Source organism: Larus michahellis, chromosome 11, assembly GCF_964199755.1.
Source record: "Larus michahellis chromosome 11, bLarMic1.1, whole genome shotgun sequence".
NCBI classification, from domain to species: Eukaryota; Metazoa; Chordata; class Aves; order Charadriiformes; family Laridae; genus Larus; species Larus michahellis.
In genome coordinates this window covers 7955022-8026800 of record NC_133906.1, presented here as the reverse complement: position 1 = coordinate 8026800, position 71779 = coordinate 7955022, and the positions used below count along the sequence as shown (strand labels likewise).

Genomic DNA, 71779 nt, shown 5'->3' with positions numbered 1-71779 from the left:
TCCCCCCAGAAAAGTGAGAAAAGCCACATTTAAAAATAAAATAAAATCAAAGCTACAGCCTCATTAAGGAAGATTTTAATCTCTCAGAATGATAAAGTAAAGGGTTATCCTTGTTCCCTAAGTTTTAAAAGAAAAATGCATTTCAAATGATCATGAATTGATCTATCAATCTCAATCATTCCAATTTACTGTAGCTCACGTTAGAGGAAAAGAATAACATAGCGTCCAAATTTAGCTGTTCCACCCACTTCTACTCTGCTTTATAAGATAATATAATTTGCAAACTCAGACATCCATCAGCTAAAAGAAAGACCAGAAGGACACTTGGCCTTGAAGAACACCCTGCCTTCACAACAACAAAAAAAAACACAAACCAAAGCCAGAAAAAATAATCAAACAGAACAATAATCTATGTCAATCAGATGAGTTAAGAAACAACCTACTCCAGTGCAAAAAAAAAAAAACAATAATACAGATTTAATATTTAATTTCCTTACAGAATCACAAGAAATAGGGTTTGAAATGGTCAGTCTTTTCTTACAGTAAAGATCAAGGACCTTGATCATCTGTATGTACCACTTGCAATTCACAGCAAATGCTTGTTTTCCCGAGAAGGGAGAGAAGTTAGTTAATTATAAGTAATAAGTAACATTGGAATTTAAAAAAAAAAAACAACACACACACAAAACAAAAAAAAAAAACAAACAAAAAACCCCCCAACAACCCACAAATTTGATGCTTCCTAGAACTTTCTGCACCCTCTCTTCAGAATGGGGAGATTTCCAAAGAAGATCAGGTATATCAGTAGGAAAGAAACAGTGATACCTATAAAGTTCTATCTACTTTTAACTGAGCTAGTTGTTGCATTTGAGTCTTACACAAGTCACTCAACTTACACTACTAATTTACAATTTGATCAAATACTAGACTATTTTGGAGTTGTGACTTTGTCTCTTATTAGCTCTATACAAATACTGTGTGTTGCACAAATAACTTCCACATAGCTTAAAATTAATCAATTCAAGTTGAGAACAATTCTGCTAGATCATCACAAGACAGATTATGACCAATATATTTCTCCCTCCCTCGCTGATCTCAAATACAACTCACATAACTGTTTTTTTCTTTTAGAGCTCCTTCAAAGACTTCAATTTCAAAGGCATTTGTGGGAATAAAATTCTGCAGCATGTCCTGAAGCTTCTCAGACAGACTACTATGGGCTGATTCAGATGGGTACACATGATTATGCGCACACATAAAGATTTCACTTACATTAAAAGAATATATTAATTGATAGAAACTCCAATATAAGCATCACATTAATGGATATTCTTGGAGATCTGGGAGGTTATGACCAGAATTTGGACACCAAAGAATATTCCCCCACATAGCTAACAGAATTGATTTACACACTTTGCCACTGTTTAATAGATCAATGGTTTCATGTCTAGCTAACCTTAATTACAACTATATTAAAACAGAATGAAGTATTTTCCCCTGACAAAATTTTCCAGAGAAGCTTCACTATGGTAGCTATACCACTGAAAACATGTAAACTTAACAAAGGTATTGCACTGTCCTACTGTATCGATGCTGCACATGCTCTCTTGGGTTTTTTCAATGCAACAAAAATACTGTAACTCCAAGGAGACCTTATAGCAGCTTTCCAGTACCTAAAGGAGGCCTACAGGAAGGATGGGGAGGGACTCTTTATCAGGGAGTGTAACAATAGGACACAGGGTAATGGTTTCAAGCTGAAAGAGGGTAGATTTAGATTGGATATCAGGAAGAAATCCTTTACTGTGAGGGTGATGAGGCACTGGAACAGGTTGCCCAGGGAAATTGTCGATGCCCCATCCCTGGAGGTGTTCAAGGCCAGGCTGGACAGGGCTTTGAGCAGCCTGGTCTAGTAGGAGGTGTCCCTGACCAGGGCAGGGGGGGTTGGAACTAGGTGATCTTTAAGGTCCCTTCCAACCTGAACCATTCTATGGTTCTCTATCATTCTATATACAGCTTTTTTCTATTCTTTTTCATATGCCAGTGTCACCATACATACTCAACTATTCCCATGTGTACATTGTCCCTCATATAATAGTATTTCATTTTGCAACACAAAACAATTTCTTAGAAAGAAGAGGTCTGTAATCCATGCCTAGTCCACACATACAACTCCTGATGATGCCGCCAATGGATGAGCAGCATAACAAATAAGGATATTGTGCAGTGCTACAAAGTGCAAGAGACTTGGACCTAAATCAACATACACGTGCCTCAATGCATGAGGTGAATGATTACTGTTGTCAAAAGTACACACATTGCTTTAAATAAGCAAGCATAAGGACAAATGCAAGCCATTTTGAGTCCTAACCCTAGTTTTGACCAGAGTTTGTCAGGAATTTTCTTATAGAAAATAAGCTGAAACTCAAATGAACACCTTATAAGTTATGTTTTGGTTGGGGAAGGAAGAAGAAAAAAAAGCCTGAAACAAAAAAGAAACATTTGAAGAGCTGGAATTTAAGTAACATTACTGTGGCCCATCCATCCCAGAAGAACCTGCAACTGAATTCAAAACTGCCACATCCCGGTTGAGCCCTTATCACTGAACACATGCACATAGACACCAAGAGTCTGTCTCTCCTCATGTTTTCACTGAACTTCTTTTATTTGATGTAAATGATACTCAGAGAGAAGAGCAGAGAGAGAAAGAAAGAAGAAACACATTTTATCTTGGAACAGCTGGAAATCTTAACTATGGAAGGAAGTGGAAACAATAAAAGGATTAATTCCTCTTCCCAAGCACAAAAACCATAGGGGTTCTAAGCTTAAACAGAATGAAACCAAAAACTCAGTTTGATATTTTTCAAATTTTTTTATTTTCTATCTAATCTTAATCCCATTATTATTTTTAGCTACTTCAAAACTGTGTACCTTCTCTGTGCCAATTTCAATTCCCTACCTTCCCCATCTACTTCTTGTTAGAGACAATGAGATTAAATTTCTATTAGCATGAAACAAAGATGCTTCCTGTACTGTAATAATATGTTTTTTTTAAATCACAACAAGACCCCACTTTTATTTTTGTGGTGGATATGCACTAATACTTGGAGCAGTACTAGTACTTTTAAAAATCACACTCCTTTGGGCAATAAGAAGTGGAGAAGTACCACCTTACCCTTAGACCAGTCTCAGAACAGGATTTCACATAATGTTAATATCTGTATTATTCAGGGTTCATAATCAGCTTAGTAGCCCTGAAACTGATAACTTCATATCAACTGCCGCAACACCCTTCCTACTAAAAGCATAAGGGGACACAATGTCTTCAAACGCCCATCTTCCCTATTTATAGAGTGAATACAGTTCATCTTTGAAGGTTGACCTCTGGATGCATTCCAGGGTAAAGTGAAGACTTCCTCAGAGTACTCTGCTAAATTGCCAAGGAAAAAAAAACCCAACCATCTACCAGTTTCTTACACAGATCATTTATAGTACAACTTGTCTCTGACACCTTATCAGCAACGTTGTCAATGATAAATTTTTAAATAAATTTTTTAAATAATTTAAGCCATTGATTTATCTGTCATCACATTCTAAGAATAGGGTTTGGGAAAAAGTTGCTAGTTAACATCAAAGACTGAGTCACATCAGTTAATACACTTGCTGTCTTCTCTAGAGATTGCCAGTGATTGACCAGACTGGTCCTATGCTGATCCAAAATAAGAATTGACGCTATTCTTCCTTTATGGATAAAAAAAACTACTAGAGCCTAAAATCAATATGCTTAGCTTCCATTCATTAAGGTCAAAATAAAACCTTAACTTGGGCATATCAGGTTCCTTCAGCCATTCGTATTCGTCAAGAAGAAAAAGGTCTAACATATTCAAGATAAGAGTAACTTCATTCGTCATTAGTTTTCAGTCCACATAGTCAAGCAGACAATGTTATATCATCCAATTGTTCCCACCGACATCCCTCATGCTCTGCATTGTTCTGCACTGCTCCCCTGGAGGAGCGACTGCTTCACCCTGGGAAGTGCATGCACCAGGTACATCCGATTCTTGAAGCAGGACTGTGACTATAACTGCCTTGAGCACAGACTATGCCAAGGAAATAGAGCAGGAGCCTCTCCTGCTCCAACAGGTCAGGTTGCAGATTTTCCCCCCTAACCTGGCAGAGCACTAACAGCTGCATTTTGAAACCTACAAAAATTGAATGTGACCACTAACTGAAGTTCTCTGGGTACCAGCTGGTCACAGCAGATCTCTTAGATTTACCCACACAAGCTGATTCCATCTAATAGTTTGCATATCAAGTGCTAGATATTGCAGTGTCCTAATACAACAAGCTTTTGCCAAACCTAGTGCTGCTATGCAACGTAACATTACTGCAGTAGTAGCAATACAGGCTTTTATATTTAACTGCAAATGATGAAACACAAAAATATTGTTACCTTGCTCTTACCGTACCCCTACTCTGCTCCCCAAGAATTGGTAATAAAAGGTACATCACTGTGCGCTAGGTCTGTTCCAGGAAAAAACACTGGGGCTTTAAAGAGTAACATTAAAACAAGTTGGACTTTTGGAAAACCTATTTTAAGTTTACATTCCTGTTAATCTGAACTTAGACAGAAACAGTAGACTTCAAGGATGAAAAAGTCATTAAAAACTCAATTAGCATTTCTCTACCACCTACAAATATATAAATAGGTTAAAAAAATAAATCAATTGTTGGCCTTCAGTAATCTTCCCATCATCAAAGTACTCTCAAAAACAATTACAAAGTGCATTACAGGACAATCACCCTTTAATTATCTCTCCAAATTCACATAGATCCTTCATCAAATACTAGGCTGTAACCTCTCCAAAGGTGAGACCGAATTCATAAAATAGCCAATTTAAAAAGAAGTAGTTATTAAAGAAGACAGGCACAAGTCGTTCCACACATGAATTATTGTCCTCTCCTAGCTGTCACAGAAATAAGTACAAACAAACTCAAAGTTTATTCTCTTTGTGCCAGTAGTCAGCAAGTAACTTTGCATTGGCTGCTTTTAGACAATCGGAAAATTGCACATATTCAAGTATTCAGTTACTCAGGCCCAAACCTGATGCAGCTCTAGTGATTTTAAATCAATGCTCCCTACTGAAAACATAGAGTCACTCAGAACCATGTTTTGTTTCACAACTTTATATTAGGCTTCCTTTTTCTTCTGAATTTTCTGAGTTGCTCTGTCTGCATAGCTGTACCAAAACTCTTTAACCAGAACCTGCAGCATCTCAGCTTTCTTCTACCAATGACCTCCAGGCAAGAGACCAGCTATTTACTCAATCATCTTAAACACCACAGTATGTTTGCATTTTGGTCAGAGGACTGCTGGGCCTTTCATTGCTAGCTGTTCTCAAATCATTTTGAGAAATTATGAAGACCTAATAACTTACAAAAAAACACTAAGGAAAACACCAAATACTATTTCCTGTATATTATCAAGAGAAAGAAAATCCTAATGGGGGGGGGGGGGGACCCCTAGAAGATAAGTCTTTAGCTTACGTCAAACTTATTACAAAATTAATAGACCTGAAATTTATTAAAGAGAGTCTAATCATCTTCACCTACATTGTTTTGGACTTGAAAAAGATGTTGATAATCTTCAGCAATTGGCAATGCTTTTCACTTGCCCTGTCTTTTACCAATGCTTCCCAAAAGATGCAAGATTTCACATTTTATTTCCCCAAAAATACCACTCTTTGGGTCATATGTTTCATGACTTCATTTTGTTGGCTGTACGCAAGAGGTATGTTTAAGAAAGACCATGCAAGGGAGACAATACTCTAGTCCTTTGGAAATAAAAGGTAGGGGATATGGCTTGCCTTCTCTCAATGGACAAATAGCAACAATTTGAACCTTCTAATAATCTGCTGTTAAAAATGCTGTTTTTCACAAAATCTGTAACAACATGGGAATAAGATTTACGTACAAGGACTTGCCAGATCATCCACCCCACATACATTCTATTTATAAAAAGCCTCAGTGTGCCTTCCAGCACCTTACAATAAACACGAGGCATCTGACAAGAAGTGCAACTGTAACCCCCCTCTGGCAGAGCACTTAAAGGAAGGTCATTGCCAAGGTCAAGGACCCTGAGAGAACAAAACTTCCTTAGGCGAGCTCTCAAAATGGCCCACCTCCCATGCCACAGAGAATGATAAAAAGCATCCACAATTATATAAAGATGGAAAAGAAATGCAGTTTGTTAACCTCAGCATATACTTTGGAGTGAACTTACAACTTGAGCCCAGAAACTTGCTCAGAGTCACACAGAGCGCATGAGGTAAAAGTTCTTTAAGTCCTATAAATAGCCTTGCCGCAAGCCTAACCTTCTTCAGTCTCCTGTTTTTTCCTCCTTTTAGTCACTGAGACATGATCTGAACTTCAATTCTAACTTTATCACTTTCTTGCCTTAAGTACTTTGAAGCTTGCAGTTAAGGCTTCATTCAGATGGTTATACTTCGCTTGAAACGTTTTTAGTAGATCTGGCCAAAACCTAGGTAGGGGAAGTAAAGGGACAGAGTAAGAAGGTACAGGCGTTATAAACAGTTTCATAGAGCCATCTAAAAGAAGAGTGAAGATATAGGAGTTGGAACACAGATGGAAAACTATAGCACCTGAGGTTTTCATTGCAATGCAAAATTACAATAAGCTTCTGAAACAAAGCCTCCCACAAAGTTTATTAGTTGTTTAACATTTGCACAGTGTCTAACTTCAACCCATTTTACTTGATGCTGTACGAATACATAGCAATACAGAAGAACTGAAATAGGGTGATATGATTTACAGAATTCTGCAGGAGCTGTTTGTCAAGAATGATCTAGAAGAAACTTGTATGGCAAAGGACGTTGAAAAGCTGGTTAACAACTCACAAAACAGTCACCATCTTCACAAGACAGAAGCGATAACACAATGGGGATATGTCAGCTGGGTCCACGTGTAAAACCCAATAGTCTTACTGGATTTGTTGTGCAAGCAAGTGTTGATCACTTCCATCAAGTGACCAATTCAAAGATTAACGATACATGTCAAAAAACGCAGATAGTGCTATGCAGCTTAAATTCAGACTAAACAGAACATGCAACTAGACAGTCCTTAACTAGTAATAGCTGAAGCATTTAGAAATACATCAAAAAAGCAAAGGCAAATTATTCCAGAAGTTCAGCTGTAGGAACATCATCTGTATAGATAATTAATGAAGTAAATCACCTTAGTAAATTGTTTATTGCTTACCAGCTCCAGTTGAAACAATTTTCTGCATCTAAGAAAACACAGTCTCAGAAGATAAAATGCAAAACATGTGGCAAGAAGTTGAGAGGTGGTTTGGTTTTTTTAATAGACATATTTAAGTCCTATTCTTTACAGCAGCTCTGAAAAATCTGGAGCAGTTTTTAGTAAAAGCACTGTATTCCCAAAAATGATAATTTAAAAAAAAAATCTCTTCTACTATAATTGTATTTTTGTGACCCAAAATGCCCAGACACTTAGGAAGTATTTTATAAGAACTAATAGATTGCGTAAGTGAGCCATAATAGTTTTCATTAACTGGTCATTACAGGCACATTCCACCACTTACTAGACAACATGGCTTTTAAAAATTATGGAAATAACACAAGTCAACTAAAGCCAGACACACCTTCCTCAAAGCTGACGTGCTTAGGCGTTATCACTAAGAATTAGAAAATATTTTTTTAAAACCTACCACATCCATTTATATTGTAAAGAAAACTCTGTTATCCAATTATATGACATTCTGATTTAAACACAAATGTGACAAATAATGTTAAGTGGAAATAAAATATAGCTCCAGCATATTTTTTTCCATAGCTGCTGAAGTTTTAAAGTTGCTTCAAACAGAAGCAAGACGACCTGTTTGCACACCTTCTGACTTCCTCAGCAGTCCCGCTCACTGTCCCCAGCAGCTGTCAGTTTAGCTTTCTGATCTCTATCAGAAAGACCAGTCTGAAGCCCAGTTGCCCTTTTAATCCTGAGCCACTTTATGTGGCTTTAGAAAGACTCATGCTTCCAGTGGTGAGGGAAGTTATATTCACCTCTTCTCCATAAGAGAACGAGTAGAGCAAAAAGTATATCGACTTCTTTCGGTCACAAGCTTGGATTTATTAAAAAGAAAAAAGGCTGAGTACAGATCCTTGTCTCACCAGGCCAGCAAGGTTTGCAGGCACATTGTTTCCTCACCTCAGAACTTAACTCCTTCCTTTCCTGAAATCTTGGCAGTTTCATTTACAGGTGCCTGGCACTGAGCAAAACCAAAAGCTTGCATCTGAAAGCAGAAAACAGAAAAACAATCTCTGCCTTCTAGCCTACCATAAGGTAAGAGAAAATATCAGTGCTATGACAGCATTCAGACACAAGAAACCACGCTTCAGTCCACAAGCACAGAAACCTTTTTTCATATGAAAAGCAAGTACTGTAGCATCTCTCCAACAAGGCAAAGCATAGTTACAGAGAGGAGAATTTAGCCTTTATCTGCCAAGTTTTTCGATTTCAAGTGTAAAATGTGTTCAATATATGGGAGATAATCCACAATTCATGTTTCCACCAATGCTTTATAGCAGCCTTTCTTAAGAAAGGGAACTCCATTTTCTCCTATTTTATACTGCATATGACCTTCCGTAAGATACTTATGATCAGATCCAACAAGAGACTTACAAATTCCAATCAGAGGCAACTACACTCATTAGTGCTTCTGTACCATCCTCAGATGCCCAAGACTGTCCCAAGCCAAACAGTTCTTACTGATATGTAGCTAGGATTTAGGTGAAAGGATCACTGCCACTTCCTCTTAGAAGATGAGTCACATAAAGACACTTTGAAGAAAAGAGGCAATGATAATCCCTTGGATGCCCCGCTAAGACACTACAAAATTCAGTGTCATTGAACTACAATGACTGCAGCTGGCAGTGATGCCCAACCCTTTTTAAATGACGCCATGGTCTGAGCAACCGACTGGTAAGCAGAACTGAAATTAGCTCTTCCCTTTATCTAAAATGCTCAAGCTCCTATTTCCTCGACAGACACCATCATAGTTAACTGTAACAGTTAACAAGTTTGAAACAGTTCTTAGAACTGAAGTTTCAATTTCCAGTTCACAGACAGTTACCTGCAGTTTAGTTATTTCATTACCCCTTGTTTGATCTGGACCATAATTTTTTAGCTTGAACATATTGTAGTTCCTTGAATGACTGCAGAAGAAAAAATATAAAATGCCATTTCAATAGTGGGCATTGATGCATTTGGACTACAAACACGGAGGGGCTCTGTAGTTTCCCCAGCCTAAAATGTGACAGTATTTCCCACTCAGATCTGTGTGAATATTGTTCCACTTATGTCTTGCAAGACATTCCAGCCCCAGAATGATAGGAGTTGTACTAGTCCACACACTAAAAAGCACATTTTTCTATGCTTATTAAGTTAAAAGGCAGAATTATGTTTTCATCATTCAGAGACAACGAACTGACAGAATAAGGTAAAGAAGAAAGAAGTCATCTACGTGTTCTGGTGAAAGGATTCCTATACAGAATATTTAATAAAAAAAACCCCAACCACACAACAAACCAACACAGAAGCATTCCACAAGAAAAAAAAAAAAGCCACTATTTAGTAAAGAACAGCTATTAAGAAAAAAACATTCAGGAACTGTTTCAGCTTTAAGTTGCTTAGCATAGCACAAATTGGCTGCTGTAGCACACAAGGTAAAGCCTGACTTCACCTCACAATATGTTCTTTTGCTCACTTCCTGTGAGGGGAAAACCAAATTCATACAGAGATGATTGCATATTTGGTCTTCTAGAAAAGAAAGTTTGTTAACAACTTTATTTGGACTTACCTGTTGAGCCCTCCTCTAGAACATAGTTTATGTCAGAAGTGGAAGTTCTGTTGTGAAGGTAACAATGGGATTAAGAACGTCAAGCTTCACTAACACTTTAATGAAAAATTACCTAGTTGGACTTGTTAGATCTTTTTCCCTTCAATTGAGCTGTGCATTGGGATAATTCATTGCATGGCTTCCAAAAAAGCTTTTAGTCAGCATCACTTCTGTCTGCCTTAGGGTAAGAAAAGCCTCCTGCCTTCATCTCCCATGGAGATTTAAAACTGGGTCTGATTTCTCTTCATGTGGAGAGCTGCCATCTAACTTTCACTAAAGGCTAGATTAGGGTTAGATCTGAATCCATGGCTAGTCAAGGAAAAAAAACATAGGAATGAATGATGACAGCCTGAAGGAAATTCTAAACAATAATAATACCTCATCATGCAGCTTTCCTTCCTCCTTTCTAGTGAGCCAGCCTCTCTGACTCAGAGTTCAGTACACTGCAGATCTTTATGAAAAGAATTGATGTAACAACACTCTCATTCAAGGGGTTATCTATAAGTTTAAAACAAAGTAACCATAGGTTATCACTGTGTTGCTCTAAGGAAGGAGTAGGGTGCATTTCCACAACAGCCAATTTAACAAAACTGCTCCCCTCTTCCTCTCTCAGGAGGAGTGACATTGGTGTGACTGGGCAACAAGAAGCTCAGGGAACTGATTGGCTGAAAACTAGTCACTAGTGAGAAAATGGAAAGTCTTGGTCTAGATCAGTTAAGCCAGCTCACCCTAGGGTCATACGCGCGTCAAAGTCAAAAAGAACATTTGTCAGGGAAAGTGGACCTGTAACAACACAAAATTAAAAGTAGCTTAAGCCACTGCAGGTCCACGCTGTCAGATTCCCTTTGCTTTGCCTAGTTCAACTAAGGATTAATGGTACAAGTGATCAGGTCATTAGATGCTGATTTCATTCCAGAATTACACCCCCATTTTATCTCAAAATGAAGTCAGTCACTTGCTTACGCCATTCAGGTTTTGAAATTCTTTAAGTGAAATACTGATAGGAGAGCTGGGCTGATGATATTTTACTGTTTGATTTACATCAAGACAGGACTGCTTTCCCTAATCTAAGCTCTGAACTCACTCATTTCCCTGCAGCCATGTAAATTGCATTCCCTCTACTGAACTGAATGGAGTTACTGTTCTGCAGTTTCCAGTCATGGGTTTTCTCTCCCCACTTTCCCTGGTGTATTTGAGTGTTCTGCTGAAATATGAAGCACGAAGCAAACACGCATCTTGCAGAGCATGAATTCAAAAGACAGATTTTGATCATCTTGAGGGGTCCCACCCCAAAGTGATTGCGAGAGAAAAAAAACATAGCTACACATATCAAGTTTTATATTCAATTAAGTCTTTACATCCAATTATAGTTGCTAAGACTAATACTAGTGTAACTCCTTAGTATCAAAAAAAGGAAATTACTTAGATAACTTCAGTACTTTAGAAAAGACAGCAAATTCTATTTTATTATAAAATAATACAGGCAGGAAATAACTTGTGCACAGTGGTAAAGTGTCAATTCAATCTTGCTTCTTTAGAAATTGGTCACTGAAAGGTTTTTTTATTAACATTTTCCGAAGTGTACTCTGAAATCCCAACCTTCACTATTTTAGATTCTGCTGATAAAGGTTGGAAGATAAATAGTCATAAAAACCAAGAACTGGGATGGCCCACTTGCTCCTCAACCATCCTTCTGGTTGGTTGGAAAATAAATGGATTCATTTATGTATTTGGCAGAACTGTTAAAGGAAACTGTTTGTATTGTGCCAAATTGGTTTCCAAACTTCTTGAACGTTGGGGCCATGCTCCATGATGGAAAAAAAAAGAAGTTAAGATTCCTTTAGTGATCCCACTGAAACCTGAAAAACTGTTGGAGGGAGGGTGTGGGTTCCAAGGCAGGAACAGAGCAGCACTGCTGCAGCTTTGCTTGCTTGGGCTCACTAAGATGTGTTGCTCTAACTGCTGCACAGCTACTGCCTCGCTTCCTCGTGAGCTAATTGCTACACTAAGTCTTGGGGATTAAGAAGTTGTGATGAAATATTGAGGGAAGCGAGTCTTAAAAGCTGAAGAACAGAAGTAAAAAAAAAAAATTTCTCGTTTCATCTCCTGCCATCCTCGCTCCCTTCCCCCTAACCCACAGAGTCCCACCTGTGGTTTGGAAGGGTTAGGAATTTCTTCTTCAATACAGCGCAAGATTGCCACCTACAGGCGCCGAAAGCAGAACGACTCCACTCAGACAACAGCCTGAAATTCGAGAAAAATTAGCTTGAAACAGGTTATATTTTCCACACAAATTCAGGCCTTCCCTCCCTTACCCCCCCCCCGCAACGTCTCAATACTTTGACTCGGAACATTAATCTACAGTTCACAAGTAGAGTAAAAGTTGAGCGCTATGTGCTGTGGCACAGAGAGATTAAGTAGACATGATAAAAATTATTACATTTTCAGTAAATTCTTCTACATATTCATGCCCCAGCTCTTATCATTTTCTTATAGCTCTAGGAGATTGTGATATGCTCTTGCCTTTTAATTTTTTTATAGTTTTACTTTCTGTGTTCATATTTTGGTAATAAAGCAGAAGCTAAGAACACATCCACCAGGACTCTTATGCACAGCAGACAAGATTATCGTAAAATTGACGGGGTCCACATTGAATTTCAGAAGGAAAAGTGTTTTTTATTACTACTTTTATCTTGGACTGACACTGAAATGATTTTTACAAAAGCTATCAGCATGCCTGCCTCTACAGACAAAAACCTATATCCCAGTGCACCCACAGTGAATACAAATTCCACATGATATTATCAAGAAGGAAAGAAAAAGCACCAGAGATTTGCTTCATATATCCGCTGTTTATTTCAAGTGGCCATAAATTTGGAAAATTCTTTTTACCATTACACTTTTCTCAATGAGACAGTGTAGAAAAAGTTGGCAAAGAGATGACCAGTATGCAACTTAGTAGGAGGCATGTAGGAGTGAAAATGGTCAATTCTACACACACCATACATAAGGAATAGTTAAACGCTGAACACTTTTCTGCTTCAGAGACCAAGCAAGCCAGAGGAAGAGCCCTTGATAGGGGCAATTCTAATCCTTAAGACAAAGAGCTACATTAAGTCATGGCTTAGAACATATTTCTGGGGCTCAAGAAAAAAAAAAAAAAACATTACAGAGATATTGATATCCTCTACAAACCAAGCACCACAAGTGTCAGATTTTCAAAACTAAACTAACTACATTTAATAGGATCCAACCATGTGAAGGTAAGCAAGTACACTAGTAATGCATCAAGACATTTCAAACCCAGTCTGAAGCAAAACCAGACCAACAGCTGGTGTTTCTAGACTTACGATGGTACAGTGACTTTCTGGAGAACTGTATTTTCTGTATTTCTCCTTTTTATGAAGAAAGGTCAATCAACGCACAAAAACGTGTCTAGCTACCTCATTAAAAATCCAGACTCTTGGCAAATAAATGAAAGTATCTTCGTAAGGGATCATGCAGTGTACATAGAATGTACATTCAGAAAAAGTGGAATGTGTAAATGCTATTTAAGTGCCTTCAGCAAACAGAGCTTTTTTTAAAATTTAAAGATGTGCCAATCTTACCATTTTGAAAAGGATCTATAGCCACTATCACATAGCAACAATTCACCAAGCACATTACACTTCTTTTTCCGAAGTCAAGAAGTACGGGACAAAGCGACATTTAACTGGGCCTATATTCACGTTCTTTTTCCACTGTTGGTTTTGGGTTTGTTTTTTTTTGTTTGTTTGTTTTTTTAAGCTTTCAAACAACCATTAGAGATTTCAGTAGCTTACCTGGAACACTGAAATCATCCTGCTGGATTTGGTCAGCAGTCAATCAAGTAACGGAGACCAGTGTTTGAAGTGTAATACGGTCAATACAATTTTAACAAAATACTGCAAATTCAACATAATTTCAGCATGTTTTAACAGTTTAGATTAAGCCACTTTAAGGAGAGATAAAAAGCTGCAAAACTAGGGTTTGGGGGGAATTTGCACCAATTTAATTTGGTGAACTTAAACTGGGGCAATTTTTTCTGGATAGACTGACCTGCCTGCTAGTGGCTAGCAAGAAGGTGGTTAAAAGCTCAGGGAAGACTCAGTGAATTCCATCCTACATTACATTTATTTTGATAGCTTACTCATTCTCAAACAGAAAAATAAACACTAACAAGAACATGAAAGAGACAGGACTTGCTGAACACACAAAGCTTCAGCTGAAACATATGGTGATGCTGAGCCCTTTTCAAGATCACATCTTAAAACCCATGGTTGGTCTAGAAATAAACACAGGGAAGATGTATCTTTGAAAGCAGCAGAAAAAGGAGCCTTACGAGCTGAATAGCAGCCTTTCTTATAGCAGAAAACCAGGAAGTGAGCAGTGACAGTATCAAGAGAAATTACCAATGTGAAAGAAGGTTGCAAGAAGTTGCCTTAAGTGAGCTCTGTATTATTATCAGCCATTGTTGTTGTTTATTTCTGTCTGAAGAAAGAATTTAACTTATTCCTTTCCTTCCCAAGACATCATCATCTACAGCCTGAAGCACAAAACACGAACGCTAATCCAATGCATCAAGCAGAAATAAGGTGAAGAGAGAAGCATCGAGTGATTGCTACTAACAATTGCAAACAGAGATCACAGAACATATTATTAGGAGACAACCCCGATGAGAGTCAGAGACACACAAATAATGGAATGAAGTAGTCGTGGGCAGAAAATCCATTCTACAGATATAATAGCAGATGGACCAAACTAGTGACAGCAGAACCCTGAAACTGGAAAAGTCATGATACCTTGTTCAATATATCAAAGTAGAGAAATACTACCTTTTTTTTTTTTTGAGAGAGAGAGGGGGGGACAGAGCTGACATGATGCTCAGAGGGACAGAGAAAATTACAAGAAGCAAGAAACTTTTTTTTTTGACTGAAAAGGAAAAATAATGAAAGATTCCGAATCATAATCCCTGTGCCTTTAATGAGTTCATCCTTCTTCTAAATGCTAGTTTTCAATTGCAAGTAAATTATCGTATGAGGAAAGGGGAAGCAAACATTCATAGTGTGTTTTCTAGTAAAAAGGGCAAAGTATGCAGGAGTTTGCAAATAGGTTGGATTGAAATACTTCTGTTTATGCACAAGTATTACTTGGGACCAGAATTCTGCGTGTACATCAGCTGTAGTCTTCCAGCACAGGTTCTAGTTGGCAGCTATCATGTTTCATCTATAAACTAGAGCTAACAAGCTCTGGTCAGCCATTGAAATCTGTGGTTAATGTTTAACCATTACAGCAACTGAAACTATTATTTTATTTCCTGGCGTTCATCAGAAGAGATCTCTATAAAATATCCGGGAATGATAGAAGCACAGGATGAGACACAGACTACATAATAACTAATACTTTGACAAAAGCACCACCTTCAGTCAGTGCTCCTTTCACACTCAGTAGTACCCAAGTATTTTTTGTAAATCTTACATAATAATGCATAATTTCTTCTACTTTTCTCCTTTTACCAGGAAGGAAGAAAAAGTATCCCCCTGCTCTGCCCCAATCCACCACACAGCTCTATTTCTAGTTTTCTTTTAGAATATCAAGGGCCTTTGCTCTTTTCTCAAGAGCCATAGCTGGAAATAATGGACAGGGATTAAAGGCTACAGCAGCTAGTTACAGCTGGTAAAGCATTTCCATGAACATCAAATCTGTGACAGGCCTGTGTTGCCTTATTCACAAAGGGCGCATGACACAGATTTATGAACTTTGCAGTCTCAAGAGAAGATCTCACATGCCTCTCCTTGAAAATTAGTTTCATTTTCCCTCAGCATTTCCTTTCTTGGCTTCTCTCTTCCTATGACTATCTGCTCCCAATATCTCAGACTACAGAATACAGTGGGGAAAACCCAAGAAATCGAATTGCTCTTCCTCCCAAGTAGCCAGCTGCCTCTTCCTCTTCACATTCAAGGCTTCTGATCATCACCATTTTTCTTGAAATATATTCATCTTCCTGCTCATCTCAAGTTTCTAGGGAATAAATATGCCATAAAAGTATTTCCATCAAAGAATTTCACACCCACCTCCTAATAAGACCTAGAAGAGAGACTAAGGAAATACTATATCCCATCAGCAAAACCATCACTAAGTGTTACTTATGTCACATATCTTTGAGAGGCTGCCAGAAGATCCAGTCATTGCACTGCTTCTGATAACAAACATCTTTAAAGTCATCCAGTGAATAAAACAGACCTCTTTGGGTAGCTCGCTCAAAAAACACAACATTGATTTCACATACTGTTTAAGAAATGATGAAGAAAAACTGTCTAAGCAGGGACAATGACATCTTGTAGAAAAGACAGCCAGGACCACAGGACCTTGCTGAAGCTGTATACAGAGGAGCGAGGCAGTTACGGGATGAGAACCTCTACTTGTATTGACAGCTGTATAACTTCATTGGTTTGCAATTCAGATTGGTATCACTATTATTTGTTACACCACTTCTTTAAATTGTCTTTCTGTAGAACCAGAGAACCTCTCAAGTTGGAAAGGACCCACACAAGCATCATCAAGTTCAACTCCCTGATCCTCACAGGACTACCTAAAACTAAACCATATGACTAAGGGCATTGTCCAGATGCTCCTTGAATTCTGGCAGGCGTGGTGCTGTGACCACTTACCTGGGGAGGCTGTTCCAGTGACCGACCACCCTCTCAGTGAAGTGCCTTTTCCTAATGTCCAACCTGAGCTTCCCCTGACGCAGCCTCATTCCATTTCCACATCCTATTGCTGGTCACCAGAGAGAGGAGATCAGCACCTCCCCCTCCGCTGCCCCTCTTGAGGAAGTTGTAGACTGAGATGAGGGCACCCCTCAGCCTTCTCTTCTCCAAGTTGAACAAACCAAGTGCCCTCAGCCACTTCTCCTAAGTCTTGCCCTCAAGACCTTTCACCATCTTGGTCACCCTGCTCTGGACACAGTCTTATAGTTTGATGTCCTCCTTATATTTAGGCACCCAAAACTGCACACAGTACTCAAGTTGGGGCCACACCAGTACAGAGTGGGACAACCTACAAGTCATACTACATTATGTTATAATAATACTACATTACTTCTTCCTTCTTACAGAAAAACAGATTGTCTTCAAGATACATCAGCTTTCACTATATAAGAGAAGAAAATTGTAATTTGTAAATTCAGAAAAAAAAAGTCATACTATTAGGACACTTACAGCAACATCTTCTAGACAACCTGCATAATTTGTAACAAGGTGCAAAAGACACAGATGTCTTCTAAAATGATATTCAACCAAAACTTTTGCTCATAACATCAGGTTTGATGATAATGAATGCTTTCTGGCACTGCAGGCTTAGAAATCCAAATTACACTAACTAGTTCTGAGTCAAACTGACCTCAGCTACATAGCTAGAGCTGCAGAGTAACCCTGGCTACACGTCCAAATTACTCCCAAGAATCAGAGATCAAAGTCCACTACACCTTCCAAGAAAGGGGAGCTGGTCAGCAATAAGCTATTCATTCTACGACAGAGCACAGGTAATAGACATGAGAACATTTGCTTTGCTGTAGTATATTTTCTTGCCACCATTCTACCTCTTCTCCCATATTCTATTTATCTAAATACCATGACAATCTTGTAGCCTTGTACTGACAAAGATCCTTTCTACCACATCAGCATTTCTAAGTAATGTATTTTTAATTCAGAGTATAATATGAAATCATTTGGGAAAGCCATGCTCAGCTTGAATCTTTTTTGCGAATAATTAGCAACTTGGCAACAAAGGATGCTCTCTTTCTCTCTGAATTGATGGTTATTCCAGTGTCAAAACATCTGCATTTCCGCCAAGGGGCTTAGTAATACTGTTCATTTCATTTCTGTTTTTGCAAGCTAAAAAGGAAAGTGAAGTTTCAAGGAAGAATCCAGGCCTAGTTTTCTTTTAACTGTGCTCATTTACCAGCATAGTACAGCAGATTCATTTGTCTTCCTGAGAAGTAACATTTCTGTTATCCAACTATAATAATAATCCTGACAGAGAGAGTGCACCAGGAAGAGCTACCAGGTGCCAAAGTTAAGATTATAGAAAGCATTCAGAAAACTGCTGTTGATTTCAGGTCAGCATGCAGGCAATTGCAGTGCTATGAAAAGCAGCTACTCTCCTTAGACATCACCAAGCCACAGCGTGGTATAGAGCTTTCAGTGCACGATGCATATTTTTGCCATGTTTGGATGGCACCTCTGCAGACCACAACACCGTTCAGTAGTACAGTATTTGACATCCACAAGCTCCATCATAGATACCAGAAATAGCAGCAGTTTATTGCTGGTGCACAGCTATCTGTTAGGAGATGCAACAAAGAATCACCACTTTATATGTACACAGGAGGGAGGTGTTACCCATGTCCTACCTGCCTTCTTTTTGAAGAAGTTGTTCACAAGTGACCTTTGTTTGGACATAATCAAGCTGTGATGCCTCCACCATTACGTTGTGAATTTGAGATTTTGAAAAGCCTAGAACTGTCACTGAAGATAACAGAGGTGAGGCAGATCAGAAGAGAAAGGTCAAGTAAGAAGCCAAAGTTAAGCAAAGCCTTACAGCTGCCTTGAGTCAGCATCAAGCTGAAAAACACAAGCACCTGATTTTGCATTCAGTTCATTAAGTAAGCATGCCTTTCTCTAGATCTGGAATTGAAAACACCTGAAGTACTGAACTTACAACTCTCATATTCACATGATGAACAGCCCTCCCGTGCTCGTTTCCTTCTCAATTGAGGGAAATACTTCATAACAAAGCTACTATCTGGCAGAACTTAATCCTCTATGTCCCTCCAACTCCTCTGTACACGAGATGTACCAGTGCAGTATAAGAGAAATTGTATTTACTGCTTGTTCAAGGCAGTAATTTATTCGATTAATTGAACAGGAGAGCCATTTCATAACTTGATAAAACCAAATTCATAGCAGTTCCTATGACAAGGAACAGAAAATTTCTTTCCAACGTGGCATAGAGACAGGAAGAAGGATTTTATTTTTTCTTCCATAGTAGCATGCAGGAATACTGAAGACATAAGTTCAATAACATGGAAATGTTTTGTACAATGTAAATTGGTAAGCAATTTCTATGCTTACGATGTACTAGTTACACAACTGAATTTCCCCCCCTCTCTTTCAAAGAAGGCTAAGCTTTGAATAATAATTTCTTAGGCATTTACAGAACAGCAATTCTAAAAATTCCTAAAGGTACTGATAACCTTTCAGATTGCTGGGAGAAATGTCAGGAACACTTCATTCCCCACTGAAATGCATTTTTCAACTACGGTGGAACACAGCAACCATTCAAGAGGCAACAAGAAGAGAAGGGAAAAATACCAATCCAGGAAATTATATGGATACCCGAGGCAAGGAGAATGAAATTACCAGAGCTAGAATTTGATCAAGGTACAAAGATGTTACTGTTGGTAAATGTTTCATGATTAATAATGTTCTGAGGGTCATTCTTTTCAGCACCAGCAACTTGAAAATGCAGGGCAAGATGAGAGAAGAGAATTACAATTGCAAAGGCCAACAGTCACTTGAAAAAATGGGAAGAGAGCGCATTGCATTGGGTTACTGTGAACAACTGCATTTTTTGTATAATTCAGAAGTTCAAAGATTACAGGTTATGGGCAGTCATCCTTTTTAGCACCTGTATATTTTTAAGTACAAACAAGCAGAATCAAACTTTCCAATCTCAAGTATCACCTTTAACATATGCTGGCATATAAATTGGTTCAAAAAGTATTTAAATGAGAACAAACTATTTAGATAGGAAGCACAACCATTAAATCATTTTATACACCACACTGCTGCTTCTGGAGATGTCTTCCACCAGATGAGAAATGACACAAAATTAATTTAAAGACAAATAAGGTACAATGGTAGGGGAATTACTAGCGAGGTGACTTAACTTTGTAGTCCATTTGGCCTTGTGTCTGATATATGTGATGATGCAACCTTTGCGAAGTGCCTGGACTGTTTATGTTATGCCTCTACCCTCAATTTTCTTTTTTAACAGCTCATCAATCATTATTAGAAATCTACAAAGTCACTAGTGTTTTTCTTTTGATTGGTAAAAAGAGTAGCCTATGGGAGTGAGTTTGTCATGGCCTTTGAGTCTTAAACTGCATCCACCTTAATACAAGTTAGTCCAAATTTGGCTGCTTGTCTTTCCACATTCCTCTAATGTGGTCTTTCTACTTCCTCATACATTTACATTTTAAAGAAAGAAAAAAAATCCTCTGTCAATCTCTGCCTACCCTCTACAGCCACTTCTAAGCCTTCAATAATTCATTACCTGATAATATTAGCATAAAATACTTGGAATTCAAGGTAAAAAAAAAAACCCACAACAAAAAAACCCAAGAAAAGTTGCATTTAAAAAAGAAAATAAATACATCACTTAAAGATCTTCCCCCCCTGCTCCTTTCCACAATTAGATGTGCAGTGTGGTTGGTTTATGTCTTAAGCACACTTAAGACAAATGCTTTCTAAACATACTTAGTAACTGTTTGTCAAATCTCTTACCAATAAGAAAAGCTGGAAGTATTAACAGTGATACTTCACTGCTCAGGAATTGCATTTCAACCTTTGCATAACATTAGGATGTAAAATCATGCACTGTTGCAATTTCTTTTTTGACTGCCTGAGATTACCAGTATGCCCAATATTAATCTAAAAGAGCTTAATTTAACACACAGTACCTCCTTTCAGAGCAATGGACTTCACCTAAATTGTAAGTTAAAAGAATAAATCTGATCTGACAAAAATCTAATTTAATTTTTAGCGCTGATTCAGTGTAGGATTAAGTGAAGCCTTCAATGAAATTACTGCAAATTTGCACTTAAATATCAGATCAAAATTTCATCCAATACCTTTTACTGAAGTCAAATGTAAGCTTTTGTTTCTAAAGACAAGTAATCACACTTAGACTATACAGATGTATTAAGTCAGCACCGCTCATTACTCTTTCTGGTACCTTTTTCATTAAATGCATATGTGGACATACAAATCATGTATTTAGTTCCTAGGTAAGCAACCAACTTTGGCTCCCTCAGCTCTCTTCTGCACATGATATACGCAAGCCCAAAAAAGAAGTGCCTACTAATATAGTCTCAGGTATTAACTTTTACAGGTAAATCAGTTTTATGTCCTACTGTACTCACCACCAAAGGTTCAACAATGTACCTTCTAACCACACCCTAATATGCAGAATCTTCTCATAGCTTCTGAGTTTGCTTAGGTCCTAGGAGTCTTCTATTTCTTCTATGAATTCCTTCCAAAATCCCTTTTAATGTTTTCAGTTACTTATTTCAGTAGTTATGAGGCATTGATTTGTACACTTGCCATACCACTTAGCCTTCAGAGCTCTAGAAAGCAAATATAGAGTTTTTAACACATATCCTACTACTTCTACTGCTGAAATAATGAACCTTTCTATACGTTATTAATTTCATCGTAAAAGTTTATTACACTACATCTTCCAGAAAAGCCATTCAAAACAAAACTATGCACTCAATTACCCAACAGAATGAAGCATTAATGCTAATTAGCAAGTTAACATTCAATTAGATTTAACAAAAATACTGCTGGGAACTTGAGAAGAGCCATAATACTGTTGTCCCTTTATTATTAGAATGATAGCATACAACAAAGCAAGTCCTGCTACCAACAAGGCCTCAGACTACATAAAAGTCCCAAGAACAGATGACTTTTCCTCAGATTTGAGTTTCCTACAATCCCTACAGCTCCTTGGGGAGCTATGTCAATTACACCATCATAAATGCAAACGGCATTTTAAAGAGTCTCTGCAACAGGCAGAGAATGCTAACACTGATCAGAGGTGCCAGCGTACAGCACATTTCTCCCAAAAGCTCTTTAACCTATTGTGTGTCTATCCAGTTAGTTCTAATCCTACCATTTTTGTGACAGGCCACTGGTGCCCTCTCTGCCTTTGGCAATCAAAAAATCAACCATTAAAACCAACCCATTTTCCAACATCAGAGCAGTGTGGAATGCAGTAGTGGCAGCAAAAAGATAAACTCCTGTCTAGAGAGTGTGATAATGTGAAGTCTGCTGGCTTTCTTGCTTGATAGGTTATTCTTATTAAGATAAAATGTTTTCCAAAACAACTACTCTAAATAGAAAGTTAATAAAAAAAAGAGTGATGGAGCATGAAGACGCTTAATACCGCTATGTCGCATGAGTGGGAAATGAAACTTTGCCTGAAATTTAATTATCACTATTCTCAAAAAAAAAAGAAAAGAAAAGAGAAATCCCACATACTCATTTTCCAATGGCATTTAATCTATACACTCCTGACGCTCCACTCATCATATAATAGGGCTCTTCTGGGAATAGATGCAGAGAGTATAAATGAAGTAGCCATACAAATCAACAGGAAAATGCAGTATCATGGAAGCAACCGGCATACCAATTTGAAAACAAATGAGAACCCAGCAAGCCGTCCCACAGCAAAAACATTCATATATGCGATATATGCACTTCACGTTTACATATAGAGGAAAGCTGAAGAAACTCTAAGTTTCCTATGATTCTAAGTGTTGAGAAATTGTGATGTCTACCCCAAATGTTAAAGCAATTCCTTTTACCTCCATCAAAATTTTGTATTGAGTGGCAAACTAAAAGTTTTTTAATAATGTATTTCAGTTAACCAGCATTAGAAGTTAATGTCTTAGTTAAGTATACATAATTGCTACAATTTTTTTTTTCCTAAATGTTGTTTCTAATATTGGTTCATAGAGGGACAAAGGTGAAGTCATTTAGTAAACCATACAGATCTGCACAGGAAAAGCAAAAGCAAAAATAGAAATATTGAAATAAGAAATCAAGGGCACAGGTGAAACAAGCATTTAAACCTTCAGCTTTAAGAAAAGCAGAGAGAGGCTTTGAACCGTGCAGTGTTAGGAAGCCTTCAGAGAAACCAAATACCCAATTTCAACATCAGCTCTTTATTAAATGGCAACTTGTTTTTCATGGGAGCTTTAGCCACACTTCCGGGTATCTGTAGACTGTTTAGACTAGAAGAAGGGGGAGGGAGCGGGAGAGAAAAAAAAAAAGATAGGAACTTAAACCCAAACATAGTAATGTTCAAGACGGGGTGTGAGGTCACCCCAGCGGCCACGTCTTGCTTAGGATTACCTTTCTCTTAATTGTGAAAAACATTATGAAACGAGTTCTATTTCAAGGTCTGTAAAACCTTTACGGTGACACTGAAGTTCAACAGACATAGAAGATGGAACAGGAAGGTGAACTTCCCAGGGGATGTTTTGCCTTCCAGAAAGTCATCCCTCTGCAAGCTCTTCTGAATACATTTCGTCATGCATACTCTTTCACAATACAGAAAGAGGTGCTAATGTACTCTTTCTCCACTTAACACAACTATAAACATAAGTTTATGTAACTTTCTGGGAACCAGTTGTAAGCTTTTTTTATTTTTTTATTTTCTAGCAAGCAGAGCTAGTCAATGAAGTAAGTTTCTTTTAAAATTCTCATGCCTTTTAAGAATTCAATGGCACTACATTAGTTTCATAGCTTGTAAAAAGACATCGTCTCCTTCTGCAAAGAATTCTGTCCTTCTGGAAAATACCAGATTTTCCACACATGAACTGAAGCAAACACCATTTTTGGTTTCGGAAAGAGCTCCTCTGTTTTCAACATTAAAGTCTGATAACTCCATATGTCAGTACCAGAGAGACACCACTGATCAAATAGCTCAAGCATCAAGTGTTGTACTTCCCACACAGCAGAAGAAAACTTTTAATTAACTTGAAGTTAGCATAGCATTCTGCCCCACCCCTCTCCTCCACAAAGGTAAACTCTCCAACTTCTTTAGCCCACACTTGCTGCTCAAATGAACAATTTATGTATCAAAATAAGACATCAGTCTCTTCTGCAAAGCATGACATCAATGGTTACTGCTAGTAGTGTTAGTAGCTCCCAGCTTTCACTTTGATGCTCAGTTGGAGATACATGCCAGGGTGGCCTCAGCTGGACTATCCCATCCCACAGCTCTTCCCTATGCCTGTGCAGATGGAGCCAAGAGGGCTCTACAGGCAGTGCACATCAGCAGTAGTGATCCCAACACCGACCCAAGCACAACTGCATAAAACAAAAGCTGTTCCGCCAGAGATGTGGCAGCATCCATAATTTTTCCTGGATGAAAGTTCTCACACATTCAAAAGCATCCTGCACTTTTAATGGGCAACTCTGAGCACATGGATCCCTTCCCTGCAATTATGTCCTCTGGTTTATAGATTTCTATAGCTTAGAGAAATATTTTTCTTCCCACACAAAGGATTTTACCAGAATATGACACCATTCATTAAAGAAACAGTTTTATGTACATGGACCAATATAATATTTGATGTTACCAAATGCAAGTCAATTTGGGGGATTTTTATAGTATCTACATAGTATTTCTAAAGGAATTTAATCCGTTCACCTGGTTTAGCTGTAAAGAAACAAAATAGGCTGTAGTTGTACCCAGCTCTCCAGTCTGTATTACCGTATTTATAGACATGGAAGACTTTATTCCACAATCATACCCATTTTTCAAAAACCAAAGCACAAGAACTTCACCAGAAACCATGCGAACCGCACTTTTCAAGTCCTCTATGGAACAGGAATCCCTACTGCAAATAGTTTATTTTAAATTAGTTTTTACATGAGTGAGATAATCCCTATTTTTAATTTGTTATTTCAGTAAAGGTTTCCATTGATCTCAGTTTTCCAAGTACACTTGAAAGCTTCTAAGAAACAGCAGTAGGCTGATTTTTAATTTTGCTTTCTTACCACTTGAGTGGATTCAAATTCTATGAGGCAAAATGATATTTGGCAGCAAATGACACAAGATGCCACTTGGCATCATTTACTGATTTTTAAGCAGCAGCTGTTAGAAGGCTTAAAACAATTTCTTTGTCTTACTGTATGGTATCTGAAATACAGGTCTGATTTGTTAATGACTCCAATACTAGAGAGAGAAAACCAGTACGTTAAAATCTCCTTTTTCTGTGATTAGAAGGACATTGATTATATGAATTTGGGCCAAGTTCAAAATATTGCTAGGTAATATGTCTGAACGTTAAGATCTACTAACTACGTGGCCAAGAAAGGCTACAGACAAGTAGAGTTTCTACAGTTCAGTGACTTACGATGGTCAGTTTAGTAATTACATGCATATTTATAGTTTACTGCAAACTCAAAGCAGAATTTGGTCAACCTACGGTTATATCATGAATGCCATTTAAATCAGGATAATTGACTTTGTTTTGTCTAGCCCACATAAAGCCTTATCCTACTTCAGATGAGCTGCAGTACCACTGAGTACTATGAATATTATTTTCATGCTTCCCCCACATCCCCCCCACCTTCCGCTATTCTGTTATCCTTGCTTTCATCTCAGTGACTTTGTCATTTGAATGGCAATTTCTTCTAATAGCTTTACTCATGCTTCCAGAATGTGCAAAATGCTAAAGAAAGCAGAACAATTCAGGCACTTGTAATACCTTTAGGAGGACTATACAGTTTTTTATGAAGCATTAGCTAAGCTCCTGAACAAAAAGTATTTATTTTGCAGATACATTATCCCTATGATCATTGAATTCCACAAGATCCAAATGCAAAATCAATAGTGAAGCATCCACAAGGAACACCTTTTCTGTTGGGGGATCCCTCATTCATTAAGGAGTACACAACCAGACTTAGGAAAGAGATGAATGGGAATTAATACTTTAAAGCAGCGCTAGTTCTTCGTTACATATGCTTCTTGTAATCAAGAAGATTATCAGGAAGAGAGAAGAAAAGAATAAAGCAGGCCTCCCAGTCTTCCTCTGGTACTTCAGGGCAAGATCCATCATTAGACACTGAAGTACCCATAGGTAGAACCACCTAACATCTCTTGATATTCACACATAATACAGTCATCAAGGGGTAGAGTTTTTCACTTCCATGTTTGACCAACATAGACATTATATCGTTAATGTTGAGACATTTAGAAAACAGTAAAGGAATCTGTTTCTGAAGATCCAGAAGAACCCAGTATTAATACATTCTTGTGGTTTATCAGCAGGGAGGTAAAAAAGACCTCTACTTTAGAAGTGCCCAAAACACCTAGGGTTCAACCCAAGTTCCCCATAACTATAAGTATAGAAGTACCGCATATGAGCTGATGATGGTAGGGGTGTCTCCTTTGAGTTCTGACCAGAAGAAACATCTTGACTTTTCCAAATAAAGCTTTTGTTGAAATTGGCCCATCCTAAGAAGAGTTATTTCATCAAAAGTTTCTTAACCAGCTGTCAGTCACCAGTTACGCACTTAGTTTCATAAAGGCAGAAATTTTTTTTTTTTGCTGTTGCTACTCCATACAGCTTCAGTAAGAAAACCCCTATTTCACTCAAGTAGCTCGAGAATCACTTATTAGCATGCCTTCTCACAATTGCCTAGTAATTCAGCACACACACTTGAGCATAACGCATTTTCACACTAAAGAATGAGAAATGGGAACGTAGCAGTTGCTGTTTGTATATACAAGAAACAAGATTTATTTCTGATAGCTGACAAAAATGTAAAGAAACATAGATTTAGAATTTTAAACATTACTAAATAAACAGAAGGAACCAAAACCGATAATCAGTTCAGACTGGCCAAATATCCCTTCATTTGCGGTTCAAAGTTACACAGCTGTTATGGTTTGGGCTCTGGAACTAACCAGATCATGCATTGTAGTAAAACACTGACTCATAAAAACAAAGCAAAAAAACTTAAACAAAACCACCTTGTGCCTACAAGTGACTGGGGTCCCATTGCAACTCAGCTCTCCGGGTTATGAAAAGGGAGCTGTTTTCAATTTAAAAGAATCCCAAAGTTACACTGGAATGTTTACTGTCTCCATCAAAAACTCTTGCCCTCCTGCTTTGCATTCAGAAGAGGCTTAAGAGGATTCATCTACTCAAAGGTCTGCCCAAGAATACTGAGGAGAAGTCTCTCAGGTTCATCTCCTGTAATTACTTCTTTTGAACGCTAACCAGAAAGCCTGGCTTAGACACAGTGTGCTGAACAGGGCATGGAAGAGAGACCTGGAATAACTGCAGAAGGGAACAAGTGCAAAACAGTCTCCATGTGATTATATATTCACCCACTTTATAGCAAGGGCCTGTCTGCTTCTGTCTCTCAGGGAAAATCCTATGAAGTTCACAGTTTTTAAACCAACAAACAGCACAAGTTTTATCATTTTTCACAGAACAACTTCAAAGAGACAGAAACAAAACATGGCCACACTTGCACTTTACAGAGCTTGTGCCAGAGGGAGCTCTCAAATGTTACATTTGAAAGTGCTAAAATGATTGTTCACAGAAACAAAGCAAAACAACAGAGGCACAGAGGGCGGGCAGGCAAGCACAGACTAACTCCGAACAATAGCCAGCGCTGGAGCTGGGCAGGAACACAGCATTTCATGATATTCCTACTCTGACTTTTGGCTCAAAAGAATTTTTGTCCTCAAGTCCAGCTCCCACTGCTGCCAGCCTTTTCACTGATTTCAGCAAAAGGTTGATTGGGCCTCAGGGCTTAAGTTTCAGACGTGCTGATGTGCATTGACTTCAGCTGTTGTTGTGAACGCTCAGCAACACACATCTGGAAGAGCAAGTCCTTAGCAGGCAAAAGAATTCTGTACTGGTCACATAATCACCTTACCAGAAGTCACAGAAGCATAAAACTGTTTTAACATGGAAAGACAGCCCCAAGAAGCACAGTGACTGAGAAAACAAATCATTCAAGTAAGCACACAGACTGTAGACTTGCAGGAGGACAACCCACATTTACTGGTGTCTATCAGAGGTTTCCAAAAGTAAGTATGCATCCAATGAAGTTCTGTTCTAAAAACTGAAGCACATTTTGAATGGGAAGGTGGGAATTTCAACATATTGACCTTAAAAGCCAATGTAGTTCTGAATGACTTGCTGCAAAATCTTTTCTTTTTTTGCTGGCTTGGGGGTAAAATAAGTCATAACTTACATTTTCTTCTCCATTCAAAGATGGCTGCCTTCTGTGGAAATTCTTTTTTCCATTAAAAGACACAAAAGGCACTTAGGTACTTAAAAGGTAGTTCTGCAGTATTTGGTTTGCATATATCCACAATACAGTGATCACTGTGTCAGTTTTTTTCCTTACAATATTATTTTTATTACATGAGAATTTACATAAAAGCATGTAGGACACCATCTAGATAAGCACCATACCATTTTTGTTGTGGTGGTGGTTAAGTGTTAAAGTATCCCAAAATCTCAAAGCACAATTTCTAAGGGGTGGGGGAGGAAAGCAGGGAGTTCCTTTCCCTGAACCTATGAGGAAAAATAGTTCCAATAACTACATGTTGTAAAAATGCAATTTCTATGATGGGGGAAAACAGATATTCTCAACATATCAACAGTTCTCTGTTCAAAAAAAAATATTTTAAAAGGAAAAAACACCAAAACTAAAAACTCACCTACATCTTCCTTTCTAAATCCTTTTGTCCTGCCATCAAGAACAGCCTTTTTAATTACAAACTAAATGCTGCAATGAGACATAGCACAGAAGCTCTCTGGAGTACTTATGAAATCTACTGTCTTTTAGTGTTGTCTCAGAGATGTAACAAGTGAGAGTGACTCACTGCTTCATTAATTATGAAAATCTATAAAATAGGATACAGGTATAAGGATTGCTAAGTAAAAATAGTTGTTTTGTTGATTTGGTTTGTTGTTTTTTTAAAAAACAAGGAAAGCATGTTTCTGATGAAACATACTGAATGAAGATTTAAGGGTTCACCAAAAAAGCTGCCATTTTACTTCACCCGTAGTTAAGTTTTGACTAGTTACCAGCTATTCAAGATGGGAATTCTTGCATTACGTCTAGCCAATGCCTGGTACAGTGATGACTACAGGTCCTATTAGAAGAAAGAGATTGCAGACATAAGTATCATAGTTCCTGGCTTGATCCTGGGATGTTCATAACTTTCCACATGCAGGGAAGAATTGAATAGTGTCCAAAATGTTTTCACTTCAGTAAACTCTGTTACCTATGGCCAATTTACCTGGTTACAAACTGTGTGCTGTCAGCACGTTGACATGCTGCTGCACCTTAGCAGACAAGCAGCAATGCTGATGTGGAATAAAGTTCTGCGGGAAAGGAAATAAAAAGGCAGAGCTGAAAATCTTTGGCAAAGCAGAAATCCTTGTCACATTCCCATTAGCCAAGTGGGCCTGCACTACCATGCAAAGTGTCACTTGATTGAGGCATATGGGTTCATGCAGATTTATCAGCACAACAAGCACTGCAAATCGCTAGTAGAGACAAGAGGTTGAAAAGAAGTCTTGGACCAGGAGAGGCAAAGGTGGCTGATAGTACACCAATTTGGCTGCTACTTAGTCCTGCCAGAAACAGGTAAACAGACAGCACCATAGGACCCAAAAAATTACAGGTTAGGTTGTTTGTGGATCACATTCATTAAAATCCCTCAGCTCATTTCTATTAGCCAGTTTTTCACCTTATTTGTTTCTTAGATAAATTTTGAGACACAAGTTACTACCAAGTTTATAGAAGTAGCTGTTGATCTTGCCTTTCTTTCTGTTTAAAGTTTCAAAATATTCCTAACAAAATTAACTCTTCTACAAGACAAGCTGTAAACACATCTTATATGTTTTTCTACTGTGATAAAGAAAAAAAGTTATGATAATTCATTTCTTCCTTAAATTATTTTTTTCCTCAATAGGAATTGGGCCACTCAATGGGTGAGCACAGAAGGGAAGAAAAGCACAAACTCCTTTCAACATGCTGCAGGACTTTATCTCATGGCAATAATTAAGATGACAGCCTCTACAGGTCTCCTGTCAATCTGAAAAAAGTTCCATGTTACAATTAAATTAAATTGGATGCAAGAAAAGCAGAGGCTAGAGACGCAGAAGCCTAAAGATACTCATTACTCTGAAACAAAAATGAAACTGCAACCACAGAGTAACTGAATAAACCATATCTTCTTTTGTCACCAGCCAATACAAGAGGGTTTATTGATAAATATTTTTTAATGTGACGTTATCTTGAAATAACATTTTCAAACAATAGTTCTTTCCTATTGATTTTCTGTGCAATCCATTACAATGAATGCTATCACCTTTGAGCCATCTACAGGGTTTTAACCTTCCAAGATGTCTGGGAACGCAAATATGACAGATTCCTGAGCAGCATTGATTGTCATGTTTTTGAAGTTATTCTCAATGGGAACACCAGGAAAACAGCTTATAGATAAATAATGTATAAGCTCGTTTACAGGAAGCAAAGAACAAATTGAAGAGGGATAAGTGACACTGAAGAAACTGATAGAAGCAACAGTGATTTTGTTGAGATAGATCACATCATGGAAATTTAACCTTATGGAAAACTCTCTTTATTTAGAGCAGACATTTGATAAACAGCCTTTGAATTTGCAAATTGTGCTTCCCAGAGATAATGAAGAGCAACCACAATGACAAGAAAAACTATTGCCCATTGTTTCTGAGCCCACGGCACACAGATAACCTCTCAAAGCTCCAAAATGTAGGCTTTCCTCCCACAAACCCTCACCACACATGGAACGTGGTACGGGCTTACTGGCCATTAAATATATTTACAAACCTCATGATAAATGTCAAATAGAAGGTTTGTGAGCAAAACACTACCTTAATCTTAGTAATACACAAGCAAGGTCTAGCCAAACTTCCAGTAAACTGATCAACCACTTCACAGCCCAATTCAAAGACAAGCAACTCAAGCACGCACAAGACTTTAGCTTTTCTAGTTTCTCCATGTTTGCTGCAGTTCCTTGGACCTGTACTTGTGCTACATTCAGATCAGTTGCTACTTTGGACTAGGCTGGGCTTCCCAAGCAAAGATAAGGATAAATTGTATTTCATAGTTTTAACCTGAAAACCACGCTATGTTACAATGTACCAGACATCCAGTCAGGAGTGGGCAAATACTTAACTAATCAATTTCCATTCTATTTCAGATAGCTTGACAATTTACAGCTGGTATGCTTAATGAAGCACAGATTCTCTGGCAGCCACAAAGCTCAGTAAAACAGGGGAGGAGTGTTTTCCCTGTCTACTTTTTAAGGAAAGATTCCCATGCTCCTATCACTGACCACTCTTGTCCTAACGATGCACATATATACCGGCCTCAAAGGAACGAGCCTGTCCCTCCTGGCTCCAGTACACACGTGGTAGACTGTGCCTCACACACTACTTCAGGCACAAGTGACCAGCACGGATGCTATAACCTACACGTTCCTTATGAAGACGTCTACAGAGCATCTGAAGACATACAGGCACCAAAATGGTGGCTTCGGAACGAAAGGTATGTTTGTACTAGGAATAGATTCCCACACACAAGTGCAAAGTTCAATTAAAAAGTGCCGATTTCTCCTTTTATACATTATGAAGGCAGCAGCCACATATTACAGTGCAATATGTAGCCCGCAGTCACCCCTTTGGCAGCCTACAGACACTCCCCCAGTGTTTTCCTTATCCCTTCAAGTTTGCTGCCTACATACATTTGAAAACATGATTTTATATTTCCCAGATTGTTTTTAATTCAGATTTAATATAGATTCCTGACTCTATCCATTCCATTGCTTACCACGCCTAGGAAGCAAGAAGCATTATTCTCTTGTATGTTAAGACTGCTTTGGCATGTTGGCAGATAATCCAAAGGAAATTTATAGTTAAAATTATGTGCAAGAAAAGCTAATACCCTTGTTTTTCTTCAACCTAAAATAAAAGCTTTGCCTAACGGTTAACACTTAGAACAGAACTGTGGTTTGTGCTTCCTAGCATGCCGAAGCCAGTAATTCCACTTTACCACTTTTCATCATCCAGGGATTAGACGTACATCTTTCACTTTGCTTTAGCAAAGCCTTCAGGAAACTTTCATAATCTGCACCGATGTTAGCATGCAAATACAAACACCTGACCATTGACAAGTCAGCAGCAGTTGTGCTTGCAAGAAGTCACTCTTTCCACCTCATTTAATAAATCTACAGAAAGACCTCAGTTCGCTGTTCTGCATGATTACTGGCTTGCAGTTGCATAGTTTCCAGGCTCAGTGGAGCACAAGCACAACAAGCTTATGTAAAGCTGAGCAGACACAGAGAACAAACAAAAGCAGATTGGACATCATATGAGCAGTTTCTTAAAACTATAATACCCAACTGCATAATTAATTCCATTATTCAATCCACTATGCCAGTCCTTGTGCCACCTGAGCAAGATACCTGTCCAGTTATAATGTTGTCTTAACTGCCCCAAAAATGATGTCACTAGATACCTTATCAAAAGGTCCTCAATTGGTAGAGAAGTCGTGCTTCAGAAGATGACACTCATTAAGACACCTATACCAACATATATTGATCTCTCACAAATCTAACATTACTCAATACTGAAAGCCAGATAAGAGGACAAGCCGGGCCTCATGTCAAGGCAGAGGGAGGGATAATTATTCATCAAATACTTCCATAACTGCTGCTGCAAAGCCACCACATGTGGCTGTAACAGTTAGAAGTGCATTATTTAAGTATATATAAATAGACTTGGTGGGTATTGAACTAAACAGTAAAATTAAACATTGTGGAAAGGAATACTTCAGGAAAAACTAAATTTAATTCCCATAAAAAGCAACCATCTTCTGAAAACCTGGAAAACTTTACATGCAGATTTGGCAAATCTACTTGTCAAGTGATAGCATTTTCTTCCCTTCAGCAAGTTGTCTTGCTTTTTCTTCAGAACTTGAAAAGTCATTCTAGTGGGAGGTTAAGTTGAAAGTCCTCTTTTTAAAAACATCTCCCTTCACAGTCTTTTCTGGTATTTCTCAGCTTTGAATTTATAAAAGTAATTCCACAACACATTCACTGAAACACCTAATATAAATATACCAAAGCTCACAGTCTTTAATGAGTGTTATATTAAACGTGAATAAGGACTACACAAATCATGTGCCACTACTGCCCTCATTGGGGAGAAGTTGGAATCTGACATTCCTCTTTCTTAAAATACAAATTTTCCACACAATTATTTTTGTTACTAGCTTTGATATTATATATCTAAGCATATGTACTGTCATTTACATTCCCTTTCAACCTGAAGCATCCTCTCCCAACTAGAGGAATTTCTATTAGATCCCCAAACAAGACAGGAAGAAAAACCTACTAGTGGACTAAAAGAGAAATAAAACAAGAAACCCACAGCATTTGCTTAGACACAAGTGATCACAAGCGACTTCAGTGCTGAATCCATCTATGTACAAATGCAAGTAACAAATACACAATCCAAAAAAATTCAAAAGCTGAAAACAACTTGGAATCAGATCACAAAAAAAGAGATATTAGAACAAAAATTAATGATGATGGAAATAGTTTAAATATGTTCCACTGCTGTTCATAAAGGTATAATTACTAAAAGGTGGATGAAAAATAAGCCGGGGGAGGAAGGGGCAAGGGGGCAAAAACAGTTATTGAGCAGACATGATTTAAAAAAAAAAAATTACGTCAGAAAAGGCAAGGAAATGGAAGGATAAGTGACAAGAAAGATTTGGTTAACAATAATTTTAAAGGAACTGATGTGTCACAAACAATAGGGAGCAAGATCAGTTTGAAGGAGCAAAAGGAGTCTAATAGCCTTGGCCCACTATGACACAGAAACTGTGCAACGAACAGAAGAAACACTGATCAATTATTGCTCTGCTCTCCCTTAAGTCAAAGTAGACCACAGCCCTATCAAAATAATTTTGCATTTTAAGCAATACATTTCAGCTATTAACATTTGATTTATAGATAAACACTTGAAATGGCTCTATTCCACAAAAATGCACATTCATAAAAAGCATTTGGTGATATTAAAGTTGATTTCTAAACACTTTAAACAAGCTAGAATCTCGATAATATTTTAAAGGAAGTACAGGGTGTTTAGTCTAAATCAATCCCTGGTAATATAATTAAATATTTGCCATTTATTCCTTAAATGCACTACTCATGCAGTACTCTTCGCCTGACAGTTGAGTAAATCACCCATCTCCAGACTGGTAGCCCAATCTCTGAAACCAGCAATAGATTCTAAGACTGACAAGCTAAATTTTAACAGTTTAGTAATCAATGCTGGTTTCGACAGAAACTACTTTCTCTCAGCTTTGTTTCAGAACTTGTAAGGGGGAGGGAGACACAAAGAGGGAAGTCAGTGAGATTACTCACACACATTTGATTTATTTAACCAAGGAATAATGCTTTCTGTGTTTTCATCAAGCACAGCCAGCAGCTTTGGCCAGCTGCAAGCAAGTTGCAGGGCACTTGCAATTGCTGACTCCTTCTACGGTTGTTTAAGCCTGAACAAAATGTTGTCAAAGAGACCAGTAATGAAAGAGCTTTGAATTTCAAATACTGTCATTTAGGAAAACTGTGCCAAAAAATAAGTAGGGACATGTATGGGTTGGAGGGCAGTGTAAGATTGCCACTAAGGGGATTGCAGCCATCTCTTTCAATTACCAATTTTCAGAGCACCTCTGTAACCTATTTATTAAAAAGTAAAAATAATTAAAAAAATAGACTACCTTCACCCTCATCTGGAACCTGCTTTCCAGATGTGCAGCACCAGACAAGCAGCACAACAGGGATCATGTTTACCTCGGAGACAACACTGTCACTCCAGCTACATTTGTCTGACATTTACATTCACACGTTAGGAAACCATGACTATTTCTGGACTGCAAAATACTATCTGAAGGACAGACAGATTATATACCATGCATTCTAAAGTGGCAGGTTGCTATGGTTTCCCACTGCAAGAACAAAATTTGCTTCATTAGGTTATCTGAAGATCTCTGCTAAACCAAAAGGCTCAATCAGGCAAGCAGACTGTCTTTTAATCACAGCTCTGCCTTTGTGAAAACCAGTCCATTTTTTTTCCTAAAACAGCTTTTGAAAAGAAGGATGTAGCTCTGCACATGAACTGAAATATCCTAATGCTTCATGTTCTGAGCTGTGTACTAAACACTGAGTTCCCACAATAGCATGGATGCTGACTGACTTGCAAGCTGCTGCACTCTAAATCTGTGGCTTGGAAAAAGATATTTAACTCTTGATTGTTTAAACTACTACCTGAACTACTTAACCCATTCATTTAGTAAGGCACATCAGGCCATTAGTAGGACCTCTCATCTTGAAAATCCAACACAGGTAACACAAATCGAACTATTTCCTCTTCAAAAAAGATGTATCACTCTTTACTGGGGTGCTGGGAGAATGAGTTATTCCAATCTAACATGAAGCAATCTTCTGTATACTCAGATTATTTATGGGACACTTTGCAGAATGTCACAGAGCTCCAATTTTGAAAAGAACAGCAGCAAGGTTTATTGAAGGACAGTCTTCAGCAAGGTACAAGTATAGGCCTGGCTTAAAAGGCTTCTTCCTTTCCATCAAGCTAAGACATTTGCAGGATCCAACCCTTAAAGATACTGTTCTACCGTCACTTTAATCCAATGATTCAGGAAAAAAAATAGGTTTTAACTGAATCTGCTCTCCAGTCAACTTGCCACATAAGTGCTAAAGCTAGGCCAAGAGAGGCCATTCACGCACGACCAGGGACAAGACATTTGTGTAGAAACACACTCTCAATCCCATAACTGTAAAGGTCATAAAAAGGAATTTGCATTAGAATCATGAGACAGCTAAATTTGTCAATCAAAAAGTTTAAAATAACTCCACCATAGAATTAATTTATTCACAAATATATCTGACTTAATGGCTCTTGAGGTTGGATGGAACTAGAGTCAAAGGAAAAAGCTTAAGCTGTAAATACTACCCTATAGTGAAATCAAGACACTAATGAGTTAAAAAAATATTAGCCATGAGATCAGATCTTTGGGATGAGGAGGAGGATCAGCTCAGAACTGAGGAGTGAATGGCGGGAAACTTAACCCCACATTTCAATGCATTCAATTCAGAGAGCACCTAATCTTTGCGACACAAAACCAATAAAGGTGAATTCCCCAGAACAGTACTGCCAGGCTGTGACCTTGCTTTTGGAGGGTAAGGCGGGGAGAACGCCTTCAGCCAGTTACTTTTTTTCTTTTCCCCCAACAATCTTTTCTCTCTATTTTTGCTTATTTACAAGTACTATGTGATCCATCAGGGATCTGCCACTCAAAAACCAAAAATACTTGTTCGGTCCATCTCTTCGTGTTCATCAACCAAGCATGAAACAAAAGATCCCCAAGTATTGCTTTTATCAAACTATTTTCAACCATTTTTAATCCCCTGAGCTCTCAGTCTTTCAAGTTACATTCATTTGGGATTTACTGAAATGTAGATTTTTTTGTAAAAAGTTTCCAAATTCGATTACTTTGCTTCCTAATATTTTTTCTTTACAGAAATGACAAAGCACATATTTCCATGATGTCAAAACGCAGCTAGTAGTGTTCACAAACTGGTGTACCAGGGTGCTCAGGAACAATCAGCTCATTATCAGTAAGCCTAGAGCAACTGTGCAGCACTCTCACAACCATGAGAAACATTTAGTTTGCAAGCCAAAAAAAATAAAATAGTGAAACATGACTTTGTACTGGCTTGTAATAACTGAAGTGTTTCAAACAGTTTTCTCTGAAGAAAATTAACGCTGTCCCCAGACTGCTCCTCATAGGGGCAATTAAAAAAAAAACCAAACAAACAACCAAAAATACACACACCTTGGCAAGCTTATTAGTAATCCCCGGTCTAAGCTTTCCCTGTCTATTCAGAAAACTACGCTGTGTTCTGAATCCAGCTGACACACTCTTCCTAGAAAAACAGACCTGAATATTCTCAAAATGGGAGGAAATACCTAGCTGAAAATTAAGGGCAGAGAAGATGTAATCATGAAGAGCTCAGGACTGCTGCAATTTTTTAGGTTTCCAACACAGCATCTAAGATTTCATACTCCATGCTCTTTTCTTCTAGGACAGATAACTACACACTGGTCCTCTTTATGATACATGTTAACTGTCTTAACAAAGGCTGGGGGAAAGGGTGTGAAATAGCAAAGAATTTTCCTGAATGACTTTCAATTTAAATACCTTTGGAGTAAGAAGAAATTATTTTTAAAAAAATCAATGCATCACAAAAACAACTCAAAGAGATCACAATAAACATAAGCAAGCATACAAATCAGATAGATACATAGAAGAGACTGAGGTAATTAGATCATATGTTTTTCCAATACACTAATAAAATAGTTAGGGGACTGCTATTATCCCTATCTAGAACAGGGGTTTGTGCATTATCATTGCAATCAAGGTGGAGAAATGCACCTCTGCTCAGCTCAGCAATTTCACATTAGTACGCAGTAAAAAGTTATCCAGTTTTAGAAAGTAGATATCCTGTATTACCTTTTAAATTTTCTTTATTAAGAAAATAGGGGGAAAAGAGAGTATGGAACAGATGTTTGACTAAGATCAGCATAAGAACATTAAGTAAGTGTTAGTTACAACATCTAGATCCATTCCAAATTTTGGTATTTATGGAAAGTGTTACAGTCTCCATATTCAATCTGACAGCATCCTCCTCCCAACCGATTTATAGCAACGAAATGCAGAGCTCATTGCCTGCCTTTTTGGCCTGTAGAGTTCTTTCTGTTGAAAAGCTGAAGAATGCAATGGAAAGTAAAAGTCACAGGAAACTTTTGAAATCATTTAATCTCAGCTTCAGTCAGATCATTCAACGTATCAATATCAGGGCTAACTGATGCCTCCTCTGATCTCGATGACCTTTGTTCTTCAATGAAGTTTAGACATCTAAATCCTTTACATTAAGAATAGTGGGAGTTAGATGCGTAAACACCTTTAAGAACCTGGATCTCTGTAAGCTTAAATGAGGCCTTTGAAACTAGAATCCTACTGTTGTCCTGTGCCTATGCTGTACTTTAAATTATGAACACACTTTCCCTAAAGCAGGTCCAAATGGCTTGGAGACTTGTCTCCTTAGCCGCCCAGGCTATATTCACAAGCACTCATATTGAAATCCATGCAAGAGATCTTTACTCTTTCTTCTCTGGCATGTTTGTTACAATGAGCTTCAGTAAAGGAATAACACCAGAAAAAGCAAATCTCTTACAGGGTCTCACATTTACTCGGGAAGCCTCACCTCCTTCCTTTTCTCTCCCTTTCTTTCTCATACACATTTCTTTACAATTATATTAATGCACTAACTCAGGACAATTATTACAATAAGGGAAAAATCACGACATAATTACTGACAACTGTAATCAAAATCCTGATTCTTCTTATGCATGGGGGGTCTATCTGAATTGTACATGAGACATAAGAGAAGCAGGGGGGAAGAAACCTTTCTGGCTCTTACAGTAATCTTTTCGTTTACTGAAATCCCAGGAAAAATATATTTGAGAAGCTTTATCTTAATTCTGATGCTATAGTCATAAAACATTATACAAAAGTCTCTCTCCATGGGGACGGGGGGTGGGGGTGTGTGTGTGGGTGAGTCATTTCTCACTCCCAAGGACTCAGACTGCATACACATGATTCTCCAATTAAAACAACCATGTTGCAGTGTTTCCTGATGTTGTTCAGGCAAGTCAGTATCTGTTTATAAACCAGTACACAATAATCATATTTCTGCCACAGCAGAAATTCCTCTAGCTGATAACAACAGGTTTATAGTCTCCAAAGGACTTAGCTATAGGATCTGTCCTCTGCCTATTTACTATAAATAATTGCTTTTGTCCAGAACAGCTCACAGAAAAGGAAGCCCTACTCTTTTCAGCAAGTATCCTTACAGAAGCATTTTTCAAATCTTATATAAACTTGTAGGGGGAATTGTGAATGTTATTCAATATAAGTACAGTAGAAGGATAATGAGAAAACTATGTACTAAAAAGTACTAAGACTTCGCTATGAAAACTTCCTTTGGATTAAAGATATTTTGTTTATAATTATACTACTTGCAGCAAGACATGTAGGATTTTTCCTTTTAATACAAGGCTTTTCTAGACAAAGTGAAGCAGAACAGACACAGGATTTTCTATAGAATTAGACGAAAGTTTTGAGGACCAATTTATAAAGATGAAAGAGACAGAGAACAACATCACTCCACCGGGGAATACTAGCCAGAACCTGAGGACAACCACCCTGGCAAAGGCAGGGCAGGACCTCATCAACAAAGACACCGCCCCACAGCAGAGCGAGCAGAGCCAGTCTGGTGACAGCCACAGGTTATGCTGACAGTCCCTTGATTACCAGACAAATGAGAGGTGGCAGGGCAAATTCAAGGTCAATCTGAGAAGTCCAGTCAACCAGTCTGGACAAGCAGACGAGAAGGCTGACCACAGTCCTTCCTAGACCATAGCTCTGAGCTTAAGTAGGGCTCCTGGACCCCTGGGCAGGGAGTTTGGGTGGAAGTCCCAGGTGAGGCTGGTCCAGGTAATTAAGACCTACTGGTGCTCTCTGGCATTAGGGATTAAATAGACATTTACACAGATTTCTGAAAGTCAGACAGACATAGAAGAAATAGAAAAGAGATGAAGATGTCACTCCCACAACTATCCACTCTGCTTCTATGGCAGGATCGCCACGTGTCCCTGCAGCAGTCCAAGGACCAGCACGCTCCTCAGCTTGGCACAGCCATACACACTGGGATCAATGTGCCTTCAGTCACCAGACTGATTCACAAGAAAACTGGATGTTCTTCCCTGAGGACTGACAGACACCAATGAGATAGAATAGACATCTAGAAGATATAACACCTTTAGCTAACTAGTCTTAATCCTCTATCTCATATCTGCCAGAGCTACCAGGGAACAGCTGCAACATATTTAAGAAGTTACTGGTGCCCTCACTTGTTTGCTGCCGCCTTCTTGAAGAGTATTCTACCCCGACGCAGCAGGCTGCAGAGCAGATGTAGTACGTGCACTCACTTCAGCACAAAGTCTGGCACCTCAGAGCAAGCCACTGCTCACAGCTGTTACCCAATTGATTAACAGCAGCCTAGACTCCACACCAGGAAGTTAATTACATACACTGATGAAGGTGTTTTGTACTTCCACTTGCTAAGCGTCTAAGCCCTAGAAATGTTTTTAAATCAAAACCTGTACATTACATTTAACTGAGATTAATTGGTTTTCCTTAGTGTCATTTCAGTCCAGAATCCTTATTGCAAGAACACAAAACAGGCCAGCGGCTTTGGCTGCTGACAGTGGCTTCCAACCAGCTCTGTGGCCCACTGCTTTTTAGAGTTCTCAGTCTATTTTTAACAGCAATTGAAGAAATAAAAGCTATTTAAAACAAGCAGCATAAAAAGAGGTATCATGTGCTTCATGTGATTATTATGTGCATAGTAATGACAGGAAGACTACTGCAAATGTTTTCCAACTCAAAAAAGGAAAAAAAAAGAAGAAAGCTTCCTTCGTGATATGTAATTTTGAATTTTAATTTAGATAACTCCGATTATTTACTGGCAACAAAATATGCATATTCATGAGATGTGATTTACTATAATCTTTATTTCTGATGTTCTGCATCTGTGAATACTTGAAGTACTTGAGTTTGCATTCATGGACAATTATACAAGAATATCAGAGTAGCAACAGATTGATTTATAGTTAAGAGTTTGCAGCACAGAAAACCAATTCATTTTCTTTCAGAAGGGCTGTGGCACGAGATTTGGGATTGATGCTTTCGCCCTCATTTTTGAACAAATTACTTTTTCTTGTCTAATAGACATTCAAATCAAGGTCATTATAATGATGGTCAAAACAGTGGTTTTTAGATGCATTCACTCTACCAGTAGTTAGCACAGGTCTGAGGAAGAAAGTTAAATAGACAACAAGTAGAAACCTGAAAGTTAGATTCTGTGTAAGTGAACGGTGCTTTAGAGGAGAAAGATACACACACTATTTGGTCATTCCACCTTCACATCCAAGAGCTCCCTCAAGTTCCCTCATGCTGACTTCCATTGAGACTTCTAGAAATACAAGAGCCTACTATGCAAAACACATTTTTATTAAAAATCTCTGCACCTCTAACCACACTTCTTTTTGATCTTGCCTTTCTTATCATTCATTCCAGCCTTCCGAAGTACAAAGATTCTTCTAATAAAACCAATTTCAGTTGATTTCCAAAGGTAAGTCATAGGGAGAATGAAACAAACCCATAATAAATCAGTGACAAGTACAATGGGAGAAAGTACAATGAATACAGGTTTTGATGCATATACGGAGTAAGAAAGACGATAAAACTTGTCGATGCAGAAAACAGTCCCTCTGTTTTACACTCACACTCCTTCAAATGAAGGAACAAAACTGCAGAGGCTTCCCAGGAAAGCTGCTTCCTCCTTGTGTGACAATAGAGCAATGAATACTGCTAATGACAACCATTAACACCGAAACAGGGAGGATGTGCAAAGTGCTTTTAAAATCGGCTCTGGATCACCATATTTAGAGCAACTCAGGCTAACTGCTACTTTGGTGAATCTCACTCTTGGTGAAAACACACACAAGGCTCTTGCCAATATTTAGCCAATGTTTCTAAACAGTTAAAAGAGCCCATACATACGAACAATTTTTGCTGAACAAAATCCTCTTATAATCTCTATTTTCCACACGGTCTGCTGTAATTCCACAGCATTACTCCAAGATGTATAAAGATAATGAAAACAACTGCGGTTTCTCATAGCTATAACACAAAGACCTACCTCTGAAAGCAAATCCACAGTGGTGTTCATTTCAGGTAGAAGGGACCAGAATTTATGCACATCAGATCGCAGTTCATTGTTGGGTGCAACTGTATTAGACATATCGTTGGCTAACAAAATGCCTTGTTCTGAACAACTGCAGCATTATCTATCGCATCCATCAGCTAAACTTCCTCATGGGAGTAGATACATGACTCTATTTTTGCCTCACAAATATACTAATTTTACCTCAAAGGGCTTTCAACTCATCTTATCTTCTACTCCTGGCAGATGTGACAAGCTCTAATGTTATAAGCATTATAAAGAAAACACTGTGATATAGGGGAGGGTAAAATGCTGCATGGAGCAGGTGTTGGCTTTTTGCAATTTGCCACCACTTAAAGTGCAACTCATCCTCCCTCCATTTTTAAAGAAAGGCGTAAAGCACTTGAGAAATAATACTTATAGCAAATGCAAAACAAACACGTTCATAAGCAGAAAATGTAGAGACAGAAAAACACTCCGTCTCAGAGGACGTAGGATGACTTCTTTGACTTGTGTGTTCAGTTGTAGGCTATCAGTAGAGCTAGCTAGAAGTGGTGCCAGGAATGCTGCCTGAAAGCTAAATAAATCATTCAACCTTCCTATTAGGAAGATTCTTGGACAACAAACAAGCTGGTAGACTTCACTGAAAACAAAGCATTCTTCTCAGGATAGTTATCACCTAGGCTGTACTGAAGTCTTGGACTTCCTGAGAGAATTTCCAAAAACCATAAAGCCCACTTGGATTTAAACTCTTTCAAGCCCTTCAGAGAACTTCCTCCCACCTGCAAGATACATATATCTTCAATACTTATATATTTAATGGTAAAAGAAGTTTAGGTCTGCATATCACTTCATTTATTAATCAGATGTCAACATATATTCTCTTTGAGAAGTCAGAAGATCAAATATAGATAGAAGGTTTGCCTTCCTAAAAACCTTGCATTACAGAAAACGCCAGTTCGCTCCTTCAGAGAATTTTAAGCCTTTCAACCACTTCATAGTAATCATCACAAAATAGCTTGAAAGTTTTGGACTGAAGTAGAAATAATACCCCAACAGTTTTAGGAAAGCAAATACCCAAAGGACCTTTAACCCACTTGAAAGAAACAGTATCCATTATAGGTCTGCAAAATACCTCCTTCAGCCATTTCTCAGCCTTTATAAGAAACTGGTATTCACTTTTGAAGAAAATAACAGAACATTTATCAAATAAATAAGCCTGGGGCCTCAAGCATGCCCTAAATAGAAGCTCTCTGTAGTAAGCAACTCCCTTTACTTGCCTAAGGTCAGTTAAGAAGTGGAATATTTTCTGCCCCTAGAATAGTTTTAAAAGCTGTTTTAAGTGTTTTTTTCAAAAAATACCATATCTTTTCCAGACCTCATAACATAACTACTGATCTCAAACGAATAAAAACATTTATACACAACCTGACCTGATACTTTCAGCAAACTGGAATTAACTTTCAGCAGCAACATGTTCACCTTCACATAAGCCTGAGTAACTCACATGAGTTTCCCAAGCAGAAAGAATGTTTGTTATTTCACTCAACGGAACACAGAAGGAAGATGAGAGCAGGTGTATTTGTAAATGGCCACCTGAACCCCAAACAGCTCAGGCTGTTTTAAGCAAGAGCTTGATTCGGTCCTTCTATGAGTCTTGACTTTCCACGAACACACAGAAACATTTCTGAGGGACCCAAAAGCATTAGGAAAAAAAATCCTTACTGGTTTGTACTTAAACGATTTCAGCTCTGTGGGAGGCAGGAGCAGTCACACAGCCAGCTCCCACCGGCCCTCAGCCACCGGGACACGGTTTCAACTCCCATAACCTGAAAACACAGCAAGGAGTTGTAACAAACGTTTTAAAGTCGCTTATACGAGGGCTTGGGCGGGCGGTGAGCAAGCTCTCAGCGGCCGTACCGAGCCCCTGACAGCCCGGGGCGCGGCCTCCTCCGGCGGGTGGCGGCGGGGCCGGGCCTTACCATGGCGGCTGCCCCAGGGGGAACGGGCTGCGGTCCTCGCGCTCGGAGAAGAAAGCTGCAGCAGCGCGAAAACCCCGCCAGGACACGGTCCTTCGTGCTCTCCAGCCCGCCCTCCAGCGGGAGGACTCGGGCGGGAAGCAGCGGGCGCTGCCGTAAAGAGACACCACCAGAGGCCGCCATTGTGCCGGCCCTGCCTGTCTCCTAGCGACGGCGCTCCGCCCCTTCCCGCCGTCCGCGCCCCGTCATTGGCCTGTCTGGAAGTCTATCACCCCCTCAGCCCCGGCCCGGGCGGAGCGGATACCGGGACGGGTTGGGTTGTCTGCTCTGTCTGTGGGCTGGCGGCTGTATGGCGTTCTCCCGGAGGCCGCTGGTGCCTGAAGAACCGGGCAGCACTTTAGAGTGACCGCTCAGCGCTGCTACGGCTGTCACCGCGGGTCACACCGGCTCGGGGCCCTCCCCGCGAGAGAAGGCAGCAGGGCGACAGGGACAAGGTAAGGGCGCGAGGCTGGGCCCCACCAGTGGCCGGTTTGGGTTCCTCCGCGCCGGGCCTGGCCCACCCGTGGGGCGGGCGTGACTCCTCTGTCCTGCCGACGGAGCTGGCATGTCCCTCGCCCGCCGGCGGAGCACCTGAGGCGCCGAAGGACAGGCCCGGGCATGTCCCGGGGAGGCGGCGCTTGCGCGGCTCCGCCGCCGCCGGGCCCTGTCGGACTGTGGGACTAGGCTGTGGGGCCTGGGGGGTGCCGGCGTTCCCCGGGGTCCGACGGGCCCCGGCTGTGAAGCGCTCTGGCCTGATGCTGTGCTAGCAGCCGTGTCACCCAGTGCCCGGGGTGGGCGGTGTAACTCTGAAATCTGAGTTGAAAAATATTATTGCGGTGAGCAGCGGGGCAGCTGCACCCTCCCACCGCCCCAGCCGCCGTGCTGACGGGCCTGGGCAGGCCCAGCTCGCTCTGTACCGCGGAGCTCCCCGGCCCGCGTACGCTGGGCTGCCCGTCACCAGGCCCGGCGCTGGGGCCGCCGGTGTGTGTGCCCCTGCTGGTGCATCCAGGTGTTCCACACGTGCTGCTAATTGGCAAAAGTACTCAGACTTACAAATGAGTAGTTCGCATACTGACAGAGAAAGGAAAGTTTCTATCTTTGCTTTAGAGACAACTATAACTTTGTAAGTTTTTCCTCTTTCAGCTGTTGGATACACTTATATTTGTTTCTCCTAACAGATGATTGAAACACTTGTAACTACTGAAGCTCAGGAACTGCTGTACCAGCTCACGGCCCTGTTGGAACAGGAGTTAAGATGTCAGCCAAAGGCCTCTGGCCTGAGACTAATCGAATCTGCTCATGATAATGGCCTCCGAATGACTGCAAGGCTGCGAGACTTTGAAGTGAAAGATCTCCTCAGCTTAACTCAATTCTTTGGCTTCCATACAGAGACGTTTTCACTAGCTGTGAATTTCTTAGATAGATTCTTGTCAAAAATGAAGGTAAGGCTTTTTAAAGTATAAGCTCTCAGTCGTTATCTTCTGCTCATTGCAACCTTGTTATAAGTTAGAACATCTTGGGTTTAGGTGACTAAAGGTTAAGCTCCTTCCAGAGATTCTGATTGTGCAAGAGCTAAAAAATGGCTTTCCCTGTTCCGATTTTAGTATTGTTAAGAAAGCTCTTTCCCCTGGAGAAGAGAAGGAAGAGGGCATCAGTTTCAACTTGAGGATGTCCTTAGGCTTGGAAATGCAGGCTGTATTAATGGATTAGATCAAGACAGATTGTCTTGCCTGTTGCATGTATACGAGAACACCTTAAATTACTTCTTATTTTACTGCTGTTTCAACCTACCCATAAGCCTCACGTATATCAAGAGGCTTGATGCTTTTCAGCACTCGGAATCTGGTAAAACATTTAGTTAGCACTCCATTCTACCGTGAGTATGTGGCATGCTGACCTCATTGTTTTTAATCGTCTAACAAGACAGGATTATTGCTATGCTATGTGGTCAAGAACAAAAGCTTGTTTTCCTTGTGTGTTAAAACAAAAACGAGAAAGCTAGATGGAGCGGATAGGAAAATAATTATTTGAAAGACTTCTGAATCCAAAATAAGCAGTAAAAATGGGGACTGTAGTGCCTATGGATTAAAATAAGTCAGTTTATGTATATATATATATGTACATATATATAGAAAAGAGTAAAAAAACCCATTTTTTTTACATAAGCCAATATATACAACACTTCAAGTCCTAAAAGCTTCTGATTAGGCTATTATAGAACCTCATTAAGAAACCAGTTCTATCTCAATCAGAATGTATTGTTCTGCAATCTTTCTATTTAGATGAACAAGGCAGAACTTGTGTGTTATGGTCTTCTCATTTAGTTAAATAAAGATAAGTACGTAAGTAGATAAAAGACTGATTTCTCAGTCTTCAAAAAACAGAACAACCCTCCCCGTGCCCCACAATTTTTCCCTAAAATACACTGGTTCCTATATAGTTTGGTACTCACATATTGAAATGGCTGATCAAAGGCCTTCCTCTTTGAAAGTAACAACAATTTACTTTTCTATAGGTACAGCCTAAACACTTGGGCTGTGTTGGACTCAGCTGCTTCTACTTGGCTGTGAAGGCATCAGAAGAAGAGAGAAATGTTCCCTTAGCCACTGACTTAATTCGAATAAGCCAGTATAGGTTTACTGTTTCAGATCTGATGAGAATGGAGAAAATCGTATTGGAGAAGCTGTCTTGGAAAGTCAAAGCTACAACAGCCTTCCAGTTTCTACAACTATATCATTCGCTCATTCATGAGAATTTAAGCTGTGAAAGGTAAAATATCTAATACTTATTTTGCTATGACTGCATATGATCAGGAAGCCTATGTAGAAAAATAAGCAGGGAAATCACTCGAGTAATTGTCCTTTCTATACTTAAAAAACCCACAAACTTTCTCCCTTATTGGTACATATCATAAATGCAAACATCTATGGTTTAATATTATTTTAATTTTAAATGTTGTTTGCATACAGTGGTCTGAAGACCACTCTCGGAGCCAAAAACCAAACTTGCTCAATAACAATGGTATAATAAATCTCTACTTTTGCTGTACTAAGTATTGCTTCAGTGTAAAGATTTCAAAATCTGGCTTAGAAAGAGATTCCTTTTGCTAGTAAGCATTAAAATTCCTTGTTGGTGAGCCTATTTTGACTATGCTACTCTCCCCAATGTAACACAAGATTTATTTTTGGCATTAGGACTGCCAAAACTGAACACCTGTTTGACTGTAACACTAGAACTTCTGGGACAAATGAGGCCTTTGTTTAGATAATGAACATTCTCGCTGCTTCTCTGAGTTCTCAGGGTGGTGCTGCCTTGATGAAGCTTGCCGCCTTCTTATACATTCATTCATCTGTCTTTATTATAGGAGAAAATACCTTAATTTTGAGAGACTTGAGACCCAGCTTAAAGCATGTCACTGCAGAATCATGTTTTCTAAAGCCAAGGTAAACTTCTTGAACGCTCAAAGACAATGAGACTACTGAAACGTAACAAAGCAGTGTTTAAAAGTGTTTTCTCTCTCCCCAGCCTTCTGTCTTGGCAATGTCTATTATGGCACTAGAGATAGAAGAACAAAAACTACTGGAGTTGACAGAGGCATTGGAATTTCTGCAGTTGCATTCCAAGGTACACATAGCTAAAGTTTCAGGGAAGGAAGGAAGAAAAATGTATGCAAGAGCCTATGTAGTGGGGAAGTGGGAGGTCCATTGGCATACTGACTTCTTTTGTGACTTTGTTGGGACTTTTTCCCCACTTGGCTTGGGATCTTTGGCTTCCTATCTTATGTGAAGCTGAAAGTACATGTATAAAACAAGGATTTAACCAACATATGAGATTCTGTCTTGCTATTTAGATAAACAACAGAGATTTGACCTTCTGGAAGGAACTGGTGTTGAAGTGCCTTACAGAATATTCCTCGAGCAAGTGTTCCAAACCAAATGTCCAGAAATTAAAATGGATTGTTTCTGGACGTACAGCACGGCAGCTTAAACATAGTTACTACAGAATAACACACCTTCCTACAATTCCAGAAACCAGCTCATAATAGGTAACTCCTTGTAAAATCATCTTCTGATAATGTAGAAGTAATTAGCTGTTAACGACCTCAAAGTTTCTTATTCCGTATAGGTAACCTCTTGAAGACATATAACATAAACGTAGTAGGCCTGTCATAGAGGCTGGTCTGTTGTCGTGTTCATGCTTGAGCGAGTGCTGTACCTAAAGGAGTGGCAACCTAATATATGAACGCTGGAGAAAGAACTGATCCTCTGGTGTGCTGTGGGAGCAGAAATGTGTTCTACAGACATTGGGACCTCATTCAAACTAAAATGTGGAGTAAAACTGGTAAAAAGGCAGATAAAAAAACTTGGCTTGCTCCTATACTAAAAAGAATCGGCTAAGAGGAAACAGTTGCCTATTAGAATGAGTTTCTTGTAATCATTCACTTAAGCCACTTAAAAGGAAGACAGTTTTAGAGTTTTGCTTGTATAGCTGTCTGTTTAGTAAAGTCTAAAAACTGTAATTCAGTTATTCTTATTACTGTTTTTTTGCTCTGTAGAAATTGTGAACTACTTCATTATCTAGACTTTAATTCCAAAGGCTACACATTTTCTGTAACGGCTGTCTTGTTATTGTCTGCTATATTAAAGACTGATGCTTTGTTTGGCTCTTACAGAAAGCCCTTCAGTTGACTTTTTGTTTTGTTTTGTTTTGTTACAGGAGTACAATAAAACAAGGAGAGAACCATCCTGTGACCTTGTCAACAGACACATGAATATTTTGGAAACATGAGCTTAATAATGAAGAATTCAACTCATGGAAAGAACATGTAATGCTTCAGACTAAAGATCCTTCCAGCAAATGTGTTCTTTTCATGATGATTACAATATTCAGTGTCAGTTTTCAGTCTTATTTGTTAGACTGTTTACTGTTCAGTGAAATACCACAGTACCAATACAAGGAATTGTAACACCTTATAGTTTGTAGAGCAGTTTGTGTAGTCTAACCTTGGTTTACTGTAACTGCAGGTGCTGAATTATATATTTAATTTTAAAAATCTGTTTCACTTTCCAAAGGTTATGTGACAGTAGGAAAACATCATGTGCAGTAGTACAGTGCTGCAGTGTCTCAACCAAACTAAAGACTAATCCTGCTTGATATTGATGACAATAGCAAATGCCTGTCAGTCCCCCTGACACGCTGTTTGGGCAGTGTCATATGTCCATGTGTTCCTGCTGGGCAGGGCACTGCCCTTCTCTCCTGGACACTGTGATACCCACTGAACACGTCAAGAGCCAGAAGAACGTGCTAGAGCAGAAGAAAAAAGAAACTTTATTTCGTTACCTTATAAAAGGTAGTCACTAACACAGCATCAGGAACTTCAGTATTTTGTAAGAGGTGTAGTTTACTGAGATCACAAATTATTTCACAGTGTAAAAAACTTGATGATACATAATGAAGGCTGAAGGAAAGTAGTGGGGTCATCAGTTCGACATCTGATGACAGTTTTTCGACTGACATCAGTTTTTCAAAGTTTCACTGAACAAGGGGTAAAAATGCTGATGCTGAATAGGTACTTTTTTACAGGCACAGTAGGAGCAGGGCTAATGCCCCATCTTGCCCTGTACATAGGAGCAATCTAGTTGAGAAGCACTGAAGATTGCTTCAACTCTGATCTCTTTAATGGTAAGCTTCACAAAATACAACTGCGTTTTCTGAAGACCGGGTCAGTACTTGAGGCATATCATGCTTCTGGTGCTAATGAGGAAGTGAATATGAGAACGTATTATTGTATGTAAGATGAACAGAGGGGCTGGGGGGATGTTGCTAATGACCTCTTGAATTCTGCATCACATGGTGGAGCAGAGGCTGTTAATAACTGATTGCTATATGAACCGACTTAGTGAAGAAGGAGAGATCAGAATGTTCTGCATAGCGTGGGCTTAGATGTTAGCCAACCAACCCTTTCCCCTTGATGGTAATAGCTAAGGGGGTAAACTGTTATTTGCATATCTCAAACTAAATTAAATTAAACCTTTCACAGAAGACTTCATACCAAAGCTGTATACTGGACAAATGAAGCCACCACATGAACCCATGGCAGTGATTGCATTGTATAACATCAAATTAGGTTTTGCATCTAACAGTGCTATCTGTGCATTGTGCTGGCCTGTGAAAAGCATATCTGTGATTCAGACAAAGGTGTGGCCAGCCTACTGGAGAGGTGGAGAAGATGCAATTCTAAATGTCATGTCTCAAGATGCATACCTTTCAATTAAACATTGAAATGTGCTTAACTGAGTAACTTTTTTTTGCTGTTTGTTATAAAACTTCATGGTAGGAAGTCTATTATATCTGAACAGCACCTGGAAAACTTCCAGGCTGTAGGTAAAAGATTACAGAGATTTTTTTTAAGAGGTTGAGGCTGCATGGGAAAGGCTAGAGAACCAACAGGAAAATCTCAAGGTGCTCGATTAAAATTATTTCAACTCGGCCCATGATTACTCTAAATCCTTTGAGATATTAAAAGTGTCAAGATCGAGAAGACTGACTAAAGTAGCTTTAACTGTTCAAATTTGACTTCAACCCTCTTCTGTTATTTATCCAATAGTACATATCACGTGTTTCTGTACATTGCAGCAAATACATGGATGGTGCTTGCTTAAGAGAATCTTGCACTCAGATTTCTAATTCCAAGATTTGAGTTTTTGCTCTTAGAACTGAAAAGGTACTAATTAAGGAAAGTCATAGCATCAATATAATTTTATTTTCATCTACATTCTTCCAAAATTAGAGGTCTACTTACAGTAGACGATAGAGGTAGCTAACCAAGTAGTTCAAACCTTTCCTCTTAAAAACAATTCAGAGCTGTGATGCCTGAATACATACCTCACAGTTCTCTTTCCTTCACATCAGCCTTGGACTTAGCTGCAGGATGACTCTCATGCTACTTCATAAAGCAGAAAACAAGGGAATAAAGTTTAGCTTTGAAAGTGCATATGGTAAATGTAAGTTCATGCACTGAAGTGTCAGCTGCCATTCTAAACTTCTGCTCTAAGCAAGAGACATACAAAACCATCCTGTGCAAATCAACTGCTGGAACAAAAAAAGCCAAACAACTGTTTCACTGGATATAATGTTGCATCAAAATGATGACATTCACTTTTCTATCTTCCCTCTGTCTTCAGTTGCTTTTGCAGCAGTCTCCTTCGTTTCTTAACTATACCATCCACCTTCTATACTAGGATCGTGGTAAAGACAAAACTCCATAGCTATAAATCAACGTTTGGTACCATGCTACTTTCCTTTGTAGTTAGGCAAGTTCTCTAAACCCCAAGCACAGCATATGGACTTCCTTTACGTTCTGTTAAAGATGACTTGGGTAGAAGGAGCACACTTGATTACCTCAGGAGTATTAATGCTTGCTTGCTCACACAACAAGCAAGCAGTGGATATAATTACAATGAAAGCATTCATCCTCAACCTTTGCTTCATTTTTGCCATATGCCAACTGAAATAACGATACAATTTTAGAAATAAGGCTCAGCAGTATGACGTACAGCTGCTGGCAATTTATCTCCTCTAAGACTTCTGCTTGGGACTTAAGTATAGACAGTAGTTCAGTGTTCAGAATTCAACAGGATTTGGCAATTGTGTTTTCTTCCTGTGGTAGTCTGTTTGACACAGCCTCCATCCTGTGTAATGCTGTGGTTGGAGTGCTCTCAGCTGCATCCTTAACCACGAGTAGAAAACTCCCGATACATAATTGGCACATGCAAAATATCCTATCATGCAGCAGCTAAGTTTAAAATGTGGCTATTATGTTTAAAAGTATCAACTTTTAAAATTTACAGCTTCTTAGATACATCATCAACAACTTGGGCTACATGTCAGTAATGAACAGGTGCAAGATACCATTTCCTACTTAGGTACTTCCTATTCCTTTCAAAAGCCATATCTCCTTTCAAAATCTTAGATATTTATACTGAAAGGCTATATTACATTAACACGTAAAATTATTTATATCCAGACTTTCACCTGACCTTTCAGTTTTCTAGTATTGCTTACCTGGTAGCAAGTATTAATCATTAGTACTATATTTGGCTGCACAGTGGATTGTAAAACCTTATCTGAGGCAGGATGCAGTAATGTCTTTATTTAAGTAAGTCACTTTTTTAGAATGAGATTTATGAGTTCTCAGAGGACTACTACAGAGGGAAAGTGTAACTGTGGCCATCCTTCCCATTGCAAGTTAAGAGAAAATATTAAATATCTTGCTTATAACATCTGTTCTTCAACAGTGAATAAGATATTCTTGCATAAAGAGAAGTGGTGTATTTATAACTGACTAGTTTACTCTGGTGGTTTTTTTTTAAAAAAAAACAACCCAAACCCAACACTCTGCTTAAAGATGTTACTTTATGTACACCTTTCTCTATAGTTTGTCATTTAGTACTAGAAAGTTATTGCAGCTTATAAATCAGCTGATAACACTTTGTCTTCATTCTACTGGAAGAGATCTTTCTCTTCACTGAAGTAATTACTTGACAATAATCCGTTGAAGAGATCACTGAAGTCTTCAGCAGTTACATGATTCCAGTCCTTAAGTCTGTAATTCCCCCCAAGGAACACAGATGAACAGTTTACTTCTCAAGACTAGAAAAGTCTGGCCCTCCTTTGCTGTAATTTCCAGAAATTTCTGCTCCGCTGAAATCAAATCCAGGGTTCTGATGGAGGTAAAAGAAAAGTTTAATAGACAGATTATTTGTAATCAAAATGTTTAAAAAAACCAAACAAACAACAAACAAAAAGTCCAAAATGGCTTCTATTAATAGTCTGTAACAAGGACGTACAAAGATCAACTTGTCATCCATTTGTCATGGCACTGAAGTTCTTGGAAAATACATCAACAAATAAAACTTAAATTGTCATAGTTTGATTGCCTACTGCTGAAGTGACTTTGTAATGCTGTTCTATGTTGGCAAGCAGTTATATCTCCCAGTAAAGAAACATCAAAGAAAGTTTAAGAAAAAATTCTGGCTTCTGGTGTCCCTTGAAACTCCTATTTGAAAATATAAGTACCTGCTGTGTTGGATCATAAGTTTCATAAAAATTATGTTCTTTGTTGCAGGATGTAGCATGCTGGTTCAGTTGTTAAGTAGTAATTCTGCAACTCTGCAGACATGCATAGGAATAGTTGCATGCTAAAGGTATACCAAAACAATTCAAGCAATTTTAGTAAAAGGGCAAGGAGAATATTTTCCAGCTAACTATTCTATATCATCTGATGTTATAAACAAACATATTTAATAGACCTTGATGTAAGAAGTTTGTTGTAAATACAGCTGTTACAATTCTAGATAATAACAGCAATTGTGTGTAGCCTAACTTAAAAGTTTAGTATTATGCAACAAACCCTAAAACAGCAATACCCTTCTCCCAACCTCATCCTAACTTTTCACAAAACTGTCAGACAGACTACAGACAGAACAACCTCTTGAAAGTACGCTGATAAAGCCCCGTAAGCATGCTATATATATATATATATCTTTATGTATATATATCTGTACATATATTTTTACATCTTAAACTGTATGTTTCCATGGCACTGGACAGCAGAACAATTTTGCTCAGCTTTCATGGCCTAACCTCTGTGTGCAAACACAAAATATAAGGAGGAATTATGGTCCTTTAACTTGCCTCTCTTTGGAATCGCTCCAGTGTAAGTTTTCTTTGCATCTGGTCCTGCACCCAAGGATCAGCAGCATATTCATTTTCTAACAGAGATGTCCAACAATTTCCAGCATCTCGATTTGTCTTCATTAGAACAATTCGTATCAGCTTCCTGTCTTCTATTGAATTAAAACAAACACATAAAACAATCATTAAACTCAGTCCTATGTGCTATGGTTTTTTGTTGTTTTGGTGAACTCACCGTTAACAAGCACAGGATTTTTTTGGTGATGTAATTTAAATTCTTAATGCCAACAGGGTTATTGATAAATAAACAAACGTTCACAAGAAACAGAAAGGCTGAAGGAAAGATAGCGTATACAGCCATCTTTCCCCTTTCTGGCCTGTAAAATGCTGAAGCTGTTTTTAAGGTTTTAAAACATAGTTCACAAGTACTTCTATTGCAAATATACACTAACCTTTTAGAGAGCTTCACAACAGAGAAAAGATTTCATCTATTAATATATACAGCTCAGCTAAGGCAACAACGAAGGATTTGAGGTCAGGCTTTACAGAGAGTTATTACCAATAAAAGCCATAAGTTTTAGCAACATATGGAGGTATAATGAATTTTTTTTAAACACAGACAGTACGGTTATAAACAATGTATTGCAAGTACCTTTCAAAGTTAACATGTAGGATGTTTAGTTCTACTTAACTGAATAAATACAACATTATAAAGTGTATTTTGAAGATTATTCCCATACTGGAAAAGAGTAGGCTTCACTTCACTATGTTTGTTTACACTTCTAGTTTTCATGCTTAAGTTACTAAATCATTAACCAATATTTAGAACAAATATTGAATGGAAAACAAAATCCACCATTGGAAAACATTAAGCACAATCCACAAATATGATTGTCAAAACGCAAAATATTGAGAACACTTTACAATATTTATGATGCAACGATCAGAGAAGCTTTTTTTGCTCATTATCTGTTGTTGGTACCTTAGTGTGATTTTTAGATTGCTTTTTGATTTTCTTGGACTGTAGGTTTTGTCACCCATCTCAGAAATATAATGCACATAATGTCACCTATCACAAGAATATAATGCAAAAGAGAAAGAGAAAAAAGAGAAGTAACAATTATAGAGAGGCACAGACCAATAACTGTACCATAATTGTACAGCTTTAACGAGGGTTTCCAAAAAACTTCTCAATATATGGAAGTGTTTTTAATCCATTGACTATTACCTTCCAAGATATGGCATTTTTCCATTAACCTTAATCTCCAGGGCTTTTGTGCTATCTCAGTTCCTTAGTCTGGCAATAAGGATTGTCTTTTTTACGAAGCTACGTACAGGGAAGAAAGTAATCTTTCCCATTTAAAAAACAAAAAGGGTAAACTCTTCTGCAGCGTATTTTGAGAAGTTCTACTGCCCTCATAATGTCATCAGATGTAGGTTATTACCTAACGTCCACGTTCCTTCATCAGTTATTGTAGAGTCGAAAAGTTTACCCTGCAAAAAACATGTATGCTATTACAAAACAGGAAAACCCCATCAGTAACCAGTTCATATGTCACTGTGAAGTTTTGCTCACAACTTACCTTGTTTTCTACTGAAAATGAACAGGGTGATCTGGCCCTATGTATAATCTTACTTGCACATAGACGATCAAAGAATTATTTTTTGTTACACAACTTTTTTTTTTTTTTAATGAAGCATTTAATACAGTAAAAATAGCTGTCACAGTTTCAGTATCTCAATTCATTAAAAGGGCTTGTGTTTCTCAGAGGGTAATGTCACTTTTAATAGAGTTGCCATGAAAAAGCCAGTGTTTCTGCCAAGGGTAACATACAGCTATGGAGCCATCTATATACATTATGCTACAAAGAACCGTTTGCTACCAATGTGAAAGTAAATCTCTGAACTTATCATCTTTATTTTTCCTATCATAGAATCGCTTAGGTTGGAAGGGACCTTTCACATCATCTAGTCCAACCATCAACCTAACTCTGACAAAAACCATCACTAAACCATATCTACCGTCTTTAAAGATCGTGCAGTTAGACAAAACTGTTTCTAGTATGTTCCATGTTTGATTTACCAAAATCTCGATATTTAAAGAAGAAAAAAAAAAAGGCACAACGCAGACAGGTATTTTTAATCCCCTCGGGAGGCAGCGAAGCGCCCTCAGACCCCGGGGCCCTCACAGGCCTACCGCCCCCGCCGGGCCGGCCCATACCTGCAGCAGCTCCTGGCCCCCCACGGAAAGCGCGATGTGCCGGCTCTGCAGGCTGCAGCGGACGTCCTTGGCCCGAGTGCCCGGCGGCACCCGCACCTCGATGAACACCTCCTCCAAGGTCTGGTACCAGCGGCCCCAGGGCGTCCCGCAGGGCACTACCCCGCTACGCTCCTCGAAGGGAGCCGACATGGGGGACGGCGGCCCCACACCGCAGCACCACCCTGCGCACGCGCGCAGCGCGAAAGGACTACCCACCCTACGCGCCTGCTCCGTGTCCGCGGCGCTGATTGGCCGAGCCAGCCCGCAGCCGGAGAAGGTGATTGGTTGCTCGCGGCGCGTGGTGGTGGCCGTTGGTGCCTTTGAACGCTGAGGCGGCCGCGGCGCGGGGGGTTCAGTCTGCCATGGCCTTCTCCAGAGCTCCGCTCCGCCGCTTCAACCACAGCTCTGGTACGTGCGGCCCGGCTTCGGGTGGTGGAGGGAAGGGAGCCTGGGGCCTTCCTAGTCGTGCCTGAGGGAAGGGGAACTGGCCTGCGGTTGCCTCAGTGCGCCCCAGAACCTTTGCTCCCCCCGTGAGGGGAGTTGCCTGTAACAGCATGTGTGAGGGCCTCTTGTCTGAGCGCTTGTAGGAGTCTCCTTCTGAGGAGGAAAAATTCCGACTTCATGTCGAATCCTGGTCGTAAGTAAACGGCTACTAAATGTAGCAGTGAACATATACCTATATGCACGTATTAAACAAAACAGTGATAAACCAGTGTTTTTCTAACCTTCTGGTATTGTGATACAAAGCTACCAAAGAAATGTACTGAACCAGTCATAACTGAAGCTACTCAGGGCGTTTTCTAATGTAAAAGTTTCTCACGATGACTTTTTGGCTGTTGCTGAATGCCTCTCTGCTATTGTCACTTGTTCTCATAATAAATGAAGTTGCTCTTATTTGCAGAAAGCTGAAGCAAGTAGGTAAGCATTTATTGGGCTTGAGACCACCCGACTATAGCGATAATTGTATGAAGAATTTGTAGCCATCTTGTTTCTCTCTGCTGTTTTGCTTAAAATGAATTATTAAAAAACTTTATTTTTTAAAAATGTTTAAGTAACTTAGTTCTTTGGAGGAAAAGTTTGGCATTCAATAACATCTAAGTAGCTTTTTCTAAAAAAGAAGTAGTTTTTTTTTAAAAAAAGGTTTGCTTTTTAGCCTTTAATACTTTAGACTGGCTCTTTCACCAATTAAGCATCAAGATCCTCTAACCACTTGGGTTTTCTCTTTATGGAAGTTAATGCACAGCTATCACTAATAAGATGCCTTGCAATATTGTATATCTAAATCTGTTTCTAATTTTATAGTGTGATAAAAGAAGCCCTTCCCACACTGTGCGCTGTATATTTTCTTCATGTTTAGGTGGAGGATGAGGAGAACTGAGACTCCAGTTGTTTGTTTGCTTTTCTTTTTGTTAAAAGGATTTAACTTAAATGCATTGCCAGGTTCAACTCAGTAAAATTGAAAACCATATCATTTACCTTAACAGTTTTCTGCTGTTCTGAAAATCTCATTTCTAGTATGTACCCCACTGCAAGGATCCTACGATGTTAAATCTTCAGATGCACTGAAAAGTTCTCTGCCCTCTGAAACATGTCAACGGGTTAGGAAACAGAAGAGTAAGTAGTCTTAAAAGTTGCACAGAACACGGTGGTATGCTATTTTTGAATGCTACAATTGTTAATGCTTACATGCTGTTACTGCTGTGTTCCTGTTTAGAATTTGGTTTACGTTGTGGGATCTCTCTGCCTATCTTACAGCTCAAGGAAATAGCAGCTATAAAAACATGTCTAACTGAATCTTCAAAAATAGCTTTATATGTGACTTCTGCTAATTAGGGGGACCTCTGGAGGTCAAAGAAATTATTTAACTACTTCATTAATCTTGTTTTTACTGATATTTTCATGGGTTTTTCAGATATAGCACATGCCACAGTTGAAAACTGACAGCATGGATCTGGATGGTGGGGGGGAAACTTGGCAGAAGCTGAATTCTCAAAACTGACTCTCATCTGGTAGTCTCTCTCTAAACTCTCTCAAGTGCTCAGATGACTAATATTCAACTGCTGAATTATAATGAAATAAACAGCTGGCATTGGGTTGTGAAGTGGATAGTCTAATAACCAGGTGGCATTCTGTCTTTTCTATAAAAAGCCAATTGATCTTGTCTAGTGTGGTTAAATTTTTCCCTCACCATGTGCATGCACACCTTCTTCCTTCACCATTCTTTTCTATGTCCTTCTGCAGGTGAGACAAATCTGAACAGTGAGAAGAGTGCACCCACCCCTGTAACTGGAAGGAGACTTGCATCTCTCGGATCAACAGTAAGACTCATCTATGGTGTCTGTAGCACTATTAAATTCCAGCTAAAGCTCATTGTGACTAGTTAAATCATATAGCCACTTTATACAGTTACTACTAACCTACCTGAGTAAACCATAAAAGACGTTATTGTGCCTGTATTCCTTAATAACTCAGAAGGAAAAATGAAATTGCAGAACCTTTGGAAATTGTGTGATTGGGACTACAGAGTCTTCAGTGTTACAATGTTGTGGGGTTTTGCCTCTTGCTCACCACGTAATTATGGTGTACCTGCTTCTTTTTAAGAAGACCGTGTTTCTGCTTTCGTACAGTGGACAGGGTATAGCAGAAACCTAGTGGTAAAAGAAACAAAGAGCGGATAATACTGTATATACAGGCTCTCAGGGCAATGTGCAAGGATATGGATTTGAAGATGCATAGCTTAACCAGTTGAAAAACTATAACCCTGACTTACTAATGTAGTTTACTAGTACTCCTGTGTAGGATGTCCTGTTGTAGGATGAAATTTTGCAAACCAACCTGTGGTTAAGAGATTAAAGTGTTTTTTCTGAAGTTTAGGGGGTGCTAATGTCTCAAAGTTTCTTAGTCTCCTTCCTGTCACAATGGTTATGAGCTGTCTGTTCGGAGTAATGCTTATGAGAAAGTACAATGGTAAAACCCATCCTACCCTGATACTTGTCTGCCCTATGTGTGGAAGAGAGCTGTTTGCTTTTTATTTTGTTTGTGTATCTTTAATAGTATTGTCTATATGAAGGCATCCACTCTTATATTTGACTGGGTTGTTAAACTAGTATGCAGCTAGAGATCAGTTTAAATATTTCTAACACATCTGTTTTCAAAAGCCAGTTAATGCGACTCTGAAGCCTAAAAAAGACTTTATCCTTATGAAAGAGAAAAAGAAACAGAAGACACTGGAGAAGGAGGTACGAATGCATTATGGGAGTGCAATCCTGTAATGTTTCCCACTTACCATAATTAAACACACAAGCTGGTAAAATTAACCTCCTTTGCATAACACAGCATACAAATAGTTTGCAAAGAGCCCTGTGTAGAGCAGAGATTATCAAATGTTGTGGTGTGTAGAAAACATTGGGTTTGTTAACGGAATTGCATAAATTCCTACTGATCATGAACAGCTATGCAACCAGTTTTGTTTTGTTGTTTTTTAAAAAAGGGGGGAGAACCAAGTCCTAAGTTCTCTACCCTAAAAAGTTTCTGTTTTATTTAACAACTGTTTGCTGAGACTTTTGTTTAATACTTTACATAATTTTAAAATGTAAGAGGCAGCTAGCTTTTCCTTATCAGTACACTTCTGTGTACTAATCTATGCCTCATGTCTCAAATGTCACATTCTGTCTTTCCATTCCACAGCCAAAGAGGAGAGTTGGCTTCTGTTGCAAGTTGAAGCTAAGAGTGTTCTAACTTTAACATGTTGTATTGGCTAAGTAGCACAAAATAAGTCAGATGAAATGCTAGGACTGCAAATGTATGGTGTCTAATAATAGGTGTTTGTGGTGATTCTGTTCTCTGCTTTCCTGTGAATGACATAATTGGAAGATACGTATTCTGAATGAAAGTTAATACAGTTTGGATACTTAGCCTCTCTAAGAAAAATGACAGATATAAACTAGTGATGTTATTTAAGAAGAATAATAGTAGGAAATAAAGGAAATACCTCTTTTGTTTTAGATTCGTGCATTAGTGAGAGAGCGTGGAGAGCAGGATAAAAAACTTAAGGCTCTGGATGAGGATTTTGTTAAGATGGAAGCAAAGCTGAGTGCTGCAGTTCAGGAGAAAACATCTCTTTTGGCAAATGTTGCATGCCTGAAAAAACAGCTTCTGGAACTAACAAGAACTAACGAACTACTAAAATCAAAGGTATTCAGACAAATAACAGCAAAGTCAAAGCAAATATGTGCTTATTAAGCTCCCTGGGCAAGAGGAAACTTTAGTTGCTGCTCAGAATCTATTTTCACATTCCCTGTGTCCCTTCATTGCCATAGGGATAGAGCATGTCTGGTTTGGGATCTTGTGCACTTCCTTCTAAAGACAGGGTGGGACCTCCTAACGCCTGTCTCAAGGATGGGTAGAAATCAGTGTTATGTGTGGGACGGGGACACTTTTAAAACATTGTTTGAAGAGTAATTCATATGAAGAAGCTAAGCTTAGTGGGTTTATGTTCATCTCTAATAAGCTGTCTGAAGATGGCGTGCAGAAGAAAATGAGCAGCCTGTGCATGGAGTTAATGAAGCTCAGAAACAAGAGGGACGCTAAGGAAAAGGTATGACCATTTGCATTGCACAGGGTAGTAATTCTGAGCTGTTCAGGAGCAGGCAATGAAGTGCTTACAACAGAATTGCAGATCATGTTTTATTTCTGTCCTCAGCTTGGTAGATTATTCTATTTTCTGTAGAGTGAAAATAGAGAAAGAGAGATCAAATGATGAGTGTTCTTGATTTTGCTGTTGATGTGCAGAGTAAATCTGAGTTCAAGTAAGGAAGCCTAGAAATAACTCTGTCACAATATCAATCTGTTGGTCAGACTATTAGTTTCTTTGAAAGCTGGTATAGTTTGAAGCTCTTAAACACGTTTGCATTTTTTGGGGTGTAGTGGTTGTTTTTGTTTTAACAAAGGGCTGATATCTTTACAGAGGGATACTTTGAATCACATTGAGCATAGTAGCAAGTGCTAGCATTGAATTGTAGTTATGAATTAATTTCAGTTTACTACTGTCTCTTAGACAATTGATTTATTTTTCTACTAAATCTCATTTTGGTGCTAACATGTGTTTTTTGTGTCTTTTTTTAAGACTGCACTTGCAAAGCAGGAAAACATGGAAATGAAGCTGCAGGAAGTGCAAAGGAATCTAGAGCATTCAAAAGGAAAAGTAGCACAGTTAGAAGAAAAACTGTAAGTAGTAAGGAAAGGAATTGACCTAGATGACATTACATCATCTAGCTGTGCTTACATGCTTATACCTTACAGTAAGCATATAGTTTAGGGAAAAATACACACTGTCTCCTTATTGAGAAGGAACAGAAATAATTAGTGTTTGTGACCTGGAATAAATTTGATTGATGAAATTTTAGGAACTGCTGTATTCTTATAAAATGAACATATACAATATTGTTCCTCTAGTGTATCTAACCTTTTTCCAGAAGACAAACCATATCATCTCAACTCTGTCTTCCAGCGTGGTACGGGTGGAGTTCTCTTGGCTATGGGGTGAGGAGGGAAGACATGTATCTTGAGAAAAGAATTGTCATTTATCTTGGAGCAAGACTTTCATGTAGGTTGGATACTTCAGTGTCTGGCCCTTTAGATGAGTAAATTAGGAATAGGCAAAAAAGAAAAAACATTGGACCAGGGGCTGAGATCCTAATTCAGTAGCCAGGCATTTTACACAGATTCGATGAACATGTGTGTTCTCCAGCGAAGTGTGTTGAAGAGCAGTTGTGGTGTCTTCAGAGTTGCTCCACATTAGCCACATTCTCTCAAGAAAGGCAACTGTGAAGTGTCTTGGCTGTAGCAGCTGTATGTAGGAAGAGAGAGTCCAAATCAACACTTTCTATTCTGCCCAAATAATGTCAGTTGCCGCACAGGAACAGTGTGCTAACATATAGGCTATTTCTGAGGATGGTGACCTAAGAAAGATGAACTTATAAGGTATATTTTATATCAGTTTTGCATGATTGGCACTGCAGCACCCTTCTTATGCTTTCTGCATTTAATTGACATCCAAGTGTTCAAATATGAGCAGAATCTTTATACTTACATTAGAGTTAAAATACACAAAGCTAATAATCCAGGTAGTGCAATTCATGAAGGAAGGAAATGATAATTTGTCTAGCTAATGCAGCTCTTTTAGCATATTTGCTTGTGGCAGGATACAGCTCAGCATCTTTAATACAAAGAAGACCATATGGAACAATTATCAAAAGAGGGTAGAATCACCTCTTAGAGCCAATACCAGTTTGTCAGCCGAACTGGATTATGAAAAGTATGTATTATTACTAAGTTGTGATTCAATAGTTTATTTCTACTTGCTTATCTGTAAACAAATAGCTTACAAGTAGCTCTGAATTTGTTTAAATACATCCATCATGAAAAATTTCCTGGTTTTAGATCTGCTACTGAGAGAGAGAAAGTTGAAGAAAAGTCTGACACTGAAAAACTCCTGGAATATATCACAGAGCTCAGGTACTAACAAATTGCTCTTGAGTTGGACTGGGTAAGTTAAAAGAGGTAAAAGACAGCCTTGCTTGTGACTGGTGAAGTAGAACCTTGGCAACAATTCTGTTTAACAGTATTAAAATAGAGAGAGGAAAGAAATCAGGTATTTTTCCACACAATGTAAAGGAGTTGTAAAATATTTTAATTATCTTTCTAAATGTGCTTTTTGTATCAAGATTCTGAAATATTTTTTTAACCTGATTTTTTTGTACATAAATCAAGTGAAATCCTTTTCCTCTAAGGTACTGGCAGTAATGTCTTTTATCCCTTGCTTGTAAAACAATGTACAGTAGGGAAAAAAAGCCCTCAATCTTGGATTCCGGTGAACTTTACAATACTCCAATTTGCATTTAAGAGTTGTGATGAATTATGTATGTATGAGCATCAGTCTGACTCTAAAAATCACTAATCTACTGCCTTGTAACCAACTGAAACTCTAACCAGCCTAACTAGGACATTAATGTGTCCCTAGCTGAGAACATGGTAAAAATACAAAAGTATTTAAATAGTTCATTCTCCCCTGCCCCACTGTCAATTTACTTATTAAGAGATTCTTCATTAACATGTGTCTTAAGATTTTGCTTATTCTTGTAAAATCTGGTTTATTAATGTGTATGCTTTTCTGTCAAAACTCAGCTTTTAAAAAAACTGGATGTAGCAGTCATCTGTAAATCAATTATAGTGACTAATTCTGTCTTAAACCATTATATTTTATTTGTGTGATTGTATAAGCTTCTTTTGAAATAAAACATTGATGTTGAAATACACTGCTTTTAATTGCACATTAAGAAAAGTTAATTAAAAAAACTTGTGTGTGGGAAAGTAGGTGAAGGCAGTGTTCCTTTTGGAAACAGGAAGAGTCCCCAAGCATTTTTCCTGTGTGTTGAAGTGTAAGCTTACAAACAAAATTAACAAATACCTGATTTTTCTCCTACAGTAGTGTTGCAGAAACAGTTGAGAAATACAAACTAGATGTTGCCCAGATGGAAGAGATGCTGATAAAGAAAGACCAAGATAATGGGATCCTGAGGGATACCCTCAAAACAAAAGAGGAAGAATCATCTAAACTGATAAAAGAACTGAATGAAAGGTGTCAATTGCTTCAACAAGAAAAAGGTAATAGTTAGTGAGTTAGTGCTTGTATGCTGTTCGCATATGTGGCATCACTCACGTAGAATCATAGAATTGTTAGTTGGAAGGGACCATAAACCTGTCTTAAAGCATCTCAGATGAATTTGTTCTAAAATGACAATTTAGACCAGTTTGTTCCAAGTTAAAAGTCATGTCTCTGAGCTTCAGCTGAAAAGTGAGGCATATTTCTAACAATATGGAAACTACCTTAAATCTGACATCTGCTAAGTCTAAATGTGTGTTTCCTTGGAGGGTTACTAAGGTAATAGTACAGAAATAAAAATTGTTTACCTAGTAGAAATGGCTTTAGTCTGCAAGCTGAACTTGTATGACTTGTTCCTTACTCTTAGCTGAGAAGCTGTACGGTATTGTCTCAATCCACTGTTAGCAGCTGCTGCACAAGTTCATTGAGAGATTGGGAATGTGTCTAGGAATCCTTCTTCATGTCTCTTTCCTCCCCTCCCCCAAAACCAGCGACCCTGCAGCCTGAAACTGGTACTCAAATCTCTGTGTACAGTTGGCTGGTATGTGCTAGTGTTATGTGGAAGAAGCTTTGGGGAAATCATTTAGCTGTTTTTCCCTAGCTATATTGCTGTTTTGGTGAAGGCTAATTGCTTGATTTAAAGACTCTGTTAAAATTTATTTTTAAAATGGTGTACTTTCAGCTGATTTTGAGGAGTTTCCAGATGGGTTAAGGATGTGGTTTGGATTTATTTCCCCCCACCTATCTAAATTTAAAGCTAGAATGGAAGTACTATGAAGAATAGATGTTGTAGTTCTTTGAAGATAGAGAAGGGAACTTGTGTTATATTGGCAATTCCTCTACATAGAGAAAGAGTTGTCTGAGAGCAGAGAAAAACTTCTGAGTATGAATGCTGAAATAGAAGACCTGAAAAAAAAAATTGTCTCAGAAGAACAAGAACACCAAAAGCTTCTTCAGAAACACGAGGAGATGGTCGCTAAGCTGCAGCAAGAGAAGGTAAATACAGACTATAAATTAGTCTAAAAATAGACTTCAATCCCAATGACAGGCACTAAAGGTTCTGATTTTGGTTACGCATGAGATTGCTGTATTATTAATGGTCTAAACTGTGTAATGTTGAAGTGGGTGCTGGCAGGCAGAAACTGCGTGGTCCGAAGTCTCTAAGAATCATAGCTGGTATGATGGGTGTTTCAGTTCTTCCTGTGGATTTGACCTTATTCTTGTGCTTTAAAGTTTGAATACTGCAAATTAGTTTTTAATATCTAGAAAAGTTACTGGTAGTTTTAAAAACTGTGATACTCTGGCATGCAGGAGTCATCTGCATCAATGCATCAGAAGTTACTAGAGTTGCAAGATGAGGTAACAAGTGAGAGACACCTTCTTGAAGAAGCGCTGAATGATACAATGAATGAGCTGAATAAATTACATGCTAAGGAGAAGAAAGCTGAGAAGATGGTGAAGCGGTTGGAACAAGAAATCAAATCTCAAGCTCTTGAACTTGCACAGATGGAAGTAAAGTTGAAAGGGTTTGTGAAATAGCTTTCTAATTCTGAAGCTTTGAAAGGAAAAATGTTAAATCAGTAGCATAAGCGAAGCTTCTGAGCCTAATTCGGGTTTTAAAGATACCTAAACAGGTCTAAATTTATTTCTTGATGGTTGTCGATTATTGATAGTGGTTAGACCTAGTCTAGCTGAGTGATTTGAATCAGTTTTCTATTGTCTTAAAACTGTTTAGTGTGCTTATACTTGCTTGAAATGCCAGTACTGAAGTAATATGCCGTTGCTGTGAAGGGTAGGCTACATGCATGTTGTGTTTGACGTTTCTGACCTGGAGGGGGGCAATGACTAGGAAAGACTTTCAAGCAAGTTGTTTTCTTCCTTTCACATATTGTTAACATATTTCACATATTGTTAGGTGTTCAATCTAGTCTATAGCTATCTTATAAAATAAGGGGAGGGGGAAATGCTTTGTTAAATCTGCTAGGAAGATTGTGCTTTAATACGTGAGAAGTTGTGGCAGAGAAGTTACTGGTTTGTCACAATAAATTTATTGCTGCCACTGCAAGCCTTATCTAAGTGATAACAGCATTTGTTAATGTGTTCAAACCTACTTACCTCCAGTGTGGAATGCTGAATTTTAATTTCAGGAAGAATGCTGAGTTGGAGCAAATCAATGAAAAGCACAGCAATGCTGTTTTGCAAATCCAAGAAGAGCATAGCAATACATTGCACAAACTTGGAAAGACTGTTGCTGAGTTTGAAAGGTATTTAAGTTTCATTAAGATTTTAGGATGGGGATTACTTCTAAGATTACAATAAAATATGCTGTTTATTCATGTACTTTGGTACTTAACACTGTATATGAGCGTTAGTACAAATTAGAGCAGAGGATTTTGTGATGGTGTATTTGATGGCATTAAGATATTCATTTATTCCTTTTGAGTACTAGTCAAGTGCAATGACACACTCAGTATCTAGTTCAGGAAACTGGATGTTTCTTCTTCTGAAGTGTAGCCAATTAGAACACTTAAGTGCTCTTGAATCTCAATGAGAGTTGTAAGTAGTGATGGTGTTTCCTTTGCACTAAAATCTCTTGCAAAAGGACTTCTTGTTTAGGCTCAAAATTGCACTGAATCAAGATTATTTTCCTACAGTTCTTGCAGATCTCTCATCTCAAAATAATCAGGTTGTAGAAGTTCTTAAAAAGTGATACTGTTATTGAGAAGTATGCAAGGCACCCATGAAGGATCCAGTGAGATATTTGCCAGTGCAAGCTGCAGACAGTAGGCCTCTTGGTGCTTAAAATAAGCTTCAGCTATAGTAGGTCTTCTGTGTTTGAAAACATCCACAAAAATGTGAAAAATATCTTTATCGCAGAATTTGTTATAACATTACTGCGTATGGCTTTGTGGATACGTCTGTGGGTTTGGTTTTTTTAACTTTGGATTTATCAGTGCCAGAACACTGCCATATCTCCAGGTTATAAAATGTCTTTTATATTTGTTAGTGTGAGCTTGTATTGCTCTTGTAAGGCCTGAACAAATCAATCTGTATTTTGTCTAAAGTAACAAGATTTTTCTTATTTGCATTGGAATACCAGCTACAAGAAGACAATAGCTGAAGAAATATGCAGTCTTAAACTGGAGAACACCTCTCTGCAAGAAGAAGTTGCCAACCTAACAAAAATAGGCCAAGACAATCTACAGCTGCTTCAGGAAGCGGAGTACACTAAAACCAAAGCAAAAGAAGAATGTGCGAGGTACTAGAGAGACAAACTTTTCCTTAAGCTAAAGTGTGCCAACTCAGGCTTGCTGCCTTAACTAGAACTTAACATGGTGCTCTACCAATAAAAGCAGTATTTGGCTTAAGCTTAAGTTTCTTCCTTTTCCCAGTGCAGAGGGTTGAAAATATTGACAGACAATGTTTATATGCATTAGAAAAATGGTCTGTTCAATCAATTGATTTGGCTTTTTACTTTATGTGGATCACCTAGGAAAAGGAAAATACTTAACTATGTTGGAATATTGTCTCTATCGGAAATATCAGTTATGGTAACTGCTCCACAAATAACACCCACAGGGGCAGACAAACACTTAATGCGGAGCTCACCCTTTGCCACTCTGAATAACGTGTCACCACAAATTCTGCTCACAAGCAGATGCCAATTAACCATCTATGAATTATCACACTGCAGTGAGGTAAACAAAGGCCCTCCCTCTGCCTAATATGAAGCATCACAGTGCAGCTGGTAAGGAGTAACACCCAAGAAGTTGAGTTAGGCCACTAACTGAGGACATATTTCTCTGACTACCTAACAGCAGTTTAATGGTGTATGTTCTCCTTCCAGCTCACTGTACAGAGCATAAGAAAGTCCCTTGCTGTGGGCAAGCAACTATTTGAGGAAGTGGGGGAGTTTGGTCTTAAAAGGTCCCAGTGTACAATCACCTGTATTAGGCAACTGTGGTCACTGCTTGTACATGAGTTGTATTAGGAACATATTGTGTATGTGCTGGAAGATTTCCTTCCCCGCTTCTTTTAATGTAGTTCCTAGTTCGGTTCTGGATTTAAGTCAACAGCTATGCTCTAATCTTTTCAAATGTTGCATGCGGATAAATGATGTCCTCAACTGCATTAGAATGCTGTTTTGGCCAAACTGAATTGGGCATTTCTGATCTTCCCAGCTCTGTCTCTTTTTTTATTTCTAAAATACCTCTCTAAAGTTTTGTGCTGCTTCTGTCTTGTTCACCCATAGCCAGTATATTAAGAACACAACAGCTGAGGTTGGAGAGAGAAGGCAATGCTTTAGGTATAGAGTTTTTGAACCCTTGAGTACATCGACACTGAACAGTCTTGACTAGTGCCTGCTTGAGCAAACCTCTGCATGTAAAGTCTAACTATGAAAGTGTTTTCCACTGAAAGCTGCTGGCATTAAACAGTCATAAATAAGAAACGTATGATCTTTCTTGCTTCAAAAGCACTGTTTGCTTCCTCATAGAAGTTTAAAAACATGGTACATCTTGAACTTGATTGGCTTCTGCACTGTTGTTCTTCTCTTGTAGCACCGTTTGTGCAAACCTGTATTTTAGTTCTACTAACAGCTTTTCAATCATGGTTACTTGTGTTTTTGGATTTAAAATAGTGTTAAAAAATTAAATAAAATAAAATGTAAGAGTTCATTAAGGATGGATGATATTTTCCTCAGGATGCTTTTAGAAGCTGAGACAAAGCTTGCACTGAAAGAAGCAGAAACAAAGAGAACAAAGGAGTCTTGCCTTGTACAAATGACGAAACTTCAGGAAGAACTGGAAGAGCAAACTGAAGATCTGAAAAGACAACTAGAAGTGGAAAGATCGAGGTGACTTTTCTCAAACTAAACCTGCATATTATAGCACATCAGACTTTTAGTGTGAAGTGCTGAGAGCTAACAATGAACATAATGAAACTCCACTTCTTGCTTTTTAGGAAAACCATAAATGAAGATGTGACCTCTAGCTTAAAAGAAGAGATAAAGACCTGGCGTAATCTATACGAAGATTTGCATAACAAAACTAAGCCTTTTCAGGTAGGTTATGAAGTAGATGTTTGTTAGTATCTGTTGACTTGTGCAGTTGACTCAAGCTCTACTCTTGAGAAGTAAACATACTGTTTCCCATTCGAAGGCATTTGTCTGCAACGGCTTCCTAAGTTACTGTCCTTCGAGCCAGCTATTCCCCTTCCCAAACTGATCTTTCTTTGTAGATTTCAGTTCAGTAAAAAGCTGTGTTTAATTTAAAGATTTCTAAAAGGTTCAATATATATTTCAGCAACAACTAGATGCATTTGAAGCAGAGAAGAATGCGCTCTTAAATGAGCACGGTGCAGCCCAGGAAGAATTGAATAAACTAAGTGATGCATATGCTAAACTACTTGGCCACCAGAACCAGAAGCAAAAAATCAAGCATGTTGTGAAGTTGAAGGAGGAGAATACCCACCTGAAGCAGGTTTGTGAAATTAAAAGTTAGAAATCTGTAAGTTATTAATTTCCTTGATTCCTTTGTTTCTCTAAACATTTATAGACTAATCCTGCAAAGTACTTGCTTTCTATGGTTCTTAAATTCCCTGCAAGAGCTAGATTAGAACAAACCGCTGGCCTCCAAACACCAAGAGACCCTGTTTTAATTTTGACTGAATATATGATATGCAGAGGGATCACAAGTGCAAATAACTATGCCTACTCTTAGCTTGGTTGTGTTTTCTTACCTCTCTTGGAGGTTCTGGACTTAATAAACTATCTGCTGAAAGCAGCATCTGAAATTTCAGACTACTGTACTGCTTAGGGCTGTTATACAGCAATTATACAGTGGTGCTGGTTTCTCTACACCTGTATGTTTGGTTTTGGTTTGTTTTTTAACACCACCAATAATTGTTTATGTATGTTTGTGTTTAGCATTAGTCAAAAGGGCTAGTTCAGTAAATGATGAAGCAGGCTTTTCTCCTGTTCTTAATCTAACTTACAAGTACTGTTTTCTTTAGGATGTCTCAAAACTGCGTGCATTGCTAGCAAAAGAAAAGCAAACAAGCAGAAATCTTCAGGAGCAACTATGTGCAGTTCAGGGCATTAGGCGTTTTGATCCTTCCAAAGCTTTCCAGCATGATAGCAAGGAAAATATTCCTCCAAAAACTCCTTTTAAAGAAGGTAAGCTTAGATATTGATGTAACTGTGTCCTTGTACCTCTTAAACTTACCAAAGAAGGTGTGACTGTCTTGCATAGTCTGCTGCAATGGGGAAGGAAGGAACATGGCATCTCTCGTGTGTTTCACAGCAGATGTTGGAAGGTGGCATCAAAGTGTATGGTTTGCTATTGTGCTTTCCAGCCCAGTTTCTTACAGCCTGACCTGAGAGGTGGTGTGTCAGGTCAGGCAACAGAAAGTGTGTTTGACAGGGGGGAAGAGGAAGGAGTGGGTTTGCATGATCTTGCAAGATGTGAACTTTGCTACTGTGTAGCACCTACAACTTTTCTTTCAGTGGAACAGCTCGCTCGTTACAGCTAATCAGGCCATAGGCTGTGACACCTGCTCAGCCAGAGGGTTGAGGCCTGGTTCTTTAGCTGCTACCTAGCACGACGTTATACTGCTGCAGGTATAAAAGTAAGATGCAAAAGGCCTGCGAACGGAGTGGAGGGAAAGATGGCAAAAGCATAGGGATGCATGAAGGGAAGCAGTGTAAGAGAGAGGAGAGCGGGTATAGATATCAACTAGACCTTCATCTTACAGTATGCTCCAGGGTCTGAAATTCTGGCTTGCCCATTATGTGAAGTGCCTTCCCCCTCCCAGCAGACAAATCTTTACCTGATGTGGTGGGAGCAATAGTGAAAAACTCAAACTTAGTAACACTTTTCCATTGCAGGTAATAAAAACAAAATGTAATCTCTTCTTGGTATTAAGAAAAATACCTAAAATCGCAAATAAATTAATGTACTACTACAGAAGACTTCGACTACTTGTTCAAGGTGAACTTGGATGCTGTACATAATGCAAACTAGCAAGAGTACTAGAGGAATGGTCTGAAATTATATATTTTTAGAAAAAAACTATGCTTGGTTATACTCTTACTGAGAAACCATTGGTCACTGTGTGTTCAGGACTCCTGGTGACATCGCTGCATTCTTGCACTCCAAAAAGTGTTCACTGTTTCACTTCTTTGTATGCTGAAGATCCTTAGCTTGTTTTCGACAGTTTAAGTTCAGAAAATGTGAATAAGCACTGGAGAATAAGGATGGCAAATGTAATCTGACCTCATGAAAGATTTATATGCATCTCTCATGTTAAATTAATATTGCTGTTTATGGATCCTTCAATACCAAGGGCAGGAATGCCGCTAAGAGACCCTTTTTCCTCTGCGGCCTACATGATAATAGAACTAATGTAGAAAATTGGACTGATATTCTTAATGGGATCTATATTCAGAATATGCTAATTTAAATCCTGGGGCTAAATGTTGCAGCTGTTGATCTTCAAAAGAGGATTTTCAGGTCAAACTCAAGTTGACTGCATTTACCTAAATGTTTGCATACTGTGGCTAAGATTAGTATCTTAAGAGAAATGTCTATTTTAATAATGCTGTGCTCACTGGACTCTTAAATTGTCTTAATATCTTTGTAGACAGCTGTTGTAACTGATCTATGCTATGTGAAGGGGCGTTAACAACAGAACTAGACTTAATTGGGTGTGTGGATACCCACTGTACACGTGTTCATTGTATGGACTCGAATTTTGGCAAGGTGGAAACAATCTGCTTAATTGCTTCTAATATTAAGAATGTTTTAGCACAATAAAAATTTTTAATTAAAGAATTTGTTTATTTCCTTCACAAACTAGCGATAAAAACCAGAATCAAATTACATAGTGTAATTGACCTAATGTTCTTTGTTCTAGTCTTAAATCTTCGCAACAAAGCCCAATGTCAGTCTTGCCTCAAAGACTATGTACTCTCTAATGTTACAACCATTCTTTAGTTGAACTGTACAACGCATACAACCTGCACTTCCCTTATCCTTTCATTTCCTGTGAGTTTCTTTTAATACAAAAGTAAATACTGGAACTTAAGTGAAATGTAGAACTGTGTTTTTGTTATTGTACCTACTAATATCCTGCATATGGGTGCTGCAGAGAGCCAGTGCACAAAGCTGAGTATGTTGAATATATTGCCATTGATATTGACTTTATAAGCTTACAGAGAATTGATAATACCTAGGAAATGAGTTACCAAAAATGCAAATTAAGTCCAAGGAAAGAAATTACTAGGCCTTGTCTGTTAATGTCATCTTTGTGTATCTGCTGGATTACTTCACCTGCTAGAGACTGAGGATGAGGATTAACTTCAGGTGTTTGATTTG

The 71779-nt window shown here is 38.6% G+C and overlaps 3 protein-coding genes across 7 annotated transcripts; 2 read left to right on the top strand and 1 right to left on the bottom strand.

Annotated features, from left to right (window-relative positions):
• The first annotated feature begins 44027 nt into the window (after positions 1-44027).
• Positions 44028-50073, top strand: CCNG1 (cyclin G1). 4 transcript variants are annotated; one of them, XM_074603500.1, is made up of 10 exons: positions 44028-44240; positions 44964-45227; positions 46301-46554; positions 47150-47228; positions 47311-47409; positions 47636-47830; positions 47911-48126; positions 48502-48610; positions 49369-49467; positions 49826-50073. In XM_074603500.1, exons 2-6 carry the CDS (start codon positions 44964-44966, stop codon positions 47825-47827), a joined length of 888 nt encoding a protein of 295 aa, XP_074459601.1. In that variant the 5' UTR covers positions 44028-44240; the 3' UTR covers positions 47828-47830; positions 47911-48126; positions 48502-48610; positions 49369-49467; positions 49826-50073. The 4 variants fall into 4 exon arrangements, with proteins under 4 accessions (XP_074459601.1, XP_074459602.1, XP_074459600.1 ...); XM_074603501.1 differs by lacking the exon at positions 47911-48126; XM_074603499.1 differs by lacking the exon at positions 47911-48126 and having other exon boundaries at positions 48502-49467.
• On the bottom strand, positions 49091-55984 carry NUDCD2 (NudC domain containing 2). Of its 2 annotated transcripts, XR_012589439.1 has the most exons (5): positions 55703-55965; positions 54927-54975; positions 53482-53633; positions 50671-52508; positions 49091-49539 (listed from the first exon to the last, which is right to left on the bottom strand). XR_012589439.1 is itself a non-coding variant. In XM_074603502.1 (4 exons), the coding sequence occupies exons 1-4, from the start codon at positions 55889-55891 to the stop codon at positions 52425-52427; spliced, it is 474 nt and encodes a 157-aa protein (XP_074459603.1). In that variant the 5' UTR covers positions 55892-55984; the 3' UTR covers positions 49091-52424. The 2 variants fall into 2 exon arrangements, 1 of the variants encoding a protein (XP_074459603.1); XM_074603502.1 differs by having other exon boundaries at positions 49091-52508; positions 55703-55984.
• HMMR (hyaluronan mediated motility receptor) lies at positions 55975-70460 on the top strand. The gene is made up of 18 exons (XM_074603496.1): positions 55975-56149; positions 57257-57355; positions 57983-58059; positions 58900-58980; positions 59747-59935; positions 60252-60338; positions 60867-60967; positions 62183-62257; positions 63228-63406; positions 64252-64400; positions 64716-64930; positions 65552-65668; positions 66505-66663; positions 68107-68259; positions 68367-68466; positions 68708-68884; positions 69417-69579; positions 70291-70460. The coding sequence occupies exons 1-18, from the start codon at positions 56104-56106 to the stop codon at positions 70308-70310; spliced, it is 2187 nt and encodes a 728-aa protein (XP_074459597.1). The 5' UTR covers positions 55975-56103; the 3' UTR covers positions 70311-70460.
• The last annotated feature ends 1319 nt before the right edge of the window (positions 70461-71779 follow it).

Bases quoted from the DNA above. Each gene is read 5' to 3' on its own strand.
- HMMR (XM_074603496.1), top strand. From the start codon at position 56,104: ATGGCCTTCTCCAGAGCTCCGCTCCGCCGCTTCAACCACAGCTCTG. The intron at 56,150-57,256 runs GTACGTGCGGCC...TCTCATTTCTAG, and splicing joins CCGCTTCAACCACAGCTCTG to TATGTACCCCACTGCAAGGA. The intron at 64,401-64,715 runs GTAAATACAGAC...TCTGGCATGCAG, and splicing joins CTAAGCTGCAGCAAGAGAAG to GAGTCATCTGCATCAATGCA.
- NUDCD2 (XM_074603502.1), bottom strand. From the start codon at position 55,891: ATGTCGGCTCCCTTCGAGGAGCGTAGCGGGGTAGTGCCCTGCGGGACG. The intron at 54,976-55,702 runs GTATGGGCCGGC...TGTTTTTTGCAG, and splicing joins GGGGCCAGGAGCTGCTGCAG to GGTAAACTTTTCGACTCTAC. The intron at 52,509-53,481 runs GCAAGTTAAAGG...TACCTCCATCAG, and splicing joins TGGAGCGATTCCAAAGAGAG to AACCCTGGATTTGATTTCAG.
- CCNG1 (XM_074603501.1), top strand. From the start codon at position 44,964: ATGATTGAAACACTTGTAACTACTGAAGCTCAGGAACTGCTGTACCAG. The intron at 45,228-46,300 runs GTAAGGCTTTTT...ACTTTTCTATAG, and splicing joins GATTCTTGTCAAAAATGAAG to GTACAGCCTAAACACTTGGG. The intron at 47,229-47,310 runs GTAAACTTCTTG...CTCTCTCCCCAG, and splicing joins TCATGTTTTCTAAAGCCAAG to CCTTCTGTCTTGGCAATGTC.